The sequence below is a fragment of the Chamaea fasciata genome, unplaced genomic scaffold (assembly GCF_029207755.1).
Source record: "Chamaea fasciata isolate MVZ Bird 193981 ecotype frontalis unplaced genomic scaffold, bChaFas1.0.hap1 SCAF_9, whole genome shotgun sequence".
Classification (NCBI taxonomy): Eukaryota; Metazoa; Chordata; class Aves; order Passeriformes; family Sylviidae; genus Chamaea; species Chamaea fasciata.
In genome coordinates this window covers 9,530,546-9,602,634 of record NW_027094094.1, presented here as the reverse complement: position 1 = coordinate 9,602,634, position 72,089 = coordinate 9,530,546, and the positions used below count along the sequence as shown (strand labels likewise).

The window sequence follows — 72,089 nt, the reverse complement described above, 5'->3', positions numbered from 1 at the left end:
TCCTTCTTTGCCCCCTGCCTCATCATGATCCTGGTCTACATGCGCATCTACCAGATAGCCAAGAGGAGAACAAGGGTCCCGCTGAACAGGCGGGCAGAGCGTCCCGAGAAGAAGCAGAATGGCCTGGCTGACAAGGAGGACCTGCCAGCCACAGCGCAGCTCAACGGGGAGAAGGCAGCAGGAGGCAGTGGTGGGCAAGAGGGAGAGGTCAATGGCATAGACATGGAGGAGACCTCTTCCTCCGAGCACCAGGAGAACAACCAGTGTAAGAAGTCAGAGAGACCACCGAGAGGAAAGACCAAGACTAAGCTGAGCCAAATTAAGCCCGGGGACAGTTTGCCCAGGAAGACAGAGGAGGAGAGGAACACCAAAGGGTCCCGCTGGAGAGGCAGGCAGAACCGGGAGAAACGCTTCACCTTTGTGCTTGCAGTGGTGATCGGGGTCTTTGTCATCTGCTGGTTCCCCTTCTTCTTCACCTACACGCTGATGGCTGTCTGCGAGAGCTGCTCTGTGCCCGACACCCTCTTCAAGTTCTTCTTCTGGTTCGGTTACTGCAATAGCTCCTTGAACCCTGTCATCTATACCATTTTCAACCATGACTTCAGACGGGCCTTCAAAAGGATCCTCTGCAGGATAGAGAGGAAAAGGTGTGTTTGAAGGACCCCTTGTTACCGGCAGGACAAATCAAGACTTTGTAGGAGTGTAAAGTATGTCTCAGGCTGTGCTTGCATGGGATGGTTTCCTTCAGCTCGTGAGCAGGAAGCCTTTAAAACCTGAGATGAGCCTGTGGGAGCACCGGGCAGCAGCAGTGAGGAGCAGCAGGCAAGTGCAGGTCTGAGCCGTGGCATTCAGCATGCCAGGGGAGGATGGCCTTTGACTTGCTCTTTTTATTTTGTTAGTTTTTTTTTTTTTTTTTTTTTTTCTTCCCCCCCCCCCAGAATCTCTCAGTGGATATTCTCATGACTGCTCACTTTGACTCTTTAAAGGCAAACATTGTGCAGCTCTGCGAGAGGAACAACAAAGAGGGAGTATGCCACACCTGAGGTGTTGGCTTTTTATCTTGTTGTGTCTTTTTTTCCCCCTGTTGTATATGTAATGAATTTGGACCCCCTTGTAAAATACAGTATTGTATTCTTGAATTTGAATGTCTTAATTTTTGTAAGGCAAGCAGCTTTGAAACTGTGAATGCTTTAATTATCTTTGATACCTTAAAAGTCTTTCTTTTCCTACCCCTTGCAAAGCCCCTCACTCAAAACCACTGAATAACTAGAGCCATCCCTCTACCTGACAGTTTGATAATATTACCAAAATTCCCAAATTCCTGTCTTTTTTTTTTTTTTTTTTTTTTTTTTTTGTCGTTGTTTTGGCTGTAAAGCTTAGGATCACAGACCTCACCAGACTGGCTATTTTTGTTGCTATTTTTTTATGTCATACCTGTTTCTGTTTAATTTCTGTGTTGCCTCTGACACAACACAGCTGAGATGGCCACTGCCATCTCGTTACTCATGAGAGCAGAGCCCGACGGAGCAGTGGCTTTGCTGTGCAGGCAGGGATGTCCCAGGCAACAGAGACTGTCTCCCTTGCTACATGAGCCTTGGGACCCTGCCAAGCTCCCCACGAGTTAATCTTGTTTGATATTATACCACTCTGCAGCACTGAAATGTGTTCGATGCTCACTTGCTTCCTCCACCTCAACTGTAAATAGGTAACGTTTCAAAGTAAACAGCAGGGCTCTGCATATCATGTTATCTCATCTGTGGTTATTTGTGATGGTTTAACTTCTGCAGGATTTCCTGCAGAGAGGAAGGGGTTTGTGCACAATGGCTGGTCATCTTTCTCAATTAAGAAAGAGTTCAGTTTTTAACCTGCCAGTCTCATCTTTCCTAGGAAATAGGGAAGCATCCCTCTTTCAGTCTTATACAAGGCAAAACTCTGAAATGGGAAATTTAACTTCCAGTTTCTCCATAATTTTATAGTGTAATTAAGCTTTTCTTCTTTTTTCTTTATTAAAGTGTAAATATTGTGAGATTGGAACAGGAGAGAGAGTTAATATTGCTTTTACACTTTTTCCTGAAATGGCTTTCAGCTCTTTGTGCTAAAAAAACCAAACCCAAAACAAAAATGGACAGAACAAATTTAACATCCTTGTGCCATGAATAAATTTCTGGAGAACATTTATAGGAAAAACTTTTGATTTATCACAAAAAATAAATGAATCTGCAAGTCTTTTAATGTTAGGAAAACAGCTTTATCAAATGCTGACAAGTCACAGAAATGGTTTGGAGAAAGCAAAGTTTGTATCCGTTGAATGTATAAATGAATTTGCCTTCTCTGGAGTTGTATGCTACACAGGAAGAGACTTTAAAAATACGTTTTTACTTTTGGGAAGTGTTTTGTTGATTTTGCTGTCTCTTTTTGACTTTCTAATTAACTCCAAGTATCCCTGGATGCATCTTGGGACTTGGAGAGCAGTGTTTACATTCACTTGCATTTTCAGAACTGAATCCTCAAGAGGTGAGGAAAGCAAATAAACTGTGCTTTAATGTAAAAACAAAACAAAACCAAACCACAAGCAGGAGTTGCTATAATGGATGATTATTTTTATTAAATAAAAGAGCGTTTACAGATCAAGTGTGAAAATCCTCTGAATAATGTTAGCTGTTTTATTTTATTGTATTTTATTTTCTGAACTGTTCACCAATCCGCTGGTAGCTTTGGTCTTACCGTTTCTTGAAGAACACACTGGGAAAAGCACTCGTGTTGTCTGAGAGGGATTGTTAGCCCAGGTAGGAACAATGGCTCTGTTCATTGTGCAGTGGCATAATAACGAATGAGTCCTTGATATTTCTTGGGTATTTCCACCCCCCTCTTTGTGCCACAGTAAGGGCATTCATGTGTTTGTTAAAGAACAGAGCGTGGGGTTTGAGGGTGTGATTTGCACCCTGGGAGTGCAGCCTGGCACTGCTGCTGGGGACGCCTGCCTGGTGTGGTGTTTGCAGCTATTGTGAGGATTTTTAATAATCAGTTTGCAAATGGGAAAAAAAACCAAAACAACAATTAGGCTGGAAGGCAGCACTTTGTGATAGATGCAGGCGTGGCCACCTGAGTGGGCCTTTGTTTCCAGCCCCCAGGAGCTAGAGCTTGCTTGCCCTTCCACCAGTGCTGCCAAGACCCTCCCTGAAGGAAGAGGTGATGGGGGAGCGTTCTCCCACTGAATGTGGAACTGCTTCTGGTGAGAAAAGAAATGACCAGAGCCCCGTGTGGGTGCTGCTGGTCCAGTGGCCCCACTCCGCCAGTGCCCCCGGGCTGGGCAGGGTGGTGGGGGCCAGGGTGTGCAGGCAGCATCACTGCTGGGTGTGGGGCACCTAATGGTGGCCCAGAGATGAACATCCTGCTCACCTCGTGGTGGCCTTTGCAGGCCAGTTGAACTTGGTTTGGGTAGAGTGTCCTGCTTCCACTCTGGTCTTGGCTGACCCTGATGGCCTGGGAGGGTTTTACAAAGATCCCATGGGAGACTCTGGGTCAGTTCGTGGGACACGAGGTGATGCAGAGCCACTGATCGCCCTTGCTCCACCCCTCTGGCTGTCAGTTGTCCTTGCTGACAAATCTCTAGTGTGAACAGTAGGGTATTTTTGTGGGTTTGGGGCTGGGAGACTGGGGCTCTTCCCTTTCCTGACTCCCTCCCCATCATTGCTTCCAGGTCATTCCCTTGCAAATGATGCATTAAGGGATGTAATGAACCTTGATTTTTTTAATAACCTTTTATTTTGGGGCTGAAAGGTTAATGGTATGAGGGGAGGGAGGGGGACCTGTCTCCCCAACTGGGTGGGAGCTAGGCAGGCTGGCTCAGCAAACACTCAGATGCCACTGCCAAGCTCTGCCCTGGAAGATGTTTCTCCACCACTTTCCTCTGTGAGGTGACCCTGCACACCAGCCCTTGTGTGGGGACCCCTGAGGAGGGCACAAAGGTGTCAGACAAGGATGTGCAGGAGGGGTCAGGTGAGTTGGTCTGGTGGAGCAAATGTCCTAAAATGCTTTTGGGGACAGCTGCACGAGCAGCAGGGTTGCCCTTGCAGAGACCTGTGGCTGCCTGCCCAGGGCTTGTCCCTGATCTCCTCAGAATCACTGATGTATTCATTTGTTTCCATGGGGTTTTGGTCCACGTTCTCAGGGGGCCAAGGAGCTGGTCACATAGAGGGGCCTCTTTCCAGTGAGGGAGGGACTTGGCCTGAGTCACTCTGCTCACACAAAATGAGTTTCCCAGACCCAGAGGAGCCTTGGCGGATTTCAGGCAATGTCCATCAGCCTTCCTGCGCCGTAAGTACCCCCAGTCCCACCCTGCATCCCCTTGCCCAGGGAAAGTTTTCCTCTGCATTGGGTGGTGGCCCCACGGCCTGTGCAACTTTCACCAGTTGAAACTCTTTGTCTTATTTCTTAATTCCCTGTTCTTTGGAAAAGTTCAAAGTCCGTTGAGATTGCTCCTTTATTACAGCCAGTGCCCTGGCAGACAGCTCCCCTTGCAGCTCTCATCATCTCTGGTACTAACTGCTCTTTACAGCTGGTTTATAGGAACATCTCTGTGACTTGTGAAGTGTTTGTAGTAGCTGTGATTTCTGTGCCTTATCTCAAGTTGTAGAAATGGAGTGAAGAGAGAACAGAATTTGCCCTACCCTTGCAGTAGCCACTGGTACTCACTCAGCTCACAAATGCTCCCAGATCCCAACCCCTCTGGGAACAGAAAATGTCATAGTCTGAGCCCTGGGAAGTCCAGGTGAAATTCCATCTGGGCGTCACAGTGCAGGAATGCACAGTGCAGGGAGGCTACAGCACAATCCCGAACATCCTCAAGGCTGAGCAGGGGGGATGGTGAACAGGGCTGTGGAGGGCACAGAAATCCATGCCTTTTTTGTGTCAGACCATGGCTAGTCCCAGGAGGGACTAGTCATGCAAGAAGAGGAGGAGGATGCTTGCTATTGTGGAGCAGGGGTTGTTGAGAGGCGTTGGATGGAAATACTGGTGTTTGAGCTGGTCATTCAACATTCTTCCATCTTGGGAGACCTTGGGCATTTCAGTTGGGAACTCCTTTCCCAAGGAGGACCACAAATATTGAGGACATCATCTCACATCCAGGAGTATGGAGGTGTGAGGTGGGTCTCAGCACCCAATTCCAACAGGGAGACATGAGGATAGACCATAAAAGGGAGCAGGAAGACAACTCCTTCACTTGAGCACAGGTGTCATCAACAAAGGCATGAATTTGTTGGCTTGAACTAGCTCAACACTGCTTAAGCTGGCTCTAGTTTAGTCTGTTACTGTGATTGTCAGTCCCATGTTGGCTAAGTTCAGAGACAGCATCCATGCCGGCTTGGATCTAAGATCCTGCTTTGCTTCTGTGGCTCTGAGAGTGGCCTGCAGCAGATTTTAGGGAATAGTGAAGAGTGAGGACCCTTCCCAGGAGGCTCAGGGGTCATTAGGTGCTCTGGGATTTCCTGGGGCCAGCAGTGCCTTTTGCACTAGTGGAGAAATTCCACTGACATGTGTTTCCTGTCAGCAGTGCTCTGCAGCGGGAGGTCTGGATGGCTTTCAAAAGCATGTTTGAGTCAAAAGCCAGCAGTTGGGTTTGTGTGAGAGTAATGGGGAGAATGGGTTTTATCAGGAGGTGAGATGAGCTGACCTGAGCATCCTTGCTTTCCTGTGGGCAGCGCCTGCAGCCTTTGGCCCAAATTGGTTCGGGCACAGCCCAGGATATTGCATTTGCAGGAACAGCCTTGAGGTCCTCCAGAGCTCTGTGACCTGCTGCAGGGTTCACTCCCAGACATGAGAAACATTTGCTTTAAGTCAGCTGCCACATGAAGGAATAGATTGCTCTGTTGCTGTTTGAAACAGTTGTGTTTTGCTGGACCATGACTTCATGGCCTTTTTTCTTGTTTGTTTTTCAATTGCTCTCCACAGAAAAGAAGAAAAGAACAAGCTTCTCACTGCTGGACATCTCTGATAAAATAATGTCTGGTGAAGACTGCCTTTTCTTCATCTGTGCATGTGATATTGCTGCAAAGTATTCATCTTAAGATTGACAACTTAAGGTGTTAGTGAAAGATTCCCCAAGTAAAAAACGAAATAAATGTATAGATAAGTATTTAGGACACTGCACCCAAAGTTCTTTTCTGAACTGACTGAACTTTTTTGAAGAGTGAAAAGCTGAATTCTGGTCTTTTGCTACCAGGATAACTTATGGCACTAGAAAAATTTGGACAAACTATTCCTCTTGCAGACCAAACCATGCAAGGCTGGACCCTGAGTGTGGCAAACCTGGCAGCTTGGGCACTGGGATGCTGATTTTTACCCTGCTGGAGCCTCCCTTTCCCAGCTTATTCCTGCAGTCACAACTCCTGGATAATCTAGTGATAAGTCCTCTCTGTGTAAGGCTGCTGCAGATACTTGACCTGAAATACAGACACTTGACCTGGCTCCTTGAACAGGGTTTGCCAGAATGAAGTTCCTGTTAATTTAGGCAGCCTTTCCTTGGCACAAACAGCTCTCCATGCTCATGGTCTCTGCTGTGCTGTTACCCAGACAGGGCACACTTCCACACAGGACACCAAATGCAGCACTGAGCTCTCCTTTTCCCCAGGGAGTACCCAAAACACTGAGAAGTGGCACAGCCCCAGTCAGCCACATGGCCGACATGAAAAGGGAGTGGAGTCTCCTTGTTTTTCTCTTGGTTATGGGTTTGACCTGTAACCTAAGCACAACCCAAACATCTATACTTCAGAGACATTAGTTAAAAGTAATCCTGCATTTATTATTTTAAAACAAATAATCTTGTGGCTTTAAACCAGCCCCAAAATTTAGTGGGGACAGAAGAGTTAAAATGTCCAGTTCAGATGAAATCACCTGACTTGCTTACTTTGAAAGATTTACCGTCTAGGTCTTTGGCATTGCTGTCTCAGGATAATGAGGATACATCCAATACATTTTGAGAAGCAGTATAATTGCTTTCATCAACACCAGTCAGTGTTTGGGTGAGATGGCTTTTAAACAGTGGAGCAGGGAGGAAAAGAAAAGCTAAATGCTGCTCTGCTGAGTTGGGCACGTACCAAGGAGAGCAAGGTAAGCAGTGTTGGATGCAGGGCAATCTTTCATCACTGTTGGCTCTGTGGGGGCTAATTAGAGAATGTGTTCTGGCTGGTATGGATGGGATTTGGTCCAAACAGGGTTTTCTCTAGTAAAATAAGATGGTTATAGCAACAGATCCAATGGTGGCAACTGCCTTTAAAGCCCAGTGTTAATTGGCTTAAACCTTTGCACTGGAAATGATCTGCTCCTACTGTAGCTGTTGCTCAGTGTTCCCAGAAATGCCTGTTCCTGATCATACTGCTGGGTGATGTGAGAGATGTGCAATCATGTCAGTAGGGTGGTCAAGGACTAGGAAACGATTCACACCAGTGACATTCACTTGTGAGGGGCCTGGGTTTTATTTGCCCTAAGCCCAGTCGCTGCTTTCATCACCTTAGCTTCATGGATTCCCACTGCTGAGGATGCAGCAGTGACTGGGAGTGGGATGAGGGCACACACTTGGGGGCGTACGAATAAAGTCCACGGAAAGTGAGACACAGTGACGCTGGATGTGGAAATGGTTGTTATAAACCAGATGATGCTACTGTACACCCATCTGCAAAAGAAGTCGGCCTGAAATGCTAAGGGAGGCAAACAATCCACCACAGCAATTCCAGCAATTGAGAACATAAAGATAGGACCCTCCCCTCTTATTAATTGACATCTCACTTGGGATTGCATAGACTGACATCTCCAAGTTATCAGATGTTTGGAGGAAGAGGTGAATTTTTTGCTGTTTATTCAGACCAAGATTTAATTAATATTAAATAGATTAAATATTTGATGAAATAGACTGAAATTAAATATTTAGATCCCTCTTCCCCCCAGATAGCAGCCCCTGTGGATGTTTATGTGGGCAGTAAAGCTAGAACATCCTCTGAATGTCAGAGTATGTTCAAAGATCAGAGTTACACGGGAGTATCATCTGTGGAGATGAATTAAATTTCTCTTGGGTCCTTGTCTTTGGCAGCCCCTGTGGGAACATGGTCTTCCTTCCTCTGGGATTATTGAGTCACGACCTGCTGGGACTTCAGTTACCACTTCAGTGCAGGCTGTCACCCTGTTCTCCTGCCACATTCATCTTCAGTGGGGAAAGAAGCCTCATGGGGAAGGGTTTTCTCCTGTGCTTCTCATTTATCAGGGCAGTAGACACAAACTGAGAAGAAAACAGCATTGCTTCATACAGATTAATTACATTCCTGAAGAAGAAAATGTGGAAAAATGGCATCTTGCCTGAAGGAGGGCAGCTAATTCCTCACCAGTTATGCTGGTGCTGTGTATCCCCCACCAGAGCAGGAGTGGGGCCACTGTCCCCAAATCAGAAATCAGCTGCTTGGCCTTGGTGATAAATGCTTAACTAGAAAGAGTCTTGCTGTCAAAATCCACCTGCCAGTGAGTGGAGACTGAAAAAATGAGCCTTGGCTTGGTCCAACCAACGATGGCTTAGAGCCACAGCCATGGAGCCTGTCATGTATCCAGGGGTCAGGTGATGATGGACACTGGGAGGGGTGGGGCTGGGGATACATTTCCTTTGGTGCCCAATTTCTAGTGCTGGTGTTTGGCCCCTGTGCTGGCACTGGCAGTATTGTAACCAGAATTTGCATGGTTTTGGCTACACTGAGCTTGTTTTAAAGTATGTGCACTATCCTAGCAGGAATTTTGTAAACAAAAGTCTTGTCATAACCCAGCAAAAGGACTTGTGTGTTTAGATAAGACCTCCCATCAAGAGTGAGGGTAAATCCAGTGCTCTTGTCCAACGGACCACTTTGGTCTGCTGGAATATTTCAGAAGCAGTAGCAGAGTAATGGCCTGTGCCTCTCACCTCTGCCAGCATCACTGCATGGGGATGAAGCCAGTGCAACCCATTCAGAGTGGTTAAGTGACTTGCTAGAGGTTGAGTGAAAAAAGCTGTGGTAGATTAATAAAAGATGGCTTTAAATAATTCAGCATGGGCCAGCTGATGAAGCTTTACAGGACCAGAAAGCTGATCTCATCCAGCTTGGTGTGAAGCTGTGCCTGGCCAGCTTTTTGGCAGGAGGTAAGGGATGTTGAGGACGTCTGGGAGGGGGTCTCATGCTGTGTGGGCATGTTTGCCCACCCCATTACTAATCTCACTGTGGTCCTCAGAGACTGGGGATGGTGGATTTGTGTTGGGTGTGGTGGCAATTGTTCTCTGTGTCCTTTGGTGCCTTTAGGGTCCCTTTTGGTTTCCTGCTGGGAAAGGGCATCTCCGGTCTGGGTGGGCTTGTGAGTCCATGCCGTCCACGATGCCTGGGAAAGGCAGCTCTACAATTTGTGGGTGGTGGGCAAGGGGGCCTGGATTCCAAGGTCACCAAGGCCCATGACGATGGTCCTTGCTTGAGGTGTGTGCATCCCCAATGGTCACAGCGTCACCTGAGTGGCACCTGCAGCGGAAGCAGCCAGACTGTGGGGCTTCCAGCCTTGCTCTGCCCTCCTGTTCCTGTGGCTGCAAGCTGGCTGGCGGTCTGTTTGCAGACACCAGCACTCCATGCTTGCCTTGCCTCTGGATGCTGCAGCAATACCTCATTAAGTCCAGGTCTTTTTCTAGGAATCTGCTGAAGAAAACCCAAACCTGTCTTTGTTTTATGGCTTATCTCTGTGCTGCTGAATTGCCTTGAGTTTCATTGCCAGCAGGCAGCAGAACCCCCATACTCATCAGGGATGTTTTTCTCTTATCCTGCCAGGTTTTCTCAGAGCTCTAAACATAGCCAAGCAGAGAAACCCATTTCCAGAGCAGATTTCCGAGAGCCCCCACAGGACCACAGCCAGGCAGGCAGGTCAGCACCTGGGAAAGCCAGCCCTTGCTGGCAGCTCTCCTCTCCTTTTGATGACTTGCACCAGGCTCTTGATCTGCATTTTTAACTGTGAGGGACTGGTGAGGGCCAACTGCCCATGGTTGGGCACAGGTCTGGGGAGGCTGCCCTCTTCATGCATGGATGTCAGTGGCACCAGGCCAATGCTGAATGGACCTGCTATCACTCATGCATGGCCCTCAAACTGGGGCTTCCTCTGCTGGGGAAGAGAATTAGGTGATAGCTGAGCTGATTGTATTTTTGCCTCGTGATACAGAGAAAGGCACATGCAAGAGGAGCCCGAAGAGAGTCTGATTAATGTGCTTCTGGAATTGGATTGTTTAATGCAAACAGCTTCAGACATATGACTAAAGTAGGGAAAGAAGCTTGGAAAAGACCCCATTTGGGATAAAAGTAAAGAAGGCTATTTTTTGCTAATACCAGTATAGCTTCTTCTAAAAATAATATCTTGGATGTCTGTTGAAAAATGAGAACCAAATGTGATTCTGAACGGTCTAATGCAGCCTGTCATTTCAGAGGAGGAGGGATGGAGACCTCTCATTGGAAGCAGGGGATGTGCTTGCAGGCTCTCAGAGACACAGCAGAAACCAGACTGTGTGGAATCCAAAGCAGAGCTTTGGAAGGGAACGTGGATGTGAACGAGCAGCATTTGCCCATAGGCTGCTGGATTGCAGGTTCACACTCTGCCATATTGGCAGCCATCTCCAGTCATGGCTCTGGGAGGATTTTTGAGAGTATGTGAGAGTTTCTGGGGATCAGGAGAATTGCATGTAGATGGCCATGCTTTCCCATCAGCAATGGCATTCATGTAAGAAAAGGAGTAGCCCACTCTTGACTTCTGGTGGTTTTAATTTTCTAAGCAGAAGCAGGAGCAGTATCAAAGGATGGGGTAGATGAAGGAATGGTCCTTGCAAGAGAGGCCACATCAGAGCTGTCTTTCTCTTCAACTATTTCAGGACTTTTTTGGCTGTCCTTGCCTCTCTGGTGCACTGTTCCTGAGAATCTTGTAGAAGCATCAAGGTAGGTTTCTCTTCTTTTTGCACATCTTTGCCTCAGCATCTCAAGCAGATTTTTTTCATCAGCCAACAGCTGAGAACACTGTGTTCAAAGTGAGTTCAGGTTGCAAACATCAATGCCGGTGCCAAAGCCTTGCAAATGATTGAAAACCTTCAGGGTACCCTTCAGTACTAACTCAGACAGCATACAAGCAGTTTTGGAGTGTTTTCATAGACTTCTCACTAATCTAATATTAAGCTTTGCTCCAACTTTGCCCTTTCCAAGCAGTGATCCGGCTGTCCTCTGGCCCTTCTGTGAGAAGCTTACAAGAAGTTTTTTTTTTTCTTCCTTTGGAGCTGATGAATGTGAGTGTGTTTTATTTGAAATACTGATCAGAGCACTCCACCTCAGGCAGGGGTACAGGGGACATGCACCCTACAGAGTGCACAGTTCTCCAGCCCTGCCTGATGGCTCCACCTGAGCTTTGTATGCTGGGGAAAGGCCTGCCTGTCTCCTTTATGACCAGTGTCTGTGGAGAACACAATGATAAGGCACTGGGACCACCAGCCTGTGGAGAATTTGTATTGGGTAGCGCTGGACCTTTCTTAAGGATACATCAGAGTATGTCTCTGGAGGGAAGATTTTCCCTTGGATGTCCTTAAAGGGATTTAATTCATCTGCCTCTGTCTGTATGAAAATGTAGATGATGTAATGATGGGACTGAGAAGCCAAGATCACACCAGGAGTCAGCAATAGGTGATCTAATGGAAAAGGTTGGTAGGTGTCAGCTGCACTTCCCCAGGGGGTTTGTAGTGGCCTCAGCTGCTCTCGCCTTTGTTAGCCCATTAGACAAACCCTTTGTCATGATGCCTAAGGCCAAGAGAGCTGTCAGGTGGCACAGGGAGGGCCAGACCAAGTCTCTTGGGCTGAGGGTAGTAAGCAAGCTCTCTACCTTGCAAGCTCAGAGCACCCTCTTTGCCCTTGCATGGGAGCCTTGTCTCCAAGACGACTTGCCCAAAAACACACTTCACTGGACTTAAACAGACCCTGAAAGCTGGAGTATCCCATGTCCTGCAAGCTGGATAGCTTCAAGTCCTTACTACTACAGAGAGGGGTTACTTCAGCCCCTATCACAGGGACAAACCTGCAATTTCTCTGAGCTGTTTTGAAACTGATTGAATGACTGATGGCAGTGTTTGGAGCTTTTCAAAACTCAAAAGGGATGCCCCCCTCAAAACCAAAACAACACCAGAAGGTGTTTTTCTTGTGACGTTTTGGTGCTGTCACTGTGTGTAGTTTTTGTGATCACTTTGTTTTGCCCTACTGCGTTGCTCTGGGCATGATGGGGAGGAAAATCCATCTTTCAGTAAATACTCTTCAAGCCACCTGCTGTCACAGCAGATTGCTGCATGTCTCTCTGTTCTCAGAGAACTAAACCATTGTAAATCTGAAATTTCAGGTCATGTTCCCTGCCTTCTGCTATCTGATCCACCTCAGTGCAAAATTTTCAGCGTGTTTTGGATGCAACCCAAAATATTATACTATAAGCGTGAAACAGCTGTAATATAGAACGTGAATCTCATGTGCAAAGACTTAGAGGATTTGGATTTCCAGGCCAGAGGAGGAAGAACATCTTTCAGCAAAAACCCTTCTACAAGGCCCTGCTTTTGTCTCTCTGAGACACTGCAGGAGGGGAGACTTTTGCACTTGCTTGGGAAAAACTCAGGCACTGTGCACTAAGTGCTCTGACACGCATCTTAATCCTTTTGTCATGGTACATGAAACTCGAGTGTGTTTCTCCATCCCCAGCTGCACCAACAGCCTTTGGAAGCTTTATAGTTGAACTCTGGGTTTCCCCCATCCTGGATCCCCACTCTCTAGCCTTGCTCTGCAAAGACAGGGACCAAACCTTCTCCTGAGCTTCTCAGTGACTGTATCTGTGGATGAAGCGGCTGGCTTTGTAGGCAGGCATTTGCCCATCTTTATGCCTGTCACAACTTATTAATGTGTGCCATGACCACAGTGCCTCTGGAAAGAGCCCAGCACTAACTGCTCGTTTCCTGGCCTTGTCATCCATTCCTCCTGCCAGGTAGTCTCCACTTCAGATCCGCTTTCTTTTGGATGCAATTTTTTTAAGTGACAGTGCCCTCAAGGATTTTGGCAAAAGAAAAGCAAGATGGAAAAATCTTCCTGGCAGGACCCATTCTTCTGACACAGCAGCAGCTGCCATGGAGGAGAGTCAGCAGCAGGGATCCTCTTTGGAGGAGTTTACAGGCTGAGGATCAGAGCTTGTTCTTCTCTCCCTGCTTGGTAGCACAAGCTGCCTCCCTGCAGGGAGAGGTGGTAGCCAAATCAAGCTTGAAATGTGACATTCACAGCTCTAATTAGGTATATGCAGTTTCACTTTAACTCCAGAATCCAACCCGAGCAGGTGAATGTGAGTGTCTTCCAATGCTTGCCAAAAGATTGTCTAGGAACTTCCTCAGTGCAGTGACCAGCCAGTCCAGGACCTAATAGATTCAGCCTGTTTAAATGTCTGCAGTAAGGCAAGCTGAGTCACCCTGAGCACTCACTTTCTCTTGGTCCATGGGGAAGGGAACCTCCTGGCCAGCTCTAGGAAAATGCTTACTCTAGAGCTGCAACACTGGGAGAGAGAAATCTGGTCAAGGAGGGAATAACGTGCTTTCCTTTTGTCCTGGTGGGCTCCATCCAACTCTACTGCAATAGGCTGACCATTCACAGCTCTTCATAATTTATTAAACCTTCACTGAATATTTTAATAAGCACAGCCACAGAAGAAAAAGAGAAAAGCTTGGTATGAGTCTAATGTTAGGATATGTAAGCTTGGAGTGGGGCTCTGGACAGGGACTGGAAGAAAACTGCAGGAGATGACGGCAGTCCATCATGCCTGGATTTCATGGGCTGAGGAAGCTCATGGGTGCAGGTACATGATGCTCTCAAGGGTTTGCTGCTCTCATAAGCCAAAAGCACTGTCTAAGTTTTAAGGAAAGGTCTTTTCCCTTCATCTTCCCATCTCTTTCCCTTCCCCACTTCACACTGTTAATCACACTGGCAGGATGCCCTCCAGGCTGAGACTGTTCTGAGAGCAGGGTGAGAGGAGGATGCTGAGAAGGAACAGCAGGCTGTACATTTTTCTTCTCTAGCATGATTTAGCCACGATTAATGCACACGGAAAATAATCAGCACATTCAGCCTAAGTCTGCAGAATTATTGAAGGGATGATAACAAGGTTAGAGGAGATATTTTGCTGCTTTTAATATATTTTTAAGAAGGAGGGCAGGTGTTGTGTGAATCTGGTTAGGTGACATCAGCATCTCATATTAAGGCAGGGAGGAAAATTTGTCACTCTTTTTCTTTTTTCTTTTTTCTTTTTTTTTTTTACTGCAGAAGGCATTGCTAGACTGAGCTTTGGAGATCTCCTGTTACTTCCCAAAACCAGGTCAAAAGAAGCTCATTCATCATTAAAACAACACAGTTGGTATTAAAGGGAAAAGGGATTGTAAGTGGAGGATCTCTGGAAAATGGGATTATCATGCCTTGCTCTGAGCTGTTGATCACCTCGGCCTTTCCCCCCTCCTCTCAACGTGCTGCCAGTGGGGTTGGGTACTGCAATTTGCTCCTGGCTCCTGGGGACAATGCACCATGCAGGAGCTGGGTCAGGCAGACAGCTGGGACCTGAGCACATCACTACAAAGTGGTGCTCATCTTTACACACATCACCAAAGCTCTTGCGTTTCAGGTTAGGTCAGATACAGCTACCTCTAGTTTGCTTACTGCCCTGATCTCTCTTTATCCCATTAGGAAGAAAAACATCTCATTTTATAAGCCAGAGGTCTTGTAAAACTTTCTTCCCCTCATGTATTAAAATGAAATAATAAGACGTTGGTTTACTGGAGAGATTTTAATATTTCTCCAGATTTTATAATGCACTAAATAATACACAAAAATTACTGATATGGAAAATATTAGAAAAGCCTATTTTGTGGTTTTAATTGCATTCCTTTCTGGCCCAGGTAAGCATGTCAGCTGCATCTTTTAATTGTGTTTTTTTGTGACTTTGAATTAACATTTTATGTATTTTCCATTTTCTTGTAATTCCCATTTACGAACACAAAATTAGCACTTCTTGTCCCTGCTGAGCTTACTGCTATTGATTTTTTCTTTAGTTTTCTAATTTTGCAAACTTTGATTAGGGTTTTCTTTTTTTCTCTCTAGGTTTCCATACGTGTCCATGCCTGTTCAGAGAGATTATTGCCCATAAGCGCTTAATTTCAGAGTCCAAAGGCACCTAATTTAAGACAGAGCTAGGAGTCATGTGATCTCCGAGTCAAACTGCAAAGAACAATTGGATGCTGCGGCATTTAGCAGTCAGGCTCTTGGATGTTGCCTCATCACAGATTGAGAGCAAGGCTGAAGCTGCCTCCTGCTTTGCGTGGGAGTCTTGCTGCCTTCTGGGGCCATTGGAAGCAGTGGATGCCTGAGGCTGCACTGCATGGCAAAGCCTTGGGATTGGGACATCCAGGGAATACCCTCACTGCCTTCCTGCCTGCCTTGGTGCTGGTGGTGCCTCTTGGGGGACTGCAAGCACGTAGCTGTGGGCTGGAGGTGGCACTGATGTTGATGTGAGGATGTGGCAGCCCCGAGGGGCTGGGGCACAATGCAAACCCTGCTGCGGTTTGGTTCCTGGGGGCAGCCTGACCTCATTAGACCAGCTTGTCACATCATGGTTAGGTTTATTCTTTCAGATGCTCTGCAATGATCCCTTTTAGTAGAGGAAGAAGATTTGCCTTTGTATCCTTGCTTATCATGGTGCCCAGGCTTGGGTGGAAGGGTGCACAGAGAGTGGCACCCTCTGCAAGAGAGATGGGTGCTCTGTCCTGGCAAGCGGGGAGAAGAGTGAGGGGACAGAGGTGTCCAGGTGAACCTGAGTGTCCCAGCCAGGTCCCAGGTGTGCAGCTCTGTGCTCTCTACCAGGCCACCAGAACCTTTGGAGAGGTACTGGGGCAGGAGTCATATTCCACTGACTGTTTAGAAGTTGGCTAAATGTTCTTCTCCTCCCAGATCAGCTTCAGGAATATGCTGTAGGTTTGGAGATTGGAATGGAGATTATAGCTAATAATATTAAGCTTTAGGATGTAAGAACTAAACCTTTGCTGGCCAGACCTGAATAATCTGGTGTAAATGAAGAGGACAATCCCCTGTGTTCTGCCATGCGATGAGACTTCCTCAGAAGGTCCAAAATGCTCAACAGCTCAGGGAAGAGCAGACAGATGTTGCCAGGGTCTCAGCCCTCGGAGTTATTTTGCCCAGATGAACAGCAGTGATCTACCAGGTGGTCTAAATGGAGTGGCCCAGTGCTCCTTGCTGCTGAGGTGTCCAGCCAGCAGTGGGTGCATTTCCATGAGACTTGGGAAGAGACTGGGAAAAGGCTGGAGAGAGATGTGACCTCCTGGTGCAGGCATTGGCCTTGACTCACAAGAACAAGCACAAAGTTGTTCATGCAGATGTTTTTCAAATGAGTGAATGTCAATTTCCTTTGGTACCTGTCCAAGGTATTAGGAGGGAGATTTGCTTTTGACTGTGTAACCAGCCCTTGCAGAGAAAACCTGCTGAGGTTTTTTTTTTTCCTCTCTTTCATGATAAGCACAAGAGTCTGTGGTGGTCACAAGATCCCTTCAGCAACATCCTGACTCAAGCAGCTTGTTGCGTTGTTTGTAAAAGTCCAATTTTCTTTTTGAGGAAAATCAATACAGCTCATTACTTAGCCGAGAAAAGATCCCTGTGTCAGTTCCATTGGAAGGCAGGCCTTGGGCAGGCTCAGCCACTGTTTGTAAGCCAGACAACAGGCTGACAGCCTTTGTCTTAAATTATCTGTTCCAAACTAAAACTGCCCCACTGAGAGGACTGATCAGCTTCCCGCAGACCACCAAAGAGCTGCTCAACAAGTGAATACCACCAGCCTTGGGCAAAATACACACTGGTAAAAAAAGCAACAGCACAGAAGACACTTTTTTACACCTTCTGTGATGACTGTAAGTTCTCATGCTGCTTCTTCATTATATCCTTTATTCTAGGCTCTGGCTACATCATCAAGTCTTTCCATTTCAGAGCTAAGATGCAAGATGTAGTGCTACAAGGCTGACAGATAGCCAAATATTCTCTGTTGAGCCTATTTTGAATGGTGAGACGGAAGTCAGGTGGCTTGGCCCAAACTTATGATGAGTTCAAGACGTTTATGTAAGTGCACAAGGTGTTTTAAAGCAGCTTTGGAATCTGAGAGGGGTTGAGACAGTTGAGTAGACAGTGCCCTTGCCTACCGCGTGTGTGTTTGGCTTTGGGGACTGCCCTGTTGGTCTCTGTGTTTATGCAGGACCTGCCCTGGGGGCATCCTCACCTGCATTCCCTAGTAAATACATACTTTGGCTACTCATATGAATATATAGGCAGTGAAAATTGCTCTTTGCTGCAGCCCAGTTTCAGGATCTAAGACTACCATCCCTTCTCAGAAGTTTGCTAGTTTAGAAAGTTGGAGGAGGTATTGATCCTGTGTGAAAAGGAGAATGCAGACAAAAAATGCACATTGTGGCTGCTGAGCAATAGGATTGGGGGCCAAATAGTAATATTTTTATGGTTCTGATTTGAGATCTGAATGAAGAGAATGAATGAACAGAAATTTAGCGGAGACATTTCACTGCAGTAAGTTCTGTGACAAAGTCAGTGAGATGAGAGGACCAATTGTGCATGGAGAATTACTGAGAAGGTAACCTAATGGCTGGGGTACTTACTCAGCCAGCCAGGAAGAGCTATAAATAAGGATGCAAACCTGGTAAATTCTTTTGAACAAATTTACTGTCTTGGCTATTCACAGGCTGCTTCAAAACCAGAGTGGATAACAAAAGGAAAACTGCAGTTTATTTTAAGGGAGTAATCAGCCGAGAAATCTCTCTTCTCTCTCCAGATCACCTTTGTGGTGGTCACTCTCAAGAGAAGATTTTGCTTGCACAGAATGCTGGTGAGCTTGGCCCTGCCTGTCTCTTCTCCATTAGGTGGTGAGGGGTGCCTTCCACCCTCTCCTGGGATGAGCAGCATGCTCAGGGCTGGGGGAATGTGTCCCAGCAGCAGGGAGTGGGGCAGTACTTGCAACAGCATTTTGTAGTGCACTGACCTCCTGACCAGCTCCTGTCTGCACATGTGTACCACCAGGTCAGGAAAACCAAAACTTAAAGGGATTTTCATCCTTGTCCCTACATGCTGTCCAAAAAACCCTCTCTTCCTGTGGCTTCCATCACTGGCCTGTTTCCAGCCTTCCTCTGTACCAAGACCTTGATCTTATGAGCTGTCTTTAAGAATTTATTCCAGATTCTAGATAATTTCAGGTTGTAGAGGCTGTGAACAGATGACATTGCTTATATTACTCGGCTCCTCCGGTGTTCGATGATGGCTATGATTGCAGTACATATAACATTATTATTTGACTGCAATTACAATAGCATGGGTGGTGTTATGCCTGACTAGCTGATTAATCATCTGGAACAATGAGTAAATCTCCCCCTCTTTTGCAATAATTGATATGTACAGCTGGATTGCAGTTGGCTGAGTGAGTGTGAAAGTGATCAGGACAAACAGAGAGGTGTTTGGCAGTTTTAGGCTGTCAGAAAGGATGAGCATATGGAGCTCTTGGGGCAATTATTCCCTCTGCGATGTAAACTGTAGCTTGAGCCAGCTCTGATCCACCTCAGAGAGCTGCATTTCTGTGGTAGGTGGCCAAAGTGCTACAGACAAGCTGGTCCAGTCAGGGTTATAAGGTCTGCTTTGAGGGCAGGGTCATTTAAGACCGTAGGATGCATAGCTCTTTTCTCCTTGCAGGGGTCTGACAGCCCTTTGCCAGTGTGTTTGTAGCTACCCAGGAGTGAAGGGGAGAGAGGAATTCATCACTAGTATTGGATTAAATACCTGCTGTGCTGGGGACCTGCCATGATGGCTTAGGGCCACGGTTGTCTCCAAGCAGGTGCAGTGGATTCCTGGTTCTCCCTGCAGTCTGGGTCACATACATTCAGTCAACAGCAGTACAGATTGTCTGAAAGTACCTCATGCTTTTGCTCGTGGGCATTTACAATTCAAATCAAGAGACATTGCAGCCTCTCTCTTTCTCCTATGTTGATTTTCTTTGCTCTCCTGATACAGCAAAGATCAAGTTGAAATATTAAATGTCCTCCACAATGCAATTACATATGGCTGGTTGCAATCAATTCCCTCTGCCTCATGTAGTTGCTATTGTTTTCTCCTTTCTTTCCCTTTGTGTAAAAGACATGAGGCTTTAATTTGACAAAAGATAAAGACTTTGATTTCCACCCAAGGAGAACTGAGCTCCCAGATCTCAGTTTCCACAGAGGTGAATTAGAGATGATTAAAGGTGATGGGAGGCAAGAAGACTGAATGGAAACACAACCCTGCAGCTTAGTGAATGCTGCAGGACAGGGAAGAGAGGACTGATGCTGATGCCTACTACAGTGATGATAAGCCACTTGGTAAAAGCAGTGAATCAGCAGCTCTGAACATCTCTTGCCAGAGACGTGGTTTGTCCCTGCAGGACACAGCTGTGTTCCCATCCCTGTCAACCTCTGGTTATATTAAGCTGAGCATTTCATCACCATGGGCTGAAGCTCTGCGGCTGGAGAGTGTTCACACACCATCAGGTAGGAGAGAGAGAAACCCCAGCACACAGTGGGAGTGAGGCACCAAACAGCTCCCCATCCATGGTCCCTCCTTCCGTGCCCTGCCCAGGGGCCCTTCTGCCACCCCTGTGGTACAGGTGTGTCAAGACCACAACACATTTCTTCAAAAATCAATCAGGCTTTTCATTACACTTTAGCCTTTGCCTCACCTGTCTGAGCCTTCCACAATGTTATGATTGTGGCTGCTCTCAGTGCTGGTGTGGCTTTGTTTATGACACAGTCATTTTTTCACTTTCTGATTGTTAATATCTCCTGTTTTACATTCTTTCCACATCAATCTAGGAGATCAGAGATAACTCAGATGAAAAGGAGTCAATTATGTGGTGCCTGGGATACTCGTAGTCTGGACTTTATGACCCAGGAAGTTTCTCTCTGCACCGTGCTCCCAATTTGTTGGATTTACATTTTTTTTCTTCACTAATATAAACAAATAACATATCCTGGATACTCACTTTATTGGCAGTAACTGACTTGGAAGCTACTATATCTCAGTGAGTTTTAATTTATATATATATCTATTTATCTATCATTCCATCAGCTATGAATACCTTTTTTTCATTTTGCTTTTTTTTTTTTTTTTTCCCTTCATCATCAAGTTGAAAGCTTGCTGACACTAGATTCTTGGACAATTTCTGAAATCAACACGAGCTAGGATTTTTCCATTTATTTCCATTTATGTGGTGGTATTTTCCGAAGCTTTCCTTCCCACTTCATCTTTGATTGGCATGCTACCTTGGATATAGGCAGGAGATGAGCTGGGTCAGTGCTGAGTCCCTGGGAACTCTCTGCAGGTGGAGGCTGGGAGTGTCAAACTAGTGATGCAATAGATTAAATTTACCAATGATGTATTGCTGTTGTCTTCAGGGAGGTCTTCACCATGGACAAATATCTCCTGTTAGTGTGACTGCAATGCTCAAGGCTTCCCTTCTGAACAGATTTCTGTCTAAAAAGGCAAGCAGCCAAGCAATAATGACTGTGCTTTGGAGACTTTCAAATTTTTATTATTTTGTAAAACAAGGTTGGGCAGAAGCTTATAAATTTCCATGTGAGAATGCATTGAGAAGCAGAAGGTTTTAATTAAAGTCACCATACTTTTTGATCAGTGTTTAGATTTTAGGTGTGGGGACCTTGTAAGGGAAGAATGTACCTCATCATAAAGTGCTGGAAAACAGTTCTTCTTTTGAAGTTTTGTTTCCAGACACTGAAACCCCATTGAAATATCCTATATATCATGCAGTATAACACTATATGTTATATCGTTTCTGTGCCAGATGAGATTATAAACAAGCATTCTTCACACTCTCATATTTGAGAGCAGACTGTTTATTATGTGTTCTTTATAACATTTTACCTGGCAGAGGGTTCATTTTAAATTTCTTTCCCTGTGTTGAGTTGCCCGTGTGTCTCTGCCCAAGCCTGGCAGGGGTGGGGGCCAGTCCTGGACTAGGAGAAAGCTCCTCACTTTCCTCCTAGAAAATGAGGCTGCTCCTTTGGCAGTGCCCCTTCCCAGGGGACACTTGGAGTACTGGTGAGGGAGAGCTGATTGCAGATGTGAGCCTGCAGGCTCCAGGGCTGTTACCCAGCAGACTTCACAGAAGGAAAAATTACTGAAGAAAAAAAAACATAAATAATGCAAACACAGGACACACAACAGGAGGAGTAGCCTTAAGTACCTTAAATTAGGGGAACTGAAAGTCATCTCACTGCACCATGACATTTTAAACGAAGTCATTATGATTAATCTTCTTTTAATATAGAATAATAGTCTAAGAAAATGCAACACAAGCCATACTTCTCCTGCTAACACGTATCCAGGAGACAGAGTGGATTTGAAGTAAGGTGATCTTTGTAATATGGTAGAAATAAATTCCTGAAAGCAGCAATTGATCGATATGGAGAGTGGCAGGTAAAAGCGGTACAAATACCTTGGATATAGTAGTTCCCACAGGCACCAGGAAGATGTTAGCTAATCAGATGCACCATAAGCTTCACTGCCCCGTTACAAGAAAAAAAAAAAAAGGAAAAAGAGAAAATCTCTGAGCGTATGGTCAGCAAGTGACAAATGTGTATGCTGGGACTCTCTGGAACAGGGGAAAGCCATGGCCACTGCTGTGACTCATTCCTGAATGACCAGGGCTGAGTGGCACCAAGGAGGCTGTTTGGTTTTGTGATGCAAGTGGCTGTGTGGCTGTGGCACCTACCCCAGGCCAGTCTGCAGGGCAGCTGGGCAGCGTGACAGTGTCGAGCTGGTGTTGAAGAGCCGGCCTGTTCTCCTTTGTGCACCTTCGAGGCATCTCTCTCCCACTGAAAGTAGGTACACTAAGTAGGGGAGGGTGTTTGTAGGGGACTCTGCCATTCCCCTTGGCAGTCAGGAGATCAGGATTAGCACAATCCTGCTAAGCTGGTCCTAGGGAGACCAGGTGTCCTCTGTGAAGGCTGGAGAAGATCTCTGTCCCACACACGTGGCTGTAACCACAGGAGCAGAAAATGGCAGTGGCTTGTACTTCAACTGGAGCCAACCCACCAGATGTTAAACAGACTTCTGGGAGAATCCATGCACAATTCACAAATGTCTCTGGTCCTCCAGGAACAGCAGCTCCTGTCCATAACCTTGATCACTGCTCTTCATCCCCACCTACAAATTATATTGTAGAGATTATATTCTACTCCTATGTAGAGGTAGTGGTGTGTTCATCATAACTTATACTTTATTCTGGTTGTATTAAAAATTCTGTCTTCCACAGATGTAAGTACAGATCAAAAAGTGCACAGAAGTGCTGAAGTATAATCCCTGTCTCACCAATTTTACAGACTAACATTATCCTCAGATGGGGTAAGATCTTCTCCTTGATGCCTACTGTTCGTTCCCTAAGCTTCTTTTCTCTCCAGTCATTTTAAATCCTGCCACTTACCCAAGCTCTGGTACCCTTAGGACCCTCTCTATGCTGATTCAGCTCACTAATCTGGCAGAAAAAAGAGTACAACAGAAAAGAGGTAGATGGTTTATGCTGAGTTAATGAGTTGAAGTCACCCCTGGCTTTGTTTGCATAGGCCAGCTGGAAATCTCCTTTCCAGTGCTATGGAGATGGTGCTAATTCTCATCTCCAATTGTAGCTCATCTTCTGCATCAATCTCTTCTAGATTTCCTTTTGATGCAGGTAAGTAACCTGAAAAGTGGAATGTATACCTTTTGCCCCCTTCTGCCTGGAAACAATTTTTTTGTCACTGCAGGTAGAGCCTGGACTGAGCATTTTCTCCCCAGAACCATATGGAACTGGGCTTCAAGGGTGCAAACTACTTGAAAAATGGAAAAAAAATGCATAGCACAGAAAGTGTTGGGAAGGACAAGACAGTGGTTAAACAATGAAACCAATTTTTTTGTGAAAGCCTGACTATCAGGCTGGGCACCAGTGTGTTGTTTGTTTTTCCTCAGATTTGTATCTTCCAGAGCTGGTTCGTTAATTTTTTCATTAGGCAGCTATCTGTCAATGCACTGTGTTTTAATTATGCCTCCTGCATGAGTGCTGGTCTGATCTAGTGATGCAGGGAAAAGCCTTCCCTGTTGGACATTTCCTCTACTCCAACCTCTGGGCTGCCCCAGCCTTGTTGCAGGGTTTAGTCCCTGTGCAGGGATCAGGCCTTGGTGTGCTCAAGCAGGACCCAGGCAGGGAAACATCTCTGTCAGTGCACAGCTCCTGCTGCTTTTTTAGGACTGTCTCGAGAGCACAGAAAAAGAGGCTGAGATTTGATTCTGACTGCTGGGCTGTGGAAATATTCCTGACAGTGATTGCTTTCTCTTTTTTCAGCCCTCACCTGTACATCTTCTGTGCTACCAAACCTTTCTCTTCCTTCTGTCTGAAGCCCCTCTAAAAACTCTTTCAGAATTATTTACCTCTATTCTCATATTCAACCTCCATCTCTCTGCAGAGATGCCTGGAGCAAACTGCTTCTCCTGGACTGCAGCTCATGAACTCACCTACAATCTGATTCAAGTTATTAAAGGGTAGTACTGCTCCACTGTCTTGAGTTTCATCTATATTGCATGATGTAGTGGAGATTTATCAAACTAACCATAACTAATTTAGTTAGCACAATAAGCAATTTAGCCAGGCTGCCATGGGGCTGCTAAAGGGCTCATTTACCCCTTTAGAAAATCAGCAGAGACAAATCTTAATCTGGTACGTGCAATGAACATGTTCATTCAAAACTCAAGCTGAGCTACAGTTTCCAGAAGAAACCAAAAAATAATCCTGAATAAATCCATAATTCCATAGATTTATTAATATTTTAGTAAACACCCTCCATAGATTTATTCATATTTTATATCCATAGATTTTATTTGTGGAGTAGGGAAAAAAGGAAAAACGTGAAAGTTCTTGTTTCTTAATTTTGATTTTACTAATCAGAATGCTAAAAGGATAGTTTGCATCTGTGTTAATCAGCAGGGTGTATTTGCTGTGGGCACAGAGGTGTAAGAGAGCCATTGGCTGTGAACATGTCCAGTCTGATGCCAGAAATAGGAATCTCACTTTTAAGTGTGAGGACACCTGAAATAGCTTTACCCAAGGAAAGGCACTGAGTGTGAGAAGCACTGAGCTGGAGACGAGTCAGTGCACGACCAGTTTGTGGGAGGAACTGTGTGTGCTTGTCACTGCAAATGAAGTAACTCCTGTTCAAACACCCAAGAGGCACCTGGGATGAAGGATAATTCAGCAGTCAGATGTTCCCACCGTGAAGGCTCTCCTCCCTGTCCCATTTCATTTATATGCTCCATGGTTCCCCCATCTGTCATAGTCTGCATTAGACATGAAGGGATGAAATCACCCTTATCTTTTCCCCCCCCACCCTAGGTGAGAACTGTTTGTGCTTTGGTTGATTGAAACCTTCTGTGCTTGTTTTCAGGACTCACTAATACCAGGATTAATCTGAAGTTACTGTACAAAGAGTGCATTCTGGCACCTCTGACAATAGACCTACTGTGACACTGGTCTCAGCTGGTGAGGCACCCAGGCTTGAGCACTGTGTGGTAGAACTGCACCCTTGGGCATTATCCTATCATCAGATAAAACAGTGGCTTGTCCTTACTTAAGTTGTCCCAGAAGAAAGGAAAGCACTGAGCCTCTTATGGGTCAGCTTGCAATGAGCATTCATGAATTTTAGAAAAGACTTTCACAAGACCAGAAACATTGGGAAGGAGAGAACCACAAAGCAGAACTTGCTGCTGCCTAAAAAGCTGAAAGGAGAAGAGCAGAAATACCACAAACACAGCAAATCTCCTTTGCCAGGCAGCGGGGCATCACAGCAGCAGACAACACAACTTTCCTGCAAGCACATAAAAATGAGCATGACGAATGCAGGAGATAGAGGACCACAGGGTAATGCTGGTAGAGCCTATTCCACCCTTGGGCAAGGGCAAAGACTATGTTTGGTCATGAAATGTGGAGACGTCACCGCATTCCAAGTGCTGAGCGCGATTACGGATGCAGTAGATCTCTTGCACGGGGAAATGTTTCCCAGAGATGGAGCAATTTCGATGTAAAAATTCTTTCTTGTCTCATGGATTGTGCCAAGGAAAACAGCACTGGGGCAAGGCAATCACACAGCAGGAATAAGTGAGTCCATGGATGAGTCCACTGTAGCACCATAATGGGCATGAATGCGTGCTGGCCCTTTGCATGCGGGAGAACTGGAAAAGGCTTTGGGCAGAGCCCTGCCCTGTGGATGGTTGGTGTTGATCCCATCTCAAAATAGAAGATGGAGAAAGCAGCAATGGTCTGCCAGGCTTGGCAGTACTGGCAGAGAGAAGGGAAGGGAAGGGAGGGTGGAGCGACCAAAGAAGGCGAGGAATCATGTAAGTAAAATACCTTTTAAAGAAAACCTTACATCAATCCCTGTGTTACTGAACCAAGACAGTCTCAAGTGAGAAGTCATTAGAGTTCATTTACCCCTGGCAACCTATGGCCATTAATTCTCTCTGGCAGCAATACGTAAGGTTGGAGGAATATCCAGGCTATGGCTCTGAGTGCTGGAATGCAGAGACACAATAGGGCACAAATATTTTCCTCATAGACGTCAAGGAAGGTGAAGAAGATAAAAATGGTGCCATGGGGAAAGGAACAGTTAAGTGAGTAAGGGGAACCACAAATCATTGACAGGCATTGCTTCTTCTGATCCCAAAGTTCAGTGATCCACAGGAAGAAACGCCTCTTCTGAGGATGACAGACATGCTCCATCTATTGTTTCATATCTCTTTACTTTTCCTATGTTGTCACATGATTTCTCAGTCATAAAGCTCTTTATTAGCTTGGTCTTTAAATGGTTCAGTAAGGAAACCAACCTAACTCAACAATCCTTCCTATACTGAAATGGCCTGAGAATTGCTGAGTCTGGTTTGAACCAAAAACTCCAAACTTTTCCTCACTACTGCAAAGCAGGATGGTGGTTCTAGGTAACAGCCTGGAAAGGGGATTTCTCATCAGGTTTTCTCTGTCTTTGCTTTCAGGACCATTCTGGCTATCTTCCTGGGAAAAATAAATATCTTGGCACCTACAGCTATAAACCCCCGCCTTTCAGACCCTTTTAGCCCCTAGAAGTACTTTGTGCCTTGTAGTTAAGGTTTTTCAAGCCAAATCTGAGGTCATAATCTAGATTTCAATAACAAAGGATCTCCAAAGGAAATGCCTGATCTTTCTCTCTGATACTCATGGAAATCCACTTAAGGGCGCCCCCCCCACGATACTCTCAGCTCTGGTTTTGAAGGCTGCGAGAGAGGAATGCTCTCTCACAGAGCATACCCATCAGCCACTCTTGATCAAAGTCTGGATCAAAGCCTAGCAGCCGGTATCCATCCAGGAGCAGAAAAATAAGTACACAGGTGGAGAAATGAGGATCTGAAATTTGCCCTTGGGTAGCCAGACTTCTGTATCAACACTGCGAGTATTCTGAGCTGTTAAATAAAGCTGAGAAGATAAATCCCAAATATAAGAAATTAAAATCAATAAACTCAGCAAGTCCGCCATGTCACAGTTCAGACTCATATAGAGATACAGCCACTAAATCCCCACGGTGCTCCTCTTTCACAATTGCACACATTAAGAAAAGGGAGGAAAGACTTATATGAAACATTTGTCTGGGTATAGGAATCAGTTATCTTAATGATGCAATATCAAAAGGAAATATTGTCTCATTTAGACATCTACCAGCTACAGTCACTACAATGCTCCCAAAAGAATGGTAATTATTCTCACAGATGCCTAGAAATTAAGAATTATACTTTCACTATGTTTAATATCCTAGCTGTGTGTTCAAGGATCATCTGTCTTAGTAAAGCTTTGGGGATCTAATTCAATTGCTTTTTGCCTGTCATTGCTTATTTATAAAACACGTATCTTTCTGGTGATACTGTGTTCCAGTGGATCTCTCAGAAGCTGGAAAAACGGATGAACAAGATAGATGTGATCTGCTCACCATGCCTCTAGGACTGCATCCTGTCCTCAGCTGTCTCGTTTTGCTGAACAAAGGGCATACCTAAAAAATGCACCAGCCTCGAGCTGATCACGCCACACAGTAGGGCAGAGACATAGCCACCTTTTGGTACTTTGTGCTGATTGTTCTGCTAAAACCAACAGCCAGCTGGTAATTTTTCACCTCAGCTAACAAGATCTGAAAGGTGTGAGACATTTGCTTACCTGTGTGCAAGACAAAGAATAATTTATAATGGATTATTTACAAGATCACACCATTATGGAGCAGCATTACCAGGAGCCCTAGAGTAACACCAAAATTGATAAGCTATGCAGAGACAGCTGAAATGCAGCCATTCCTCAAGAAAGACACTGTAGTGCTTGGAGATGTCACATGCATGTGCTAATGATAAAGACAAAATATTAGTGTAATATTAGAGGATGAGAAAAAGGTAATCTATATAAAACTTCCCCACCAAATATCTGAGATATGTTGGCCACTGTGCTTTTTTGAGGGTGACCATCAACTCAACCAGTTTGTGTTCCAGGTCATAAGTGCTCAGCTTGAATTTTTTGTCACTCCTTATATGCTTAAAATTAACTGTATGTTTAAGCGCTTTCAGGTTGGAAATGTTTACGGATAGGCAGCATACAATTTCGGGCTAACAAATGCATATAAAGTCTTATCATCTTCCTATAGCAAGTAACTGGCAGAGCCTTTCAGTCCTGAGAGCTCTCTCTCTCAATAGTCTAGAGTATATTGCTCTGACTAACAAACCACAAGATGGATTTCTTTCCAAACATCTGATGCCATGTGAATAATTTTCTTAATCAAAAAAACCAAGCAGGAAACACGTATTTTACCATTGTAGCTGTGATAACTATGAATTATTGCGTAGTTTACTCGACTGCTCCTGCGGTTTTGTACAGTTCTAGGAACATGAAGAAATCATTCTGAAGATGGCTTTAATGCAATGCTATAAAAGTTTGGATACAGCTGACTACCAGATGCTGAGTCATAAAGAGAGAGATCTTTCAGAGGTAATGGGTTATGGAGGGAGCTTGTAGGATTCAGTACTTATCCTTCAGTACTTACCATCAATATATATCACCAATGATTCTTGCTTGTCCAGAATCACTGTCAGTTATAACTTCTGGTCAATGTGGGGGGGCATCTGACCCTGTCACAGCAATAGCACCAGCTGGTGCAGGTATTAGGCCAGGAGAGAGAGAGAGAGAGAGAGAGAGACTGAAAAACTAGGCAGTGCATGTAGGGGGTAAAGCCGTGCTGAGAGTCCAGAGACTGAATAAGGGGAAAAACGGTCAGTTTTCTAACATTTATTGATTAAATCCTGCACAGTCTCTTCATGGAGCACAGCTGCCTCCTATAAAAGTAAAAAAGCCAGCACAGAGCAAGAGCAAAACCGTGCAGGGGGAAGTGCAGCTGTGTGGCTTCAGCAAATCTGGTGGTAAATGTGTGTGTCAGGGCATGGAGCTCTGGGCTCTCCCAGGTGCTCCCGGGGCTCTGAGCTTGGTCTTTGTCACCGAGCTGTGGCTGCCGTTCTCCAGGGAAGCAGCTGCTGTGAGGATGGATGGAGCGTTTGGCTCCACCTGCAGTTTTTGTGGGATTCAAACCGTGTCACTTGGCTGGCTGGGTTCCTCTCACGCTCTCGGTGCATGGCCGCAAACAAAATGACGACTATGGCAAAACAAAAGATGGGAAGTGCAGCTGTCGGGAATTTCTTGGTTCACAGAAGGAAAATGGAGAGTTGCCAAGAGAACTGAGAGAAGGAGGGCAAATCGCTGATAAAGAGAACCAAAGCAGACAGAAATGCTAAAAACACGAGGCCTTTTAAGCCTTGAGAAAGTGTTAGGAAAAGAAAATGGTGTGGAGGCAGAGGAAGGAAAAAGAGAGGAACACCAGAGAGAAGCTGTGGAGTTATTGATGCTGCAGGATAACAGATCTGATGCCTGTGTGCTAACTGTGCTTGGTTTATAATAAGCATCAAACCTCAGCATCTGCATTCAGATGAGCTGAGAACACATTCCATAGATTCCACAGCACTTTTCAGGGAATGTTGTTTTCCTACTGAGATATTTAGTGACAGATAGGAGATGAGCCAGTGGTCTCTGTCTTCACCTTCTAGCAGAATTTTATTCCTGCAAAACCAGAAGTCCTGAAATTCCCAGCTGATCTGCTCAATCTCTGTTTTAATTTCTGCCGGAGAGTTGTGAAACCAAGCCCTCAGAGTAAAGTGAGAGTGAATCTGTGTGAGGCCAGTAGCTGTGGGCAACTGGAGGGATAGGAAGGAGAAAATCGCTCTGGTGCCTAACTGTGGGCATGTGCAATAGAAATAATTTAAAACCACAAAGTGTTCTAGTGGCCTTTAAAATATATCTGGCAAAAAGGCTACTTAAAATAAAAGGCATTTGCTAGTTCTGGAGCATAGCAGAAATTTGAGAGACACCTGTGAGGAGAAGGTCTCCCCTGCTATGCTTCCATATGCAACACACACACAAAAGGGAAAAAAGGACTGGAGGAGCTGCAGTTACCATTGCTGTATGGTAAAGCTGCATTCCTGAAGGAAGAAAGGTGCAGAAGTCAAGAGTGAAAGAGAAGCAGTCTGTCTTGAGCAAGAGGACAAAGACCTGACTTGCAGGAGCCTCTTGGTGTGGGCTGGACCCACCTGGCCCTTGACTGCCAGGCTGAACCCAAAGACCCGTCAGCTGGTGGAGCATGCTGAGTTCCTTTTGCAGCAGTGCCTTGGGGGTCAAAATGGGACCACAGGACAGGGAGGTCAGTGCCAAGCAGATGCTTTTCAATGTCTCTGATTTTCTTTTTTAAGTCTTCAACTCAGCAGCTGAGAACCTAATTAAGCCTTCACTGTGTTAGAGTAGTTTTTGTCCCTAAGCTTGTCTAGGCACATGCCTGAGCCCAGGTCAGTCCAAGGCTCCTCTGGAAGCAATGAATCCATGTAAGGTGGTGTGTGCAGACTGCAAACCAGACTACACTGGAATTAGTACCATCAGGGACAGTTCACAGAAAGGAATTCCTCAGGTTTACCCACCTGTCTGTCTTAGGCTATGGGTAAGCTTTTGGAAGATTGCTCATTATCCCCAAATGTCCCACCTAACAGAGACAGCATCACGGGCTAAAGTAGACGGCAGTGTTCTTAGGGGAAAAAAAGTGGGATTTTGAAATGGGACCTGATTCCTGGTACTCCAAGATCAGTTTTGAAGAGTAAAATGTTTGCAAATCTGTCCGCTACAAGGTGATCCATTTCTGTCCCTGCCATTTGCATGAGCATGAGAATTGGAACTCCTTATCTATACTGAAATATACCCATCTCCCTCCCGTCCTCTCTCCCCTGAGTTCTCAGTCCCAGGTGCCAAGTTCCTTCAGTCACTTATCTGGCAGGTACATGAAATGCAGCGTTAGTTCAAGGACATGCACTAATAAAATAAACATATCACAAAAGGCAACACCTGGTCAATATGCTTAACCTTTTCTACAGCAGATAAGCCTGGAAGGAACTGATGAAGCAACATCTACTGTTATGTTTACAGAGTAGTTGCATGTTACTGAGTGACTCAGATGAAAAGGATTCACCCCTGGTCAGTCCTATTTTGCTGTTATTACACTCCAGGGAAGTACACTTTTATTCAACTGCCTGTGAAACCTGGGATCTAAAGTGCAACAAATTGGCCACTGGCAGTCCTATTAAGAGGCATAAGTGCATATTACTCATTTTATAGTTTGTGTGTAATTTGAGCCTTTCAAATTTCCCTTGAAAGCCTTAGCTTAGTTGCCTATCGTCACCTGAAGCAAAGGTGATAAGTTCAGGGGAGTTTTGCTGTTGGACTGCTTGCTGTAAGGTGTTGTTGGGTCTGGAAGTGTACGTGCATTCAGGACAAAACTACCAGAGGCTGTGAAGGTGTGCTGGGGAAATTTCAAGGCTGCTGGTGACAGCCTATTGTGTTAGACGGATGGCTTCTCCAAACCAGTTTGGCTGTCAGCTCATGTGATGGCAGCATATGGCAGCTTCAGGAAGGGAGAAGCGAGACCTTTTATGGGGACATAAGTACCTAAAATATATGTCCTTGGTCCATGTTGCTCAGATTGTACATGTTACAACTCTCCTCATCTCTGGCTATACAAATTCTGAGGACTCCGATCACCTTGGCATGAATTATTGTAAGGAACAGAATGACTGCTTAAAAACAAGAAAATGTGTCTGTGGTCCAAGATCCTTCTTCAATCATCTCGTTGTTTCCTTCTTCACTGTATTGCCTGCTGCCTCCCAAACACTGCAGATAGCCTCTAATTCCATTAGCTCTGCGTATGAGTGCTTAAGCTGCCCACTAGCATCCTGTCACTAGGAACAAACTTCCATAAGGTGAATTATTACCCAATTATGGAAGTTTTGTAACCTTTTCTGAGGCATTCAGGGCTGGTCACTCAGTGCAGACAGGGCTTTGATTGATAGGGACTAATGGCAGGGCAAAGTGAAGGAGGATCTTTTCTTGGAGCTGCCTTGAACAGGAAAGCAGTAGTACTGAGTAGCTAGTGCAGAAATAAAGCCACAGGTCTTGCTTTTTGTCTTGAAGAAACTGCAATTTAATATCAATTGGGATGTATTATAGGAAGGTAAAGAAGAAATCAGAGAGAGAAATAGCATCTGAACAAGGTTGGAGAAAAGAGACATAGGGCAAATTCTCTTTCCTATTTTCTCATGAATTTGTATCATGTCAGTTACCGACACTGTAATTATAGGTATGATGTACCAATAGACCCAACAGAAGGAAAAGGGGCTTCCTGTAGTATTATGTTACCAGACTGCAGAACTTAAGGAATCCATGAAACATTTTTTGTCTTGCTACGTGTCTTTCTGATCACAATATATCTGGTATTAAAATAGGTCATGGCTCTGCTACACAAAGTGCCATGCAAATATACCACAGCAGACCTTCACCTAATATTGTCATGGAAAATCAGTTTAATGCTTCTCTTCCAGCCTTGTGATACTTTTGACCTGGCACAGATTTCTCAAACTATGTGACGGAATGATTTAGTGAGATGTGGGGAGAAGTGATGTGCAACAGATGGCGACTCATGGGCACTTTTTACCTTGTCAGAAGCAAGTCATAGACTTCACTTCATTAAGAAATGTAATTTCTGCTTGGGTCTTGAGGGACTTGAATGATTTGGAGATGTTGTGGAAAGATGGGCTGGTGGTTGGAAGTGGTTTTGCTGTTGTGTGTATGTGAATGAGCTTATCAATTCAGATCATTCTGGGTTCATTGATCATCAACCGTGTTAATATTGACCAGTTTTAACAGTGGGAAAAAGGGAGGGAAGACCAGTGTTAAAAAAAAGAAAAGAAAAGAAAAAGAAAAATAATTGGAGATGTAAACTAGCTACATGCAACTGAGCCCTTCGTATGGTGTCCCCTGTTATATAAAGTATCACAAAGCTCTTTATGGATGTTGATAGATTTAGGAGAGGGAGTGAGTTGGAAACAGGGCAGGACATTACAGATTGTGCAGACTTGCTGAATTATTGGGGAATACAGTTCACATCTCTTGCTTTCCCAAAGTCCTTCATGGAATGGCAAACAGCATACTGCTGTTTCTTTTGTTAGAATCTGGTCTCTGTCAATTAAATGTGTAAAGAAAATCTGCAGGGATCCTGGTAACACTGGGCAATGTCCACACTTGCAATTGAAGCACTGTACATACAAAAGAGGAGGGATGAATATCAATCAAGAATTCCTCCTGTCCGATTTTAAATTACATTTCTGTGTATCACATTCTCCCGGGTACAGCTAACATAGACAACAATGCAGCCTTCATGTCACTTGGATAACAGTAGTATAGCACAAAGCAAATCTAGAGCCTAATATACAGAAGTAAAGGACTTAAACACATCCTTAAGTGCCACATCTACATGTCTTCTAAATACCTCCAGGGATGTGACTCCACCACTTCCCTGGGCAGCCTGTTCTAATGCCTGACAACCCTTTGGTGAAGAAGTTTTCTTAATATCCAGTCCAAACAGACAAGATAATCTGTCCCGTAGCCTGCTCTGGGACTGAAGTCAGACTGACAGGTCTGTAGTTCCCTAAATCTTCCTTCCAACCCTTCTTGGGCATCACATTTGCTAACTTCAGACTCACTCTGGACAGATAAAACAGAAAGGCAACGGCATGGCCTTCAGTATTGCAATCTGGAAAGCAAAATAATAATAAAAATGGGATTAAAGTGCTAATTTTTGGTTGACAGATTTTGCTTGTAAAGCTACAGTAATCCAGTGGGAAAGCTGAATTTCATAGAGAGAGTCTGTATGCTGCCTTGGTGTTGCTGGATTGAATAACTGACAGAAAATGAAAATACAACTACATGTAGGATGATAAAGTACATGGTCAGTCTTTAGTACCCTGATATTTTTGAAATGGCTCCAAATCCCACCAACACACTTCTGAGGGAAGCTTTGTCTTCATCCCTCGCTCCTGCAGGAGAGCAGGCTGGTTGGAATGTGTGAGTCAGACCAATTCTGGTAAGTCAGCTGGGATCAGATACGGGGCAGAAAAAAGCTGCTCCTCCCGGAGCACAGTGTTATCTGGTGGGCACAGCTACACTAAAGAGATACAGCCATTCTGGTCAGGAGATTTATTAACTCTTCATTTCCCCAGGGTTCATCTCACGGAGTTTGTACAAGGGCTGTGCTGGCTTTCTGGGCAGCCTGCTTGTGAGAAAAAGCCAGGGCACCTGTTTCCTCTCCTGAGGTAGAAAATTCCCTCTCTGAGTCTTACAGCCCAGGTTAATCCAGGAGGCAGCAGATATGAAAAAATTTTATGGACCTCTTCATTGTGTAGATGTGGAAACTTGTAAATGACAGGTGTGGGCAAATGGGGTCATCAGAGTGTACCCCTGGGACCTGGCTCAGAAGCTACATCAGCATGAAGACCACAGCTAAGGACAGTTTCCTCCTTGCTTGCCTTCCCATTTATACCAGCCAGAGTGCTCTGAATCATGGGAGAAGCAGAAATTTTTGGTATAGGAGATATCCTACAAGCCATACCAAAATAAAAGTATAGAGGTGTTTAATACAGAATAAGCTTCAGCACAGCTGCAGACTCATCAATGATTATGTTATTGGCTCTCATTATGTAGGCAGACCTTCAGAGTCAGCTTTGGTTTATTTGCCATAATTGCTGTAATAGTGCACATCACCCTGTTAATGTAGAAATCTCAGGTATTTGGCATTCAGGTCAATATGTCATACATAGATATTCCCTATTTTTGCATACTGCTTGTTAGCATAATGCTCAGGAATGGAGTAATGCCATGTAAATAATTTCATCAGGGCAAGAATATTAGATCTACTCACCCCCAAACTCACATTATTTTTAAAAGCCATATTTCAATTCATAGGAAGCAGAGAAGACTGCACATATAAAAGGCTGCCTCACAGCCAATCTGCAGTTTTTAAAAAAGTAACCCTTTGGGAGGGTCTAACTTCATTTGTAATTTCTTTGTCTCCAGCTCAGTGGAGCATGAAAAAGAAGCAGTTCCTCTCCCAAACCCAACCAAGCACTCAAATGGGAGCTAAGGCAGGGAAAAGCAGCACACAATAGTCTCACAGGCCAGGCTGCTGAACAGCGTGGCCATAGCTTGGTGCCCACATTAACAATCCAGTCCCTACCAAGTTAATATGTTAGTCAATGCTCATCTCAGTTGGGTTTATAGAGCTATGGAGACTTATCATTTGTTCATAAATTCTTTTCCCTAAGCCATTGTTAAGACTGTTAAGAAATGGCTAAGAAATGATTTGGCTTTTCTGTTTCAGGCCTTTTCCCCTAGGGTCCTGTAAATTTTGGTTGGCTTTTACTCACATAATGAGAGTTTCTTTTCTGCAGAATATCTTCCATTTTACTACAAAGATATTTCCTTTTTTTTTTTTTTTAATTAACATTTGAATGGGATTTATTTCATTATTCTGGAAGAGACACCAATACTATTGCTTTTTTTCTGCAAAAGGAAAAATCAGTCGAGGAAGAGGTTAAATTATTTTGGTTGGTGTTAGAGTAGTGATGAGAGGGATATGCTGGCAGATGTGACCTTGCAGGCCAATGTTCTGGGCACCCTGCAGTCCCACAGGAGCAGAGGAAAAGGACCAAGCATGAAAGAACAGGCTGTCCTTTGGGCTTTGGACTGTCTCAGGTCACAGGCTGCCCTATGCTGGCAATGTGCTGTGCACACTAAAAGATGCTTAAATATCCATGTCTCATACTGCAGGGTAAGGTACCTTTGTATTGCCTTGATTTCTTCTGCATGAGCTATAATCCTGCTCCAGAAATATGCCTTGAATTTGAATTCACACCGGGAGGAGGCAAAAAGTTGGAGAAGTACAGTCACCTCTGTGTATATCTCAATTAAATGTGCCTTCAGGATGTTCTAAGGGAATACAGAATATGTGTCCAGAGACAATAAAAGACCTTTTGTTATTATTATAATTTTTAATGTTATGATTATTACCAGGTATTAGTTTATTTAATCTATGAATTCTTGACTGAATTCCTCACTGAGTCTTTTTGGAGTGCCTCTGTTCCTGTGTAGGTGTGTCCATCAGCTCAGGGCATGGGCAGAGGATTGCTGTTGGGTAGCTCATGTGTGGGAAGAGATCAAAAACTTGCAGGTGATGAACAAGAATTAAGAAATCAAGGAAAACACTTCACAGCCTTTTGAAGGGTCCCAACTGAAAACTGGTGTGTAGGGTGAGGACTTCATCAAGGAGCAGATCATCACCATTATACTTCAGTTCAAAACATGGCAGCACCTTGGTGTTTTAAGCTCCCATTAGCTGAACTTGTGATGAGATGGTAGCTGATTGTTTAAAGGGACTTGAAAGGCTGTTTTGAAGTATTTGGGACTGGAAACTTTGGCATGGTTTCATTCTGATATGGACATGGTTATGGGGCTTCATAGCCTGCCTTATTTCAAGATTTGCCTAATACCCTCATAATTACATTAAATTGGCCAGGAAATAGGCTGAAGCTGAGGATATGAAGACCTGCCCACTATGCATGATGATGGATGGAAGCCTGATTTATTTTCATTTCAAGTTTTCCTTGGTTTCATTTCATTTTCAATAAGGAACAAAGGTATTCCTTTATTTTAATTTTTTAATGCTCTAATTCTAATTGTGTAAAGGGAAATTTTATGATGCAGATATGTTATATTGCTATCTCTATAAAAGGAGTCCAGAACTATTAATCAAACTTCTCCAAACAATAGTAGTTGTAGTGAGTAAAGGGTAGAAAAAGGGGAAAGGAACAGATAGAGCCACAGCTGCCTCTCTACTTCAGAGAGCATGCAAGTGTCCCAAATATAAAGATCAAACAAAAATCTTCACATTCACTGCAATTTCAGATAGATTAAATTCACTTTAGGCTTAGATACCCATCAGATTGCATCAGCTTTTTCATCTCTGCTCCAACAGGAAACTTTGATTTTATTTCCAAGGGACATGAGTTTGGGTTCCTTCTAAATTAAGTTGAATATTAGGGCCAGTGAAAACTGCAACTGAACTCTTCCATCCTCCTCCATCAATTTCATGCCTCCAATTTCTGTGTTTCTAATGAAAGGGATGTTTACTACAAGGCATCTCACTTGAACAGATTTGGCAAGCTGCTAAGAAATGTAAGTTGCAAAACATTTGATATTAACGATTTTTTCCCCATCAAAAAGATCGTATGTCAAAAGTGAAGACAAGTCTCTGCTTTTGCTCCTCCTAATTACGGGATATTAGACATTAAACATTGAACTGGAAATCCAATTACATGATTATTAATCAAATGCATTTTTTCAACTTGGGGGAAAAAAGGCTAAGTGAAACACGAAAGTCCACTGGGAAACACCACCAATTAAAGCAATTAAAAAAAGGACATGGAATCCTTAATTTTTACACTTGGCTAGAAAGTTGATTGACTGGGCTTGACTCTCCTGGGAATAGGTGTTCTGGGCAGTTTTTTATTTGCTTCTTGATATCACATGCTTCTGTTTTCTTATGAAGAATAATTAATTTTCTTTGCAGGAGAACTTAGTTATTGTGATATGGGTAGCTGATCAGGTTTAAAATGTTTGATCAGATTAAGCGATGCCAGTCATTTAACATTTCCACTCATGGGGAGAAGCACAAATTCCCTCCACTCTTATTCTGCAGACAGACTTTCTGACAGCCGAAGTGTAGCCAGTAAATTTCTTTTCCATTAGTTGCAAATTGTACAACAATATACTAAAGTAATTACATCATAAGTCTTCTTGCCTTGGAGTTAGGCTCTGTGGTACACACTCATAAAATAGTGCAGTGGCAAATAAAATCACTGCATCTGTGTATATTTGTCTTGCAATAATTTTTCTGAGGGTGGTCTATAACATTGACAAATGTGAATTAAGGAGGAACTGAAAAGAATTCCCTGTTTCTTGCTTTGTATAAGAAAGAGGCTATGGTTCTTCAATAATTAGGGCTACCTTGGAGCTGCACATGGGTCAAAGCAAAGATTATTGCCAACAGTCTCCTTAGATGTGCATTAAGAAGTGAATATGATATTGCCTTGGTCATCCAGGGTATGGTGAGTCTTGTTGAAGACCTGAGTTCAAGACAGTGTTGAAGCACCTTAGGAGTGTAGCCAGTGTAGACAGAATACCTCTAGGATAAATCTAACCATTGCAAGGCTCTAAAATGCTTTTAATATCAGGGAAACACAAGTGAGAATATTTGCACAAAAAGAAGTAAATGCCAATACATCTATTTTTCTTAGCTCCCTAGAAAAGGACAGACAGGTAATGTATCTAAAGCACTCTTTTGGCACCTGAATGTGAACAGGCATCATTTAGCATTCACCACTGTGTTGCAAACTGTATCAAAAAATTATGGTTTCTTGGCAGTTTTGTTCCCAAAGCCAAGGCCTACCCTGGAGACAAAGCTGCCTGTAACCCTTCTGATACTCCTTGAATTGTGCAATAGGAAAGTTTCTTTCCTTCTTTTGCGAGAAGATGGCAGCAGAGGTCCTGTCCCATCCCATCCCCCTTCTCCAGGTGGGCTACCAGATCTTCAGGTTTTTATATAATATTACTTATTTTATATTATATTGCTGAAGAGCTCTGGATCCAGCTCTTCCACTGCCAGGCTAGATTTATAGGAGTGCATGTCAAGTTTAATTTGCTACAGTGTGTAGGGATCAGCAGTCAGAATATGTGAGCTTTGTCTCTCCCCAGAGCCATGTCAGTGCTGCCATTCACTCCTCCCAAATAAGGGGCAGCATTTAGAGAGTTATTTCCAGGATATTTGTGGGTCATTTCCAGGACCATATCTTGTGTTTTGGTGGCACAGAGGGAGAGGGGGATTCATAGTGGTGATTGGATTGCTGGAGAAAACCGTACAGGAAAAACTTATGCTGAAAAAGCCGACACTGGGGCTTCTGATCCTGCATAACACTGCAGCCATGGATCAGCCACAGCAGCAGGAGCCCAGCAACCCCAGGTTAATGGGCTTTGCTATTCTGTGAATAGCTACCCTCATATAGACAGCATTTCCGACTGGGTTTTGAAAGCTTGAAACAGGAATTTGACTGATTCATCTGGGAACCAGGCATGTACAGGAGCACCAGAGAGATATTTTCCCAGCATGGGGAGTGCATTTGATTATGTTCACTATATTTGGTGTGATTTGCTGCACTCAGATATTCAGCTGCAATTAGATGGTTAGAGACTCATCATTAATCTTGACTCTGTGCTGCCTGTCAATCTGTTCCCTTACATAGCTTATGGCACTATTCTGAATATTTTGATGAGGAAATATCCCTGCTTTGGAGTGATTGCTGATGGCAGGGTTTTTGTCTGTATCTCCTGTCAATATCTCTTCTCTTCAAGGCTCTTTACAAATGACAATGATTGTGTCTCTTGGCTTATTCAGAGATCTCTCAAAGCCCTGCTAAGCTGGTGTCTGGACATTAGACCTTCCCCCCCCCCCCCCAAATTATTTGTTCCTTGATACCTGAGAATGTTCCTTGATGAAATCTCTGATTTTTTTTTCTCATCTTAGGATTTCTTAGATTCATCTAAGTTTCCTCCTTCTGCTTTACTCCTTCCTAAAAAGGCAGAGGATTCTTGTTGCCTTTATGATTTTTAAGATGCTACGAAATTTATTTTGTACTCACTGACCTTCCTGCTTTTCAGTTCGTTCTTTCATAAAGAGCTCTCTAGAGTCAACATACATTTTTTTGTGTAGAAGAGGTGTCCAGTCAGTGGAGATCCTCTTGTCATTCTTTTACTTCCAAAACTAGAGTCATTTCAGAGGGGGAAAAAAAAAAAAAAAAAAAAAAGGTGTTTCTCAGTTTCAGTATATATTGGATAATATTGGATATACTGGAGAACGGGCATGGAGAGATCACTTGAAAATCATAGTGTTTCTGAAATTTATGGATCTCCCTCACAAGTTATACCCTCCTGTGAATGAAAAAGCTTTGAATGAAGCTATAAAGTTGGGCATTTTGTGCAATTTAGCATAAATGAGTTCTGAAGTTTTCTTCCCCTGAGAGAATCTCTAGGACATCTCTTAAGCTTCCATGAAGTTCAAACATTTTTGAGTCTCTGTTTAAACACCTGTGGGTTGTGCTCTTTTATATTTATGTATAGATACAGGAGAAGTGGGCAACTGAGAAGTCTCTGCTGTGCTTTAATTTCCACTGCTGAATAGAGAAGCAAATCCAGATTATTCACTGCACACCTTGCCTTGCTTTTGTTTACATTTGGCATCAGGATGCAGCTGTTCCAACTCTTCATGAGTAAGATAAGGTCATATTCATCATTCCATGTTTAAACAATGCTTTTGTTTTCAGTGTCTTGTAATACACATCCTACTAGACCATTAACCTATCATCTCTGTTGGGTTTCTATGAATTTATTCATTTTTCCTGCAGCTGATGAAATGAATGATGATGATGTATTTCTAACCAAAAGAATCTGTCATTTAAACTCCCACACTTCCCCGAGATTTCAGAACTGTTAGAAGTCAACTTAGCTCCTTTTATCCTTCAGTTCATGAAGACTGGCAACAGCACTTAAGTGGTATCCAAAGGGTACCTCCAGGTACATATTTTTTGGGCTAAAATCTGGACTGCTTTGTCAGAAGTTCAGGCTTGATGGTAATCTAGGTCAATTCTATGCAATTATGGAAGAGCAAACACAATTTTTTCCATTAGCTCCCATGAAAAAATGCTAATTGGACATGGAAGCTGGGAAGTTTTGCTTTAGGAAATTGTGTTTCCTTTGTCTTGCTCTCTTTTTTGGCAACTGCAGAGATATTAAACACTAAACTCAATTTGTTTTTTAGTTCCATGGTGGAATTCAACTAATTGAATAAGTATGAAACAAGTTTATGTTGCCCAATTCTTAAAAGAACTAAAAGACAAAGGTGTCATCTGAACTAAAGGTGGTATTTATCATGCTGTTAATTTTACTTTATAATATCCAGATGATTACCAAAAGTGGGAAAACCCATGGGAAAAGACTGTCTGCCTGGGATAGGTGGAACTGAGAGTTATAGGCAAAGGTTTTTTTTCAGTGTGGATTCACAGTCTCCAAACAGTTTCTGGCCTTACCAGAAGTTTCCAGGTTATTTCTTTTTGTTTTGAGAGTTCTTTTTATCCTCTTGATATCATACTTTGTCTTCTGGTGGTTCCTACAGGGATAATACCATCGAAGGTGACACTTTGTGCCAACAGTACAGTGGAAGATGGCAAGGACTGAGAGAGATGAAGTTGATTTGTGCAAACAGACTCTAATAATAATAGCATTCAGAGCTGGATTAAACACATTCATCCTGTATTGTGTCATGATCCAAAGGACCTACTTCCCCATTTCTCACATAAATCAGTGTCAGGATATTTCACAGATGGCAAGCACTGAACATCACTCAGGGAGCACAGAGGGAGATGCTGATTTTCTAGAAGAGACTTCCCTAATGTTTTAAATTGACTCTTGAAAACGACAATCTTAGTCACTAAAAGGAAACCCAGAAGGACAACAGCTGCTTGGTTCAGTATAGTTTGCACAGCTTCATCCTCTGTGTGTTTGTATTTATGTCTTATACTTCCAAGTAAATAAGCCAATGTCAGCTAATTTAGATGAAGGTGCACAGGGCAGTAGGCATTGGGATAATTCAGTTCCCATGAGAATTTTGGAACACAGCGTCTACAGTGCCAAAGTGAAAACTAAGCGCTCTGAAAAACTGTATTTATCCCTTGGTTGTACATCTCTTTCAGGATAGTTTCAAAAGAAATGAGGAGCCCACAGGACTCGCTTTCAAGCTTATATACTGGAGGATTAGAGCTGTGTTATCTCTCTGGTATGGGCCAAAGTCATGTCAACGGCAGAGCAATGTTCCTTGTGAGACGATTTGAATCACAGCTGTTCTACCTTGCCTGCATTCTGCCTCATAAAATACCACAGAAATTAACTAAAGAGGGAGTGTGGTCTCCACTAGAGACATCTCTGTAACGTCAGAAACTGAATACAAAAAGAGCAAAACCCACCATGCCAGACTGAAATGAAATGCAGCACAGCCTAACCAGGGTCAGACATATCTTCAGTCCTTAAATAGCAGTCAGGGAGATGTGCTGGTCAGTGAGCCCCTCCAGCCTTTGTGCAGTCACCATTATTTGTATAGACTGTGCCTGTAGGAGCTCAGTAGTTGTTGCTGGTCCCACCAGCCTTCAAAGTGAACATCTGAACAAACCCAAGTGGATTCCACCTCATGGAGATAATACATCCCCCTGTATTTTTGTTTTCATTTTACATGTCACTGTTCCCTCACCTTTACTGCATCTGGGGAGAAAAGGAAAATATTAAATGCCTCATCTCGGGCAAGCACGAATAATTCAGAGAGATTTTCACCTCAGTACAAGCCTTCAGAACTGATGGTATATAGCAGCAGATATCTCAAGGCTTGGAGAAAGATACAGAGATTTGAACTGCTGATTGAAAACTTAACTGAGAGCACTTTCTCCAGCATGGGTGGATTTCAGAGGAGCCACGGAGTGAAGCTGCAGGGAATTCATCCAGTATCTCTATAGATATGGAGCAGGAATAAGGGAAATTTTGGGGCTGAGCTTTCTGCTGACCACCTAGAGGCTGTGGAACTCTGATGTTTAGGAATCAGAAAGCAAACCTGCAGTAATGGCTGCATGCTGGCAGCTTCCCATAGTGAATTATGTCTTTATTTTGCTGCAGAAAGTGCTTTAGCAAAGCGGTGGAGTGTGGCTGAGGGGTACCATAGCCCTCTAACAGGACTGCCAGCTCAGAGAACAGACTTGAGGGAGAAATTTGCTTTTTCCACCTTCTTCATGTCACAGTAACTCCTGAGTGAGAAAAGCTGTGATATGCTGGGATGAGCCTTTCTTTTTGTTTTCCCCTACACCTTCCTCATAATTAGCTCAGTTGTTGTCTGTCACGACGTGAACTTCTGTCTGAAGTGCTGAAAATGTCGAGGCATTTCTTATGTTCCTCAGTATAAGAAACCACAAGCGGCAAATCCAGCCAGTCTTTTATCATTATGCAGCATTATGAAAATAATTTCTCCATTTCCATAGGCCGGTGGTGCCACTGATTGTACTGTTCTCTGGCAGTCGGCGCCAGACTTATCCTTTTAACCACATAAAGATTACCTTGCTTTCCTCTCAGCTGTGTGATTTCTTTCTTGACACTCACTGCAAGACCACAATTTGGACTACCTGGTATTCCCCCTTCAAGTATCCTATCAGGCATCTGCTTTTGTAGGAACTCAAGACATTCTTTTGTTGTGGCAGAGAACAACGGGGTTTTAAGTGGATGAGATGAAACATGAAAATCTCCTAAAAATGCAAAGTGTCACTTTTTCTTCTCCACTGTAATGCTGGACCCTGCTCTAGATGTAAAGAGGATGGGCCATTCCTCTTTGCAGGAGGTTTCAGGGATCTTGCAGTGGAGTCCCTGGGGCTTTGTTGTGGTTAAGTAAAATGCATTTACTGCCAGAGGGCAAGAAAATTAAGAAAAAAGTCAATGGTAAACAATGACAACTATTTATCTTATTTGAGGCCTACAAAACAACTAAAACTGAAACTATCTTCAAGTAGACACAAAATAGAGTTTGTGCAATAGAGTTCCCAAATCAACCTAAAATCTCTTCCTCATTGGAATGGCAAGAATCTGGAATTCACTTGGTTATGAGGCATAATAGACCAGATTTAGAACTGTGCAACCCAGTCCCAAAAATGGTCAAACTATGGACAGTTGTTGGGAATATGGCCTAATCCAAGGATTTAAAACCTATTAATGTGTTTAAGCACATTGCAAAATTTTTAGAAATCAGGAGCTTTCCCTGTTTTAGTTGCTGGGCGCTGAAAACTCTGGAGTACCTGCAATGGCAGATAGTGAATAAGACAATTTTCTTGAATTGGTGCCTGAAACTACTAAGTCTCTGAGCACTCCCAGGAAACCGATCCAAGGATTGATTTGAGAATCAGCACATCATGAGACCCTCTGGGAGCCTTCCTTCACTCCTTCATAGATTGTAAGGCTCCGGGCAGCTGAATGTAAGTCATTAAAGCTCCTAATTCTATCCATTAGTGCACTCATTAATATTTCTTAGTAGCTTGGGATACAACATTTCTCATGACAAGCTTAGAAAAGTTTTCTCTTCCATCTGATTTCAACCTAGAGACAGCTATAAGGAAGAAAAGCTCACCAGTGAGTGGAAGAAAAACTTTTTTTGTGAAATTTATGTTTGCAGAATCTGTCCTTCTGGGCAAAGCCGTTAGAAGCATTTTACTTTAGAGATTAAAATCTTCCATGAAGTTGTTGAATGTAGGAATATTTAACTTTTGTCACTGGGCTCAGTGTTCAGCCTGGAGCATATTGAACTGCTGACAGTAAAACAATGAACTTTTCACAGCAGGTCCCAAAAGGAAAAACAAAGAAATACAAAGAAAAACTTCTGGGACCTCAGGAACTGGATAAATACGCTGTTAAATTGTTCATATGCTCCAGAAATGGATGCCATTAGAAGACAGCCAACTTGAATAATTGCTTTTAGGTAGAAAAATAGAATTGCAGGACCACAGAATGTCTGGAATGGGAGGAGATCTCCAGAGGTCTTCTGATCCACCCCCTCTACTCAAGTAGGTCCACCTAGAACCAGTTGCACAGGACAATGTCCAGATGACTTTTCAATATTTCCAACAGCAGGATCTGTTTTCTTCCATTGCTTGTGTATATTTAAACACACAGAGACAAATTTTTATACTTTTCAAACTTATATGAATAGAGCTTATATATGCACATTTATATATTTATATATTTATGTACATATAAACACTCATATGTGTATATATGACCATATATTTTAACACCAACATCTGGATGATCAGCAGGATTTTGATCATTTGCATTTACAGAGTTATTCTGTAAACTTGAAGGGAAAAGCCCTGAACTGTTTGATTCCACTGAGAACAAAACCCTTCAGGGCTAACCCAGCAGGAGTGATAAGTGCTGGCTGGAAATGTTGACATTGTTACTGTTCTAAAGCAAATAAATAGTGAGCAACAGGTCCTCATCACTTACCATGCTGTCATTTAGCCCTGAGTTCAGAGGCTAAACATTCGCTTTTTCATCTTGGCCATACATGAGAAAACTCATTACGCTGATTTTTTTAAAATAATAATAAAGTTCATTCATTCTGAAGAGGAATTTATGGGAGTAAAGAAGTACGAGCAGTGGGCTTAAGAGACTTAGAGACCTATAGGATGTACCCTGTGCTGCCAAAGAAAATATTCCTTTTATACACAAAACAAGGAGTGCTCAGGCTCCAAGAAGCAGAAGAACTCACTTTCTGCAGGTTTTTGCTTTAGCTTCTCATAAGGGATGTAGAATTTTGGTTCTTGTGTGCACAGCAACACTGTTCTAATTTGACTTTCTCTTCAGTGTTCTCTACCAACTCGGATACTTATGGCATGTCCCTGCCGATGTTGGTTATTTCTCCTCTCTCTAATTCCCTAGTTGTGCTAACAGTCATTGAAAGCTCAGCACACCTTTCTGGGTAAAGTTTGGATGGGGCAAGACTAGAGCAGTACTGGAGTGTATCTGCTAAGTAGAGTCATCCAGTCAAAGACAGAACAATATAGTAAGAGGGAAGGGGTAGAGACAGCCCATGGAGACAGTCTAGCCTGGAGAGAGTGCACTGAATACCATGTATTTTGAGGTTCTTTTTTTGCTTGGAGAACTCTCTTGGGGTACTTTTGGTGCCCTGTGACTGTGGAGGATTTCTCAGCCGACGATATCTTGCACAGAAAGGGCTGATGTGGAGGTATCTGGCACCTTCACTGACAATTCAGGTGTTTTGGTTGCAGCAGCATTTCCTCCTGTGCACAGGAGCACTGGGGATGTGAGCAGAGCCTCTTCTGCTTGATCTCTCCCTTCCTGCTGCATTCACTCCCAGCTTCCAGCCCTGGCAAGTGTGTGGTCACCCAGTGCACTTGAGGCCAACAGAGCTGGCTGACAGAGCGGCTTTGGACAACGCTGACAGGCCAGGCCAGCAACTTTCCTGGCATTCCAAGACAAATTCCCCCTGTGGATTCAATGAGACTCTTGGCACAAGCAAAACTCAGAGGATTAAAAGACATACCTTCTGTCTCTGTCTCCTTGCACTCATGTTCCTCCAACACTTCAGGAACCTTTCTGCCTCAGCTCAGAACTCCTTGTTCTGCTTGGACTTCTGCATAGCTGAGGGCTTCAAAGCTTTTGCTTAATTTGTATTTGCACTTCCAAGTACTGAATGAGGTTGTATGGCAGAGGTAGGTTCCTTCTAAGCATTTGTGTGTAAACATGAAAGTTACAACTTTCTGCTCCTTGCTCCTTTCATCTTTTCAGGCTCACAGATAAAATGCAGTAGGATTTTTGAACTTTACAGAAAGTCTTAATAAAAGAGTGACTCAGACATTCTTCTGTTGAGCTCCTCTTTCTTCTCCTTCACCATTCCTTTAGTCTTGGTTTTTTCTCCCCTCTCCTTTTTCTTCTGCTTCCCTTCTTACTTTCTCCTATCTAATCCTTTCCAGCACAAATTTCAGATTGTTTTGGTGGACATCTTTTTGAATTGTTGTTTTGTGGGGCATCAAGGCTCATCACCTGGGGACCTCATCTATTACAGCCTCCAAATCTGTCCAGTACACAGTCCATGTCATCTCAGATGTAGGTGAAAATTTGTGGAAAAGGGATTATTTCAGTATTGTGTTGCCAGTTTACCTCCAGGTTGCCATGGGGAGAAGTACTAAGGATGTCTCTCCAGTGACAACAGAGAGAGCACAGAAGATTAAAATCCCCAATTTTCAGTTCTCCTCACTCCCGCCCCCCCCCCCCCCATTTGGGAGGGGATTCAAGCTCAAGAAATATTTCAACAAAAAGATGAGAATTGGAACAGGATTGGCAAAGATCTATCTCAGAGGGAGATTCCTTTGAATGCTGCCATATCATCCAGCAACAGAAAAGCTTCTGCTCTTTCAGGTTCTCAGCAGCTTCCCAGCTGCCTTTTCTGTAACTTTTCAGGCAGTTTGGTCTATTTACACTAGGTTTAATTTCTGATATTGATACCAACTGGAAAGCAGCTTTGGTATATAAAATAGCACCAGTTATTTTAACCATTGGTATGAACATTTCTAGGTTACAGTTCCTGGGTAATTGTAACAAAGATGTTAATATCAACATTAGAGGTAGGAGTCCTGAGACATTTTGTGTTTCACCCACTAGATCAAAGATATAGAGCAGCTGCAAATATTCAGGTCATTGACATGTGATATTTATTTTGCTGAGCTTTGTGTTAGTCCCAATTTCCTTTTAATATTCTGACCAAAATCTGAGCAATGAATACCCTAGTTACAAATATCTTTTTTTAGAGATTTAGGCATCAGGACTTCTGTGAGTGACTCACTCCAGTGACTTTCAAGAAGAACCCCATAGGCACATAGCTCCTCTTGGAAGTTTTAATTATTTGTTTGACTTGACTTTTGTGCCAGCTGGAATCTGATAATTTAACTGATAATAATGTGTACTGGTGCAGCTGTTTATCTTTCAGTACTTACTCTATGAAGTATTGTCAGAGATTTGCTGCTTCAAAGGTTATAAAGAGTTTCGTTCCTTGAGGTATCCTTTTATATGTTTTTTTTCCTAATGTTGAGAGCAGTAGCTATAATTTAACTATTCTGTGCCTGAAATATATCTTGCTGAACTCCATTACAATGGCTTCAATGGCTTGTATGTGGAGACAAAAATAGCCTAATACCCTGCAAAGTGATTAGCTCTTTTATGTGCCTGCCAATGTGACATTCACCCTCAGATATCTAAACAGTTTTCTGAGATTCAGATACCGGCCACACTGATTAGACTGGGCCAAGAATACAGGATGTTAGGGGGAACATGCAGCTATTTTTAAAAGAATATTTTAATGAGGATTAAAATAATTTTAATGATTAATTTTTATTGTATCCACTGCCTTGGCATAAAAGTGCAGTGCCTTTTCCCTTTGAGGTCCACAAAGAATTCCTTAAAACTATGGTCAGATAGTTGCAAGCAATGAAATTATCATATCTCAGGTGAGAGGATGCAATTTTCTTCATACCTTTGTGCCAACCATTTCCAGAAAAGATTGTTTAAGATAATCCATTTTATATTGCATCGAAGGTTGCTGGAAGCCCAGTAGCTTTCAGTTTCTGTGGTTCAGCTAAGGGTACGTAAATTCTTTAAATATGTATTAGTATCAATGTACATTAATATTAAAAATCATTGTTGATTTCTGGGGACCTGTGACTTTGCCAACAAGTGATAGAGAAACCTTAGAAATCTGAGTTTGTTGCTGAAAGGAATGCACTTCACATATTTTTTTCCCATTCTGTTTTTTTTTTTAATTATTTTTAAAAAATTTCTCTTGCTGCACTTTGCAGAAAATCTTCTCAGAGGTCTCTGGCGGATGCTGCAGGGCAGATATGTAAGCCTGCAGGACAACGTGATTTTTATCTGAAGAACTCCCCCTTCTTATCAAGCTCACCTCCTCCCCAGCCTCACTTGGCATCTGGACAGCAGCCACCCACATGTGGCACATTAAAGGATTAAGGGTTTAATGACAATTTTAAATGCTGTTATTAAATGGGGACTTCCATCCTGTAGAACACTTGAAAAATAACATTTGTAAAACTGCTTCCTGAGCAGTATATCCCCTTTTCCATTATCTCATCTATTTGTATGCTAATGACAATTCTTCTGCCTTTCTGCTCTGTCTCTGCTTGAGCAGTTCAATTCTGAATTCATGTTTCTGTGTTCTGTGCTGTGAAGATTTTACTTATATTTAAAAAAAATGGTATCTCAATAATTAATTACAGATAAATTATTGAGAAAGCAGCAGGAGATGCAAAGGAAGAGTGGTCTATATCTAACACAGACTGTAAAAACAGAGATCTTTGAAATAGCCCATATTTTTTTTATATATATGTGTATAGATATACACACACACATACACACATATGTACAATTTTCATATCCAGTTATCAGAATGCCTTCCTACCATTTGATGCTTCATGTGATACCACAGTCTGCTGACAAAAAACCGAGCATTTTCTCTCAAATTATGTCCATAATGAATATCTGAAAAAAATGCCTCCCAGGAGAAAAATATACCAGTGTATCTAGACTATGCTTCTGTGAAGGAATTCCTGCATATTTAGGAAGAAGAGCTCTGCTATCAGACAAACTAAGTGAAGAGTAAACATATAATTTTGAAATTTTCTGCTTATTTGAAGTGTTTATATAATCTCAATGTTTTGGTATATTAGTAACAGCCCTGGACTTACCGAAACTTCACTGCTGCTGAAAGAATTTTTAACTAAAGTTTTCAGTATCTTTTCTGATGTTGACAGGACTCCCACTGTTCTTGTGCATCCCTTAATCTCAGTAAGTGTTTGGATACTCTGTCTTAGCCTGAGATAATTAAGTTGTACTAAATCTCCTGTAAGTCACTGGCTCAAGGAGTGGTTTGGGCTGGAACAGACCTCTGGAGGTTGTCCAGCCAAATCTCCATCCCAAACCAAGGACAACTTGGTTGAGCAGGGCTTTGGGCTTTGGGCTGAGCATGGAGAGTCAACTAACTCACTGGCCCTGTGTTTCAGTGGTTATCGTTGTCCACAGACAGGATTTATTTCTTTGTGTCCTTGTGGTCTTTGTCCCTCATCCTGTCCTTGGGATTCTACAAGTGGAGCCTGGCTCATTTTTTATAAAATCCTTTAGGTAGTAGAAGACAGCAACAAGTTCCTCCTGAAGCTTCTTACTGCCAAACTGAGCATCTCCTGTGCTTTTCTCCTCTTGTCACAGTGGTGAGTGGGGACTCTTACTGCAGCTCAAGTGACACACCAGGTATGTCTGAGCTCTGAACAGTATTGGCCACATCCAGACACCGACATACTTTTATTTCCTGATCTCCAGATAAGTCTGTGTTGGTAATATCTGTTGTCTGGTCCTTCACATCTCTGAAGAGAATTGGCTTTGCAGGACTAAGGGTGGCAGGAAGAGTCTTCCTCTTTAATGTGGTGGTAAAATACTTAAGAGTTTAGACTATGGAAGTGATTTCAGGGCCTAGTTCATCATAGTTTCTTTCCCCCGGAAACTCATCTTCAGAGAGCTGCTCCAGGGCACAGGGATGCCAAAAAGAGTATTTCCATTGACGTTTGTCCTCCTTGCTTTCTATTCTAAAGAAAATCCAATTTTCAAGTAAGCTTTCAAGCATTTGTCATAAAACATGGGCCAATTTCACTTCTCAGTTACTTCAAGGAGAGATGATGCCAAGGCTGAGCTTCTGTTTTTGTGAAGAATAACGTAAAAACCAGGCTCCCTGTTAGCAACACAAAAAGCTCTGTATGGGGAAATGAGCTGTCCTTGAAATGGCACAACCGATATTTTAGCCTCAGGATCCTTTTCTAAAGGTCACAGCACAATTTTAAGCCCAGAATATTGCAGTGCATTTAAATACCTGAGATTGAGGTTAAACAAGACCTACTAATGTAAAACAGAAATGAAGAAATCGCATCTACCTTCTTCATGACAGAATTGACTCATCCTGGGAATAAACAATTGCAAGCAGTGGGAAAATAAAACTGGCCTGTCCATGCCATGATCTTGGCTTTCAGACCTTCTTCCTCACTGCACAGAGGGATGATGATAACCTCTCCAGGGAGGTGACTGGCTTAGTGGATGAGAGGAGATATGTGGATGTTGGTTATCTTAATTTTAGGGAGTGACTTTCAGCACTGTTTTTCATTAGGTCCTCAGAAACAAGCTTATGAAGTAGGAAAACAATAAATGGAAATGACATAGGGTGAAACTGGCTCTGCTTAGAGAGAAAGTCAGAGCAAGGCTTCACTGTCGCTGAGAGTTTGTGTTTATAGCACAAAATGATGATGGGCTCATCATCATTTAATTGTTAATTATTCTACAGCAAAATGTATTCTTTTGTGCAAACATTTTTATCCCAGGAAAAACATCTTTGTTAAAGTATTTGAACCTTCAAAACATTCCAATCAATTTATCTGTAAGATGGTAAACCCTGCAAAGCACTCTTGTCCTTACTAAAGGATCAATGAAATTGAAACTATCTCAGTATGCAGGTATTGACTTCTATTCCTAACACTGATTTCAGCTGTAAAGGCCTATTAAACTAGAGATCAAAACATCCATTAGAGAGTTCACTTAGCTCTTTTAAAAAACCCAAACAGTATTTAGAAGATAATATAAGGAAAGTGGTAGAAAATACAGGTTTACAATATATTTAGTGATGAAAGCTTAATAGGTGTTCAGTTGCCAAAGAGAAAATGGCTTGGACTTTGCCTTGAAAGAGAACAGCATGAAAGGCAAAGGTTTTTTTTGCACTTTTGCATAATAGAAGACTAAAAATTGAGTTCCACGAGAAGTTTGAATCAGTATGGAATACAAAATCTGGGCCTGAGTCCTGAGCTGATATCTTCAACATAAAACAGTCCTTCCTTGTGCTGTACAGAGATGGGGAGAAGATATTCCAAATAATCCCTAACTGTGCACTTGAACTAAGGAGCATAAGAGAAGGGACACCACTGTGCAAGCAGCCGTAGAGAGGCATGAAGATAGATGGTGTCTGGGATGAGACAGGGCTAAAAGAAGAGAAGCAGCATTATTTTTTTTCCATTACAGTGAATCACTTAAAGCAGGAATACACACATACACTGAAGATTTTTTTGTTTTCGACTGCCACAGAGAAGTCATACCAGCAGTCACACAATTAGAGCAGCCTGGCTCCTCTCAAGCACAGGGAGCAATTGTTCCTTTGCTTGCAGAAGGAAATGCACTCACGTGTGCACACACACACTTAAAAATGTTTTAAAAATGTTATATTTGACTTCCTGGCTAGTTTGAAAATTCTCTTCAAAAATAGCTCTCATGATTGCAGGCTGGCAGAGCTGTTCCTGCCTGGATTTAAATGGGAAAACTCAATTAGAGTTTGAATCTGTTGCACTGAAATGGAATTGTCTTTTGCAGGCAAAGCACAGTCACGGACACAGTAGCATGAATGAGAGGAGAGGGAGAGGAGGAGGTTGTGCCATTGTGGAGGGCAGGTTGTGGGGGCTCTGAGCTAGAATGTTCCACGTCTTGTCACTCTGGAAAGGAAATTTTGTGCAATTTTCATTGCACTTCTCCAAGCATGTTCAAGCTTCAATCAGGCTTTTTACTGGAAGTGGCCCTGCTGGGTCTGGGGGTGGCAGGGAGTGGGCACTGAGTAGCTCACAGAGCAGTGACTTGTTCCATGAAGATGATCTCCCTTTGCTTTACCTCTCTGGCTTTGAACAAGTGTCCACCCCTCCCCAGGCTCCTTCCACCAAGGTTAAGGATGTTATTTGTATTTCTGTAGTCTAGAAATATTTGAGAGGATCTAGGGAAGGCTGGAGCTTGGGCACAGGAAAAATGGATTTTTGGTGGCGGTGTCACCACAGGGTCCCCCTCTCCCCCCCTCCTTGTCTCTCCCCGTGTTCCATTGCAGTCCCATGTCTCTCCTTGTGGTTTCCACAGCAGGCTTTCAAGCTGTGAGGGGAGACCCTTCAATACTGACTCTGCTCCTGAGAGACCTGCACTGGCCTCAACATTTTTCTCATCCTTGTGCATTGAGATCCATGTCTAGAAATGACCTGGTCCTCCTTGTCTGTCTTATTTGGGATCTCAGCTTGAGCCTCAGTTTCCACTTGCTCTCTAAGTCATCCGTGTTAAACTGCTGAGAAATAGCAGCTTCCAGCATGACTTCTTTTATCTGTGGCTTGTATTTGTGTGTGAGAGGGAGAAAACAGGTTCATTTCCATCAGAGCAGCTGGCTCCTGTGATCTGCCACCTAGACTCTTGGCTGACAGGGAATGTGGGTCTGCAGGCGGGGCAGACCTGTGCCTCTCCAGCTGTGCCAATTCTGCTGTCACCCTGCTGGCAGGGGGCAAACTTACCCCTTTCCCAACTCCTTTGGGACCTGCTGGACATTGTTAGGAGATGTTATGGGTTGGGAAGAAGATGCACAACTCCTATCAGTGCAGCAGACTCCAGGGATCCTCTTGTAAAACTTGCAGTGAAGAGATTCAAGTGTGTTGATTGAAGCAGACCAGGAAAAAGGCATGTGTGGGAGGGGATGGTGGGCAGGCAGAGCTCAGTCCAGCTCCGATTCCCTGCCCTCCCTTGACTCTGCCAGTTGGTGCTGGTGGTGTCCCTGTGGGCTGTACTTCCCTTTGTCCAGGGGAGAAGGATGACATTAATTGTTTTGTTGTTGTCATTGGAGCACCAGTTGCAGGAGAGATGTTCATGTCTTCCTTTGGGCATGTTGTTCAGGTGAGACCAGAAGGAGATGAAGGAGTTTTGACAGCCCGCACTCAGAGGAGACCTGGGGAAGGGTCAGTGCCCTGCACTGATGTGGTTACAGCCTGTCTATCCTTTGAACAAATGTTGGTAAATGCTGTAAGACTCCCCAGTGCAGGCTCCTGCTGCTCTTGCCTGCATGGATGGATGCACCTGCATGGTCTGAACTGAGGTGGTGTTACATGCGCTCAGGTTACCCTGTCTCTGACATGGGGATGTTTAATAAACTGTGACAGTTACTGTAATAGCACTCTCCGCACTCTGAAGAGATCATGGACTTTGGGTTTTTTTTTTCCAGTTTATAGGTTGATATTTTCTCTGGTGTCAGTTTCAAAAGAGTAAAGGAGAGAATTTGGAAAAAATGCCATCTATGACTTCTGATGGCTGGAAAAAGCAAGGGCAGGTAGCAAGGCAAGAGCCACGGCTCTGGGGTCCAGGGCAATTCTCTGAGAAGGGCATTCACAGCTGTCCGGGGCACTTCTGCAGGAACAGGGAGGAACCCATCTATGCCACAGCTGTGATGGAGCCAGCAGCTACCTGATGTTCCTGGGGCTGAGTAGCGCCCTCAGCAAACGTCAGAGCTTGTCAGTGGGAGATTTTTCTCACTGCAATAAATACCACAGATTTTTGAGATAAGCGGGGAAATTTTCCAGAAAGTTCTCCTGAGAAAAACCGGCTGAGCTGTGGTGGCAAAACAGTAAAAATGAAACTCCAACTCATAGCTCCAGACTGTGGCTCCTGCAGCAAAAGTGGTGACTGCAGGCCCAGGGAGAAACCCCAGCATGGAGATGAGGACGAGATGGGAACAGGCATCAGGCCCAAGAGGGAACTGTTCTGGTCACGCACTGCAGACACCATCCACGTGGCCAGCTCTGCCGGCAGCAGAAGCTCTAATAATCTCAGAAGAGCTGAAATGAAACCAAGGGCTTTGCCTGCTCTGAGCTTCTACAGAAGGAGACTCCAAAGAGGGCACAGGCACTTCCAGCACGGGCTGCCCGCAGCGCCCATCGCCTCCGGGGCAGGCCGGCTCCCCGCCCGGCTGCCGGCTCCGTGCCGGGGCCTGCCTGAGCAGGGACACCCCGGGCCCCAGCGCGGCCGGGGAGCCGCGGACAGCTGCAGGCAGGAGAAGGGAGGGCTCCTGCCCACCCTGGAGCCGTGCGAAGGGGGTGCCAGCACCCGCGGCGAGCGGCTCGGAAGGAGCGGGTGAGGAGCGGCGGGGCCGGCTGTGTGCAGCCACAGAGCCCTCTGCTGTTGTCTGCCGGGCTGCAGACCGGCCGGAAGAGCCGCCCGCTCCTTTCGCCACACCAAGCAAGGTAAAAAAAGCGAACAACCAAAACCAACGGGCGTCTAAGGTTTATTTTTCCCCGTTTGGAAGTTTTCAGCTTGTGGGTATTTCTAGAAGGCAAGAATGGGAGGAGTGAAATGGTCCCTTGTCGATCGGAGAGGGAGATATATTCTGTACAACTTCTGAAGAGCCATACACCAGGAGGAAGAATTTACTCTGGAGCTGTTCCCATGTGCTAACCATTGTGAATTGATTGATTGATTTTTCAGAAAATATTATGGCTTCTTTCAGAAACTCAAGCTCCAAGAACTTATTGTTTCAGACAAAAGAAATCTGTAAAAAAAAATTTTTTTCTAAGAGCAACAAGAACAATCTGTTCATTTTTTTTTTTTTTAAATGTGTAAAATAGATTTTTTCCCCCCTCCTTTAAAGTACAACCTGAAAAACACCCTTTGGCTGAACTGTCAAATCTCTGAAGACTTAAAGTTCAGGCAACCTTTCTTTGGACCCACATCCCTTCACTGCTGTCTCCCTTTAAGGGAAGGCAGCCCGGGCACAAGGACTTTGTGCAGGGGAGGCTGAGCAGGTATCGGGAAGCCCTGCTCCAGTGGAGTCCCCAGGGACACAACGCTCTCTTCCCCTGGCAGTCATACATCACTGGACAGGCTCCCAGAAATCACAACCAGATGAAATATTACAGGATCTTGTCCCTTGCAATGGCACAGGTATGCTTGCCTCTCTAATGGTTTCAGAAAGTATAAAGCCAGGAAGGAGTATTAGATCATTTTAATTTGCTCACTGATAGTTTTGTGTAGTGTTCTTCTGTTAACTAGAAATTAATCACCAGCAGGCACCACCAGCAAGGAAAAAAGATGTCATCGAAGTTAAGGATGCTTTAAAACTACCGTGGGAGGAAAAAAAAAAAAAGGGGGTAGAAAGTGATTGCGAAAACATTTTACCATGCTGCAGAAAAATGCAAAAGTTGTCTTTCCCTCTGTTGGCACTAAACTACAATGCATCTGAACAGGGAGAAAATGATGTCCTGCATTCAGATCCAAAGGTCTCCAAACCCCTGATAATACAAGCAAGGACAGTATGACTCAATCAGCCAAGTACAGTGCAAGAGAGGTCTTGTTTCAATCACATCCACAATTGGCAAAGAGAGCTGTGTGTCAGAATCTGTTCTTTTCTTATTTACAATCAGTGACTAGACTCTTTTTGTATATGTCTAAAATGTTCATGAGTTTAGAAAGAGGTGGTGAGAGTTCAGGAAGCTGATGTGTGTTTTGGAATTTCCTATCTACTGAAATGGTTTTTCTAATAATTCAAGATGCTGTCACATTAAATAAAATTATCCCAATGATGATGCTCTGTATGTGTCAGCTTCTGTTTCAATAATGTATCCTGCATTTTGGCTGCCTAGGATTAATTTTTGGATGAAAAGTTATTTTTCTTTATATTGCTGCCAGCATGATCCTATTTGAATTCAGTGTTGGCAACAGAAATGTAAGAATGAGGATCTGTTTTAGTGCTCCCTTTAGTTTACATTGATTAGTTTACATTAATTTTCACCTGAGCTGTTGCATTTCCACTTTACCAAAATATTTGGATTTTTTAAAAAAAGATTTTCCCTTCAAAGTTTAATTATGTTAGTTTATGAATTTTTTTTTTACTCATTGCAGATTTGGGAAATACTGCATTATTTCAGAACAAAGCTCCTGGGTCTCTTTTTTTCCTGTCCTCAGAGAAATGTGTTCATACAAGACTCAGAAGTATACAGATTTGAAAACCAATCAAAAGAGCTGACTATTAGAGCATGACTTTTTTTGCGTTTTGTTGTGTCAAGACAAATGAGGTGCTGCCCAGAGTGTTCTCTGCTGTAGCTTTAGTAATGTTTTTTTTTAGTGGCATCCTTGGCCTGGCACATGATAAAGGAAGTTATTATGTCATTTGTTTACTGATTTCTTTTCTCATTGTCTTCTTGCAAAGCCACCTCTTCTCCTATCAACTCGAATTGAATAGACTGCCTGTAGGTTCTTAGATTCACCATGTGCTCTCTGTCCAATAATATTTATTTCAGATTAATGGTAACAAGACAAAGAGCAAGCGAATGCAAAGCCTCTGGGAGAGGTCACAGAGCATCTTGTTGTGCCATGTGGTGTTGTAGCTCTCCTGAAGGCTACCGGGTGGGTGTTGCAGAAACTTATATTCTTCTTTTGAATTTGAGGAGAAATTAAGGAACTGCTACGAGATGATGCCTAAAGGCTTCCAGTCCAATGAAATAGAGAAGTGTCACTTAAACAGTCAGGGAAGGAAGCTGAAGTGCTGTGATTCTCAGCTCCAAGAAAGTTTGTAAAAAGGCCAGAATTTCAAGATTTATATCTGAAACGTGAATTTTGCTTCTCTATTCCCACTCATATCTTGGTATTGGGTATGTTTTCATGGATTACTTAAAAAAAAAGGGGTCTTACTTGCAAACTATCTGTGTCTGTTTCATGTTACCCTTGCCAGAAGGTGTCTCACTTGCATGATCATTGCAAGGACCTGTAGGTTCCTTTACACTCCATGAGCTATCTTTAAGTGCACTGCATATTGCTAGCTTGGTTTAGGATGATGTCTTGCAGCCAGCCAGCAAGATAATTAAGAGAATATATTAAGCTAACCTGGGTGTTGTGAGTGCAAGGCTTGAATAAGCACAGTACATCTCACAAATTCTATTTAGCAGCAGAAATGTTTTTTCTGATGTAGATTGTGTTGGAAAGAGACAAAACCAATAAGGAAAAGGGGAAAAAAAAAGAAGGAGGAAGAAAGAAAAAAGTGATAAGCGAAGGGAGGGGAGGTATTAAGATTCTGCAGGGATTGGAAGAGCTGAAGGAGATGGGAGTTTGTGTATGAGGGAGGAACAGAGCAATGGGGTGATGCAGTCTGGATGGGAGGGGAGATGGCAGTGGGAGGAGGGGATCTAGAGGGGATCTCTGGTTAGAGGAGAAGGTGTAACCAAGAAGTGGACCAAATGTCCCAGGCCAACAGCTCTGCCAGTTGTCACATCCCTGGGTTGCACTGGTCCCTTATCCAGCTGGATCCCATCCATGAGAGATGTTCTCGCTGGGCTGAGTCCTGCCCTGGCAGGAGGCTCTGTAGCTCTAATTACGAAGTAATTAGCTCACTTGAGAACAGGAGATGTGATGGAATAAGGGGGAGAGAGGAAAGCATAGTTAAGAAGTTCCTTTAATGAATTTGGCTTTCCTCTTTGAAAGTTTGAAGACAAGAACGATGTTTTCAAGGAAGCAGGAAAGCTTACTTAAGGAATGAATTATTCAGAGCTTAAAAAGTGTTGATTGCAAATTGCTCTGTGTATGCTTTAGGTTGTTAAGTGTAAAGAGCTCTTAATAACTAAGCTAATAAACTCCTCAGTGTTACACCTTGATATTTTTATTTATGTCTTCAGAAATATGCTAACTTGCTGCATAAATAGCAAGGCATATTTCCTCTTGGAGCAAATGACAAACACTCAAAAATTTCTTCAACATAAGAAGAAATGAGGTTGGTTTTTTTTTTTTTTCATTTCTTTTATTGTTCTTTGGTACTTTTTGTGTTTCCTGTTGTCCTCAAGTAAACACACACTTCACCTGTGTGATCCTTCTGGAATATCTAGCAGATCTGTGCATTCAAGTAACACATGAAACCTGACAACACTGATGTGGGGTAAAGGGAGACCCTTTAAAATGCAGATTAATTTAAAATGCTTTAAGATTTAGGACTTTTTAGGATAACCCTAGCCAGGTAACTTAATTCCAGTTTCCTTAATTTCAAATGAAAGCTCTTGCCATCTTCTGTTTACAAAACAATTCACAGACTGACTTGCAAATAAGACCTTTTCTTGAGAAGTGAGTTCTCTTTGTTTGGTGGGCAGAAAGATCTCGAAAAAGCTGTTACCCAGCTACTCTTAATGCCTTTCCCCGGAGGCAGGCAGGGCATAATTTGGGCTCTACTTATTGATCTGTGTTATGAAACAATTACAGCAGCATTCATGAGCCTTGAAAGCCATAAGCAAAGATAATACGCACACTCCACTTAATTCAATAAGTTTGGTGGGGGGTGTAATATGCCTCTTGGAGCATAGCTTGAGGAAATCATCTTGGTTTACACTGCTTGAGGAGGCTCTGATAATGTATTTAATAAGAACAACAATAACAATGAGGCTACCTGGGTTATGTGGTGCTGCAAAACCTCTGCTCTCGGCTGTCATTCACACCAGCCTTGGCTGGCCCCAGGTTTGAAATCCTCCTCTGTGCCTATGCCTGTGGGAAGAGAGGGAAAATGTGCACCTCTGCCTTTCTCCTTTGTGTTGTGATGGCAAAATAATTCCGGCAGAAACTGCCTCTGTCTGGCTCTGCACAGCACCTGCTAAAGTAAGGTCTCATTTTAGCTGGGACTCTCAAACATTACAGTAGTACAAATAATTTCATATAATGATTTCATTTTGTTTCCAGTCCCTGGCTTTATCCAGAGACTCACAGTGGAACTATTAGGCATGTCTGGAGTTGTTATGAACCTCTTTCCCCAAAAGTGATTTATCTGACTGAAGGTAATACAGTGTAATTGTATGTTAGCCTCTGATTGTTCTAGGAAAGCTCAGCTCCTGTCCTTCTGAAAACCATCTCAAGAATGAAGACAGGAGCTGCTCTAAACCCAGCCACTGTCCTTTCAGGCTGGGCTGGTACTGTACAAAGCAAAAGCCTGGATGTATATGTTGTGTAGGCTCTGAGGAGCATCTCTAGCACAGAACAAGGCAGGGGAACAGGATCCAGTGACTGTACAGGGAATAACAAGGCTCTGAACTGCTCTGTGAATCAAGCAATAGAGGGGACCAGCTTTGCCTTGATGGAGGGTACATGTGGGCCTGCAGGAATAATTTGAAAGGGTTGGACTTTGAAAAATACTCCGCAGCCAAGCTAAGAAAGCCAGCATTGGGCTGACCTTCTTTAAGGTCCTGGCTGACGAGTTGAAATGTCTTTCATAGCTCAGTTCTGAAAGCCTTCCTGTGCAAACATGAAACCTCTTTGTCACTCTTATACCCAAAGCCATCACACACAGCCTATTTTTTGCCATTCAAGTGGTCTGCCCACAGGAACGGATGGAGCTTAGTCTCACCTGAAGCTATCACCAATGTTGCACTGCTCTGTGGCCAAAGCCCATGGTGAGAACAGCCACTGAACGTCACACAGCTGATTGATATGGCAAAGTGGTGGATTTTGGGATGCACAGCTTTGGGTCCTGTCTGCCCGGCTTGCTGAACCTCAGAAGCCTAAGCCGAAACATGTGCTCTTCTTTGATGCTTTGTAGGTTCCACGTCCCAAGTGCTGATAGCAAAACTGAGATAATTTCAGGTGCTGAGAATGAGTAATTGCAAATTCTCATTCTCTGCATATATTCTGCAAACAGTAAACAGCTGTTCAGGAGTACCTGGCTCTTTGACTAGTTGACTTGAAGTCCTGTAGCTTCAGTGAATTTTAAAACAGGGATTTTCAGGGCATCTTCAAAATACTGGCCTCTGGCAAGAAGGATCCTAATTTGCTGAAATCATCAAAACTTGCCATATACCAGCCTCAGCACCCTTTCTCCCTTTCCCCCAGACCTACACTGAATGAGTTTAATGCCCTGCAAAATACCCTGGTTTTTGAGGAGTCTCACTTCATACAAGCAACTAATAGTGAGATGGTCCAACAGTTGTGCAGGAAATATCATTCTGTCTCCTTACCCCTTCCTTCTCTTCATCTGCCTGTCATTTTTGTTTTTTTTGTTTGATTTTGTTTTTCCTTCTTGGCATGGGAGATTTATCATATTTGGGATATAAATTTCTGAGGCCATGAAAAGCCAAAGAAAACTTAAAAAAAGTAATTGGAGGCTCAAAATTCAAAATCTTAAGCTTGGTTAAGTAAGCAAGTCTAGGCAGCGAGTGCCAGTGCTCTGCTCTTTTGAAATTGAGAGCTATCTTAGTGGAACAGACTCTGTTTAGAAGCAGGTAAAATGTATCAAATGTACCACCTCAGACACACTTCACACTGACAGGCACGAGCTGTGTGCAGATTGGTAAAATCTGTCTGTGTTTTCCCTGGTGTTTTTCTTGAGCACAAGCATTTGTTCTACTTTGACTTTAATTAGTCCCTCATAGTGCTGCTCTGACAGACTAAATCGGGTGTCAGTAATAATATACTTTGTAAATGCTGTGTCTGTACAGAAATTCTCCATGCCAAGGCTAGGATTGTTTTCCATGTCTATCCACGGCAGGTAATTACACATTAATGTAGAAATAAATGTTAAAACACTGGCTAGATCTTAATTTGTGCCATTTCTCAGGTATTGCTCCTGTTACTAGTGGCTTATAGACAGGACTGTATGTCTGCTCCTCAGTCAAGTGAAAGAAATGTTCAATATGGAGATAAGGTGTAGCAATTAACACTAGAGTCTGTTCAGAGCTGATCTGCTCATGAAGTGCAGACACTGAGATTTTTTGCAAACATTTTCCTGTCTGCTGTGTTTCTTAAGTTATGATCTTCAACATGATGCCCAATTCTGCTTTACTGTACCTGGTTGTGGGTCAAGATCAGTTCAAGCCAATTCCTTTAATCTGCTGCTGTGAGCTTCGGCTGAGACACTTGGTCTGTTTCAGATCACAGGCTTGAGCTTGGGCATGAGTTCAAGTTGCAGGGTAACACATAAGCTGTCAACTGAGATTTTAAGATCAAAATGGATCTTTGAGGTGTTTATAACATTAAACACAGAATTTCCTTTGATTACTCCTGTTTGGAGTCCAGCAGGTCCTGTCTTCATCAAAACAGAGATTCTGGTGCTGCTCCTGTCTTAAGCAGAAGACACCAAGAGGCAGAGATCCTGACATCTCCCTTTGCTGATTGTTCTTATCCCAGGTCAACCTTATTGTTACATAATTGTGTACTGAGATGATGGAGAACCACAAGAAAGCAGCACAATATTTGATCCGTATTTGTAGCCTGCAAAAAGCAACCCCTCTTTCTGGTTGGATTTTCTTGTAGCTGACAATGAAAAAGGTAATCAGTGTGTGTTGAGACTTCTCTGTGTCATTTCAGAAAGACGTACCATGTAAAAAGAAGAATATTATGTGCTTTTCATCAAAAAGTTTAATAGGGAAACTTTGTTTTTCTTCATACTTGATATGCTTTGAATTTATACAAAGAATTTAGAAAATTCTGGGTAAATAGCAAATCAAATGCTTTTATGTTATCTTTTTTCATCCTTGTGAAAACAGTGCTATGCCTTTGTCTGTGTTCACAGTTTCTTTTTCTTTAAAACCAAATTCAGTGCTGCAGGGAAGTTAGACTGGAGTCACATTTTCCTTTTTTTCCCCATATTTTGTAATGTCGTGTTCTAAAATTTGCTGCTTATGAGACCATTACAAAATATTCCATATGAATGGGAACTCTGCAGAAATAACAGACTTCAATTTGTCTAGTGGGCTGTTGCCTGAAGAGAGAGAGAGAGTCTCGTTGTGGCTTCTCAGTGGTGCCTGCTTTCTCAAAAATGAGACATGAAGAACAATTTCCTTACCTTGTATTTATACAAACCTTAGCAGTGGTAAAATGGGAAACTTTAAAAAAAATTCCCAAACAAAACTTCTAACCATTCTTCAAGCCTCCCAGGGATCAACGAGCTTTGCAGATCAATGCTGTTATTACATGAATGAGAGGACTTCAGAAAGCCATCACATATAGGCAGGAGCCTATGGTTGGTGGCAAACCCTACTGGAAATGAGCATCCCTTATCCCTGTGTGACTTCCTATGCTTTTCTAAAGGGAGTAGTTTGAGAGGTGTTTGGGATTCAGCATTTATAATGGAATCTGTAACAAAACTCAGCATGTGAACTGCAAGAAAGTATTTAAGCAGTCTGAGTGAGACTCAGAAACTGGTTTAAAAAGCATTTCCTGAAGGTACAATCACTTCTGGCACCAGAGTAGAAACACTTATGCATATTTCTGCACCCTGGGGCAGTTTTCAAGAATGTACCTAATGTTAAATCTGAACTCAAAGGGCTTTAATTTTTCTGTTTGGTGGGGAGCACTCATTATGCAAATAAGATAGCCTTTGGTCAGCTGTCTATATTCCAAATTTTTTTTCCAGTTTTGGAAGGATGGTCATTTAAAATAGAAATTTCCACATTGAAGTTACCCATTTAGTCACAGCTTTTTAGTGTGCCTCAAAGATGTGAAGTGGAACACCATCAGATACAAGCATGATTAGTAAAGCCCCATCCTGGCATAAAAGGAGTCTTATCTCAGTTTGGCACAGCCACTTTTATAACTCCTCCCTGACGGAAATTGCAGCAACCTCCACTTGTCCTTGACTTCATGGCACAGGTAGAATATCCTTGGTTGTCTCCCTGTCTGGCCTCTGGTGGCCAGCTACATCCCATACTTCCTGACCTACCTTCACACTGGGTTTCTGGGGCAGGGACAGTTTGGAACAGGCTTATAATTGTAGCTAATCTCTCTACTCTGCCTTACAGTATTCTTGCTTCCCTCCTGACATTTCATGTTTAAGAGGGACCTCAGTCCAGTCTTCCTGGCCAGCATCTCCAGTGTGACAGACCCACACTGAGCAGTGAGAGATATGGCCATGTGAGAGGCAGGTGGATGTTAAAAAACCTATTCCTCATTGACTACTCTGCTTCAGAACATGGAGGCAGGAACCTGAATATGCATCTCCAGGAGCTCAGTGAGGGTCTGGTGCAGCCCCTCCCTGGGAGCAGTGAAGGAAAAGAACCAGCCTCCCTTCTCTGGTGCCTCTTTAGAGGAAACTATAAATTGTCTGACCTAGTACCTGTGATACATTCAGATATTTCCTCCCCAGGCTGAGTTTCCTTACAAATAACTCTCATTATTTGTGCTGGGCTGATGGTAAGACATCTGCTCTCTAACATCCAAGAGGGATTTGTTGTGCAGTTCTGAGGAGAGCTTCCTCTGCTGAGTCTGGCTCGCTTAATTAACAGTTTGCGAAATGCTTTGGTTCCATCTGGAGGATCGATCCTCCCGAAATGGGGCTTATTATTCCAACAATGCAAACCGACCTGGGTGAGCAGGGGCTGGGAGACCAAACCTTGTCTATAAGGAAGATGCATGACAGGGGATGGGAGGGTTGCTGAGGGGGAAGCAGGTGGCTCTTGTAAGTTGAGTGGGAGCTCTGCTCTCCCGGGGAGGTGAGCAACAGCGGCACAAGTGCTGAGACTGACAGGAAAAGTTAGTGGAAGTGCTTTCCTATGTTGCTGGGCACAGCTGCAGCAAAGTGCTTTGCCGTGCTTGAATACTTAGTGCTGCTGAGCTTGCAGCTGGAGAGCTGCAGAGCCAGGCAGGGAAAGTTGTACACAGTGAACCTCACTTTTCATCCAACACTGTAAAGTGATCAGGGTGCATGGTGTCAGGACTCCAGCCTTTCAGGAGTTTGGGGTGAAATTAAACAACCTTGGGACTTTTTCAGGTGAAGAATACAGAAGCAGCTGCTGAGCAGCCTGGCAGCGGGATGTGGCTCAGTCTTCCACTTTCCCAAGCATTCTGTTTGTCACGTGCTGCGCGTGGTTGTACCTAAGGGCGGTCAAAGCTATTAATTCCCACTTGCCTCTCTTTAATTCTGTGCAGAGGAACATTGGGGCAGGGCCCTCAGAAATGTGCCAGGCAGCTCCCAGGGTAATGGCCCTTGGCATTTGCTCTGCGGTTACAACTTCTGCTTGGGGTTCTCCCTGCTCAGCTGTGCCACTTTCCCCTTAAAGGTTCCCTCTCCCTCCTGTTTTGTTTTGCCAGGAGCAACCTGAGTGCAGTGGTGTCTTCCTGTGTTGGCAAGCACATTTTGGAAGGAAGAGAAATGCTATTGCCTTATCAGCAAATCATTTCCCACGGGCTTTTTATTCACCTGCTGCAGAGGACATAGTGAGCTATGTATGGGGAAGGCTGCTGAGGATACACTGTTTTCTTCTCTCTGGTATCTGGATCATGTTTGGTGCAGTTTTAGGACCCTTTGAAGCCTAGCATCTTATTTTTCTGACACTTGGAAAAAATAGACCCTGAAAGAGGAACAACAAGCAAACCAATCAAAAACATGTTTTCCTAAAATATGCATAAACTTTCCCTTCCAGTAAGAAAATACCCTAAGGACATTGGATCTCAGCACTGAATCCAAGCCTTTAGAAACAGGATGCATAAGGCAAACAACACGGCCAAGGTCACATGCCACGTGCTTTTGTTGCCATCATCCTTGGAGGAAATGCTGAGGCCACCAGAAGGATCCATGCTCCTGTGACATTTCAGGGACACACCAGGAGGAGGAGTGCCAGGATGCTTGCTCTTGATCTGGCTCAGGGAGATGGGTGCCTCCCAGTCTGCTGTGTCCACAGCTGAACAGGTGCAGTTCCCACACAGGTTGGACCTTCTCTGTTTTTGTTTAAATAAGGGTGTGGAGTGTTTTCTGAGCTGGGATTCATTACTGTACTGGCTCAAACAAAAACAAAGCTGTGCTTTACTTTTTCAAATCGCTCTGCAGGCTTTTTCACTCTCTCTGCCGATTTTGTTCTAAGGGAATACCAGTGAATTGTTTTCCTGGTGTCATACCAGAATCAGACATTAATGTTGAAAATTTTAGGACTGGGTTGGTATTTTCTCTTACTTTCTTTTCAGAAATGAGTCACCAAAGTGCTAACGTTGGTGACTTGACCTTACACAAAGATGCTCTGAGTTTCACTGTGCGTTTATAGCCTGTCCAGGGAAGCTCCCTTCTGTCCAGATGCAGTAATGGAAGGGCACTCATAGATATGAAAGTGTACTTTCAAGAGGCATAAAAGATGCTCAAGCACTGTTTTTATGATTTTCCTTTTGAAAAGATGCAGGTGCTTAATTAAAGGCCCAGAAACAGGCTTTTCAAAAGCTACAGAAGGGTCTTGACCTATCCAAAAAGAGCAGTGAAAGAGAAAAGAAAGGACACGAGCAAATGACTTCATTTTTCCTTTATGCCAAGGAAACATTCTGGTGTGATGGCTTCCCTGAGGTTATTGGGAAAGGTCAGATGGGTGGCAGTACCATAGCACTTGCCCTGTGTCCCATTTCTGGGGCTTTTGAGAAGAAGCAGTTGCGCAGAGGTACTCAGTGCCTTTTGACAGGAGCTTTCATCCCTCCTCAGAGAAGAGTCATGGATGGACCTGGGGTACCTGAGGTTGCTCAGCTGAAAATCAGAGCCATGAGGCAAAGTGGGATAGGAAAAAAAGCTAAGTTTTTCCAAAAAGATAGGAAAATCTATCAGAGGACAGGAATAAAGCCCCATAACCTGACTGTCACATGTAATCAAGCTCCTGCTCTGAGCAGTGATACAGAAGTCTGGTGTAAGTCATAGTAGGGCAATCTCAGGATGCTGTCAGCCACAGACATCTGGCAGGTATTTTCCTGTTTTTGACTATTTTGCTCTTCCAAGTATCATCACGCAACTTGGCAGGTTCTGCTGTCTTGAGTGCTTCTGACTGTCTCCACAGTCATAAATGTGAGAGGGCTGTGGCTGCTCTAGGATGTGCCCATATGCTATAGAGCAGGTATTGCTCCCAGGCAGCTGGGATGGGTTGCTTTAGATGTTTTAGATGCTATGAAGGTTTCTGTCTTTTGCCAGGAAAAGTCAGCTGATGCTTTATTAGGTAAAGTAAAAAATTTGGAATAAATTTCAGCAAATGAAATAGAACACTACTTGATGAGTGAGTTGAACATCAGCTGTAATTAAATATACTACTTTTAAAATGAAAAATCAGCTTCTTTCATCTCTTTGTTATCAGTCTCTGTTTCTCAAGTTCTCACAATTGCAGAAAACAAAAAATCTCACCTTTGCTTGAAAAGTCCAGGGAAAGACTTCAAGCTGAACATTTATAATAACCTCACAGGAATCACTCCAGATTTATGGCTGAGTTCACAGTCCTATCTCAAGTCCTGTTTCCTTTTAAGGTGTATCTATAATTTCAAGAGAATTTCTAAAGAGATTTAAATCTTTTAATCCCTTTTCTTCCTTTTCCAGGCAGAATTTAGTATTTATGCTAAATTGCCTGCAGTTTGGATAAGATAGGTATGAATTCAGATGGTTACAGACTTTCAAAATCCGGTCAGTATATTTTGTGAACAGCATCACTTAAACATAAAATGTTCAAATCTCATTGCTACTCATAAGTTGAGCAATTAGTAGATGGGCCAAAGGTAAAGTGCAATACCTTCACTGAAGTAAAATGAACTTGGGCTAATTTCCTTTAGGTAAAATCCAGCCCATTTTCCCCTTTAGCACTATACTATCCTGCTTTGTTTTCCATAACATCCCTTATGCTGGCCTCTAAATTTCTTTTCAAAAAAATGGGGTTTTGTCTGCAACCTCTTAACTTCTGCAGTAATTGCAATTAGCATCAGGATGAACTCATGATTTTTCTCATATCTAAAAAAGCCATCAATGCTGCACTTCTCCTCTCCTTATAAAAGCTATAGCAAACCCAACAGTAGGCACATTTTAAACAAGATACAGCTGAAAAATGCAGTGATCTCAGTGGTGTTCGCAGTTTAGGAGCTGAAAAAAATGCATTCATGGTTTGCATAAAAGATTAGCGCTTAATCCTGTTTTCATGGTGTCAGTGGGAGTTCTGCCACCATTCAATAAGGGATGGGTCAAATCCTTAATATATTTGGTGAAATGTCATGTCCAAGGATTGTAACTTTCAATGCACAAAAGCACACATAAACTGTGGCCAAAATAAACTGAAAATAAAAAAACCACCCCTGTCTCTGGTGGTTAAGCATTGTCTCAGATCCTGCTTTGAAACAGGAGCTGTGGTGTGTAAATGATTGAGCAGGTTCAGTGCAGAGGGCACAGAATGACATTTTCCCTGGGAATATTTGATGTAATGTCCAAATTTTGCTACACAGAAAAGTCTGATCCACAAAGATTCTGATGACACAAGAAGGATACTGGCAAGGCCAAGAGACTTAATGTGAATCTCAATTTGTGTCCAGGGCTCCACCTGCAAAGGAACCCTTCCTGCACATTAACTGTTTCTCTGCTATGTTGGCAGTAATATTTTCTTTTCCTGAATTGCTTTTTTGATAAATAATTTTCCTGATGTGGTGCCCCATGTACTGCCCTGAAAGGAGGTTGCAGTGATGTGGGGGTTGGTCACTTCTCCCAAATTACAAGTGGTAGGATAAAAGGAAATGGCCACAAGAGGCACCAGGGGAGCTTTAGACTGGCTATTGGGAAAAATTTCTTCTCTGGAAGTGTTGTCAAGCCCTGGAGTAGGCTGCCCAGGGAAGTGGTAGTGTGACCATCCCTGGAGGTATCCATAAGGTGTGTAAATGTGGCACTGAGGGACATGACTTAGTGTTGGACTTGGTAGTACTGGATAAACAACTGGACTTAATGGTTTTTAAGTCTTTTCCAACCTAAAAATTTCTGTGATTCTATGTTTTGTGACAGCTGATGCTCCTGCATTTCCTCAAGGTGTTTGTATGCTGTATTGTCATTGCTACAAGGGAGGATGTGTTTGCAGAGAGATCTTGGCAAACTATTTGAGTTCTCAAATTTCCTTCTGTTTAAACTCCATACCTCCCATTATGAACTGAACAGGAGAGGCAGGGGCATAGTTACAGTTTTGTTTCTCCTTAAGTACAAACACTTTAAAAAATTACTTTAAAAATTTCCTTTCTGAGCTGGAAGCAGAGATGCTTTGTGGCCAAACCAGATTCACAGCAGGGCGATTAAGCACCATCACAGCCTAGCTGTTAAGGATCCTGCTGGGGAGAATTGCCAAATGTTTTGAGTGGTCCTAGTTTCATGTGAATCCAGTTCCAGTGCAGTCGTGTAATGATATGAATGGATTGTAAAAGACACTGAGTGGACTCTCCAGAGACTGCCTTTAGCAGCAGAAATCCTTCTCAGTTCAGTCTAGAAGGATTAGACCACCAGACATCACTGCCTGTTTGATGAGTCTTTTGTGAGAATTTTTGCTCTGGTTAATTGTGAAGAAAATTCTGCCCAGATGACAAAAGGACGAGTAAGAAATGTGTCAGGATTGGAAGGTCTCCTGGGGTTCCTTGAGAGCCCAGGTGGTCATGGTGGCTGGTGGTGCTTTGCTATTTGAAGCAAAATATATGAAGCTCATAACAAAGCTAACCTTGTTCTTTGGACAGTGTGTTTCATTTTCCACATTTGTCAGTTGGATGTGTTCCTTGAAAATTACATTTGCTTGGAAAGAAAATATAGTAAGGGCTGGTAAGAAACTGACAGCAGTGCAATGGGGTTATGCAAAAGAGAATGTAAAGAATATCAAATAATTGACTTTTGCAAATCTGAGTTTTTTTTCGTCCTCGTATCTGTCAGCAGCTTAGCATAGAGAGATTCTACAGGAACAGAACTTAAGCAGTAAAGCTGTCACAGCACAGACTTTGGATAGGCAGAAATAATTCTTGTTGAACCCAAGGTCAGTGACAAATACAGAATATAAAAGGAAAGCACAAACCCCAAACACAGAAATTAGCATCTCCATCCTCATAAAGGACAATTGCAGGTTTAAACCAACATTTTTTTAACAGACTGTATTTGTCACCTGTAGTTCCTTTTTCCTCCCATGGAAGAAGGATGTACAAGATATTTTAGAAATACATTTGTAAACACTGTTAAGATATTCTAGAATAAATTTCTCAATGTGTAAAGTATAATTTTACATATCATTCTGACTCCATGGGTAGATTTCCACACAGTTACTTGTGCACAAAGCAAAATACATACTTGAATATTTATTAAACATGGATATGCATTTCAAAATGGACCAAAGGAGGGATAACTAGAGAGATATCTGTGAGACCTTTTAAGGTATTTGAGCTCTTCCTCTTTTTTTCTGACTTGAGGCTAAATGATTTCTAAGAATCTGGTGCATTTGTGTCTCACTCTAGGGTACCAGTGTTACTTGCAGTGGCTTTGCTTTTCAAACAATCCCAGGTAGTGGGAAGATGGTAATGAATGTAGAAACTTTAGTATCATTTAGTCTTGATGAACTTTGCATTAAGAGAGCTGAAAGGGACTAGATGTCTGCTTTCCTGAGAGAATCAGAAAAAAATGTCACTTTTTATCTTGTGGCACCAGGAATAGTATTTTTGAAAATATGTTGCTTTGTATCTCAGCTTTTCCAATATTACCTCTGAATTTATATTTGCATAATTTGGTTTATTATTGTACAAGAAGTCCCATGCTCTGTTTCCATTTTTGATACTCAGTTTTACTGAAATCAGTGTGTTCCCATGAAAGAAATTTAATTTGGCACATTTTCTGACAGAAAGATATGTTTTTGAAAATCTTTAACTAATTTTTGGTTTTAGTGTACAAATGTAATTAATCAAAAAATCAGTCCAAAAGTTGGCTCTCTGTAATCCCAGAAAGGCAACTAAGTGGTGTTTGTGTTGTAATTGCCATCAAGCAGAACAATGAAACTGGAAAACAGGGCAATCACATATAAAAATTTGAAAACCATTGAGTTTGCACTCTCCGTTCCTTCTTACAGGATCTGGAACAGTTTGGGTGCAGAGAATTCTGTCCGTGGGCTTTAGATAATTTAAAAACTTTCAAAAGGAAAGGAATTCTTTTCACGTTGTTGCCCTTTGGCTCAGGAGTATGGCTCTGCCAGGTGTGGTGTGGCAAATAGGGTAAACAGAAGTTTTCTGCGAAGTGGCTTTTCCAAATTGCGTGAAGTGCTTCTAATTTGCCTTGGCCTGACAAGCTCAGGCATGAATTTCCAATGAACATTTGAGAACTATAAGCTGATTCATCCAGAATTGTCTTTGACATGAGACAAATGGAAAGCCTGAAGTTTGCTTCAGCTTTAGTGCCTTTTTGGGTGGCCAGGGTTTTAGCTGCATCTTCCAACAGAGAAGACTCTAGTGAAGCCTATGCTGTTTTTCTCAGGTACCAGTAAGAGTGAAAAAGAACAGATGGATTGGCTTTTAGCTGGCATCCTAACACAAAATTCAGGAATGCCCCAATTCTTTCTGCCCAGAAAAAAATCCCTTTTGCAAAGATTTTGGCTTATAAGCACCATTTCATGCTGTGTCTTCTTGTTAATTTCTGAGCTCCTGTGTTCAGGGGTTTTTTTGGGTCTTTTTTTTTTCTCCTATTTTTTGCTTCTTCTCTGCATGGCAAACTAATTATAATAAAGTCCTTTTATCCATGTGTAGCACAGAACAGCTTCCTCCTATTTCAAATTTCAGCAATGATTATCATTTGTATCACGTTTATCATAATGCCTGATATTTTTTCCTGTTTGCTTGGAGTGAGAATCAGGGAAGATAATGCTGAAAGAAGTCAAATGTTGGTAGGATGGTTTCACACTTTGAAAATCTGAAAAGACAGAGAAAGAACACAGAACATGCTTAAAAATAATGATATCAGCACCTCAACTTTTCCCATTGCTCTTCAAAATTTATTACAAATCACTTAAGCTTATTGTAGAGAAGAATGTTTCTTGATTAATTCTTCGGTCGGTACAGAAACAGAACTGTGGATTTCTGCAGGAATGATGGCTACAGACAGACAAGTCAGTGAGGTCCCCAGAGGTCTGTATCCTACCTCTGATCACAGCCAGGGAAGGATGCTTGGGAGGCATTTTAGCAACAGTGCCCATAAGGTCTGGTGCAGCTCTGGTATATTCTTATTTCTTTTCCAAGTTAGAAAGACCTGTTAGAAAGGCTGTTCACTTTCTCTGTGTACAGAAATCATCCCTTTTACTGTTAATTTTCTAGGGCTGCTGCTCAGTCTATGAGTTGGGTGGTCACACTATTTGCTCTTGCTGAAAGCACCAGAGAGTCAATTAAAATCAGTGAAAAGGAAGTCATGAATTCAGTCAGTGTTTTGATCTGGCTCGCTTTTATGTAATGAAATTGAAAGGTACAGATAATTTTCAGAAAGATGATTAACTCCAATCAGGTAGATAAGCAAACCTGTTAACTACTATGGCATGTCCCCAAGTGCCCCTCTGAATCAAGACTCATAAGGACACAATTTAGAAGGTTTTAATTATTACTTTTTGAATTTGTAGTTTAGTTAGGATCTTGAAAATGTACAATGATTAATGGCTATCTAGTCAAGTGACTGTAAAAATGTATTAAGCCCCTGAGAATGATAAATCTTCTGTAAATTAATACAGGCTGACAGTCAAGGATCACGTGTTCTCCAGACCTTTTGATAGATGTTCTTCCTTTTATTTCCAATAAACTTTGATACATGAAACTGGATAATTTATTTCTACTAATTTATCTTTGTTCTCATGGGTATCAGCTCCTCTCTTTCCATATTTTCATCCTAGAGAAACGCAGTGGAGGTTAGATCATCATCTGTAACAACACACATAATAAAATCAACTGGCATATATGATGTAAGTTCAAATTATTAGCATGGCAGCTGCTTGGTTAGATTAGAAGAAGAGTGGTAAAGTACTGCGCATTGTGTCTTCTGCACTATGGAAATTCTGTACATCTCAACAATCAATAATTTCTTTTTGTCCTCAATTCCAGAATGTTTCTCTAGCATATTATATTACTATGGGGTTCATGGTCATGCTATATGT

At 43.1% G+C, this 72,089-nt stretch overlaps 1 protein-coding gene and 1 long non-coding RNA gene across 2 annotated transcripts in view; both read left to right on the top strand.

Annotated features, from left to right (window-relative positions):
- The window catches only part of ADRA2A (adrenoceptor alpha 2A), a 3,324-nt gene extending 694 nt beyond the window's left edge, over positions 1 to 2,630 (top strand). Inside the window, exon 1 of the mRNA XM_066190568.1 lies at positions 1 to 2,630. This exon is cut by the window's left edge and continues 694 nt beyond it. Within this exon, the coding sequence (XP_066046665.1) occupies positions 1 to 657 (657 nt within the window). The 3' untranslated portion in view covers positions 658 to 2,630.
- A 44,711-nt stretch (positions 2,631 to 47,341) lies between these two features.
- Positions 47,342 to 48,404, top strand: LOC136293640 (uncharacterized). The gene is made up of 3 exons (XR_010722207.1): positions 47,342 to 47,397; positions 47,814 to 47,846; positions 48,195 to 48,404. It is a non-coding gene; the product is annotated as an uncharacterized lncRNA (long non-coding RNA).
- The last annotated feature ends 23,685 nt before the right edge of the window (positions 48,405 to 72,089 follow it).